The 56,753-nt window shown below is 29.8% G+C and overlaps 4 protein-coding genes and 1 long non-coding RNA gene across 7 annotated transcripts; 2 read left to right on the plus strand and 3 right to left on the minus strand.

Moving 5' to 3' along the window:
- The first annotated feature begins 454 nt into the window (after positions 1-454).
- LOC111288558 (protein indeterminate-domain 4, chloroplastic-like) lies at positions 455-4,375 on the plus strand. Of its 2 annotated transcripts, XM_089760051.1 has the most exons (5): positions 455-526; positions 670-714; positions 834-1,074; positions 1,375-1,771; positions 2,881-4,375. In XM_089760051.1, exons 3-5 carry the CDS (start codon positions 921-923, stop codon positions 4,118-4,120), a joined length of 1,791 nt encoding a protein of 596 aa, XP_089616177.1. In that variant the 5' UTR covers positions 455-526; positions 670-714; positions 834-920; the 3' UTR covers positions 4,121-4,375. The 2 variants fall into 2 exon arrangements, with proteins under 2 accessions (XP_089616177.1, XP_022735225.2); XM_022879490.2 differs by having other exon boundaries at positions 455-714.
- An 18,880-nt stretch (positions 4,376-23,255) lies between these two features.
- On the minus strand, positions 23,256-29,890 carry LOC111287986 (protein indeterminate-domain 5, chloroplastic-like). The gene is made up of 4 exons (XM_022878716.2): positions 28,717-29,890; positions 27,991-28,387; positions 25,048-26,317; positions 23,256-23,604 (listed from the first exon to the last, which is right to left on the minus strand). The coding sequence occupies exons 1-3, from the start codon at positions 28,868-28,870 to the stop codon at positions 25,084-25,086; spliced, it is 1,785 nt and encodes a 594-aa protein (XP_022734451.2). The 5' UTR covers positions 28,871-29,890; the 3' UTR covers positions 23,256-23,604; positions 25,048-25,083.
- Positions 29,891-32,634: 2,744 nt separating this feature from the next.
- LOC149519362 (uncharacterized) lies at positions 32,635-33,705 on the plus strand. Its single transcript, XR_016341289.1, has 2 exons — positions 32,635-33,176; positions 33,461-33,705. It is a non-coding gene; the product is annotated as an uncharacterized LOC149519362 (long non-coding RNA).
- Positions 33,706-34,570: 865 nt separating this feature from the next.
- LOC111288247 (uncharacterized protein At4g15970-like) lies at positions 34,571-37,046 on the minus strand. Its single transcript, XM_089758872.1, has 4 exons — positions 36,538-37,046; positions 36,095-36,457; positions 34,877-35,358; positions 34,571-34,780 (listed from the first exon to the last, which is right to left on the minus strand). The coding sequence occupies exons 1-4, from the start codon at positions 36,841-36,843 to the stop codon at positions 34,774-34,776; spliced, it is 1,158 nt and encodes a 385-aa protein (XP_089614998.1). The 5' UTR covers positions 36,844-37,046; the 3' UTR covers positions 34,571-34,773.
- Positions 37,047-44,281: 7,235 nt separating this feature from the next.
- On the minus strand, positions 44,282-48,186 carry LOC111288149 (myb family transcription factor MOF1-like). Of its 2 annotated transcripts, none has more exons than XM_022878920.2 (8): positions 47,909-48,186; positions 47,675-47,782; positions 47,389-47,566; positions 47,197-47,273; positions 47,009-47,045; positions 46,252-46,399; positions 45,766-46,030; positions 44,282-44,690 (listed from the first exon to the last, which is right to left on the minus strand). In XM_022878920.2, exons 3-8 carry the CDS (start codon positions 47,513-47,515, stop codon positions 44,397-44,399), a joined length of 948 nt encoding a protein of 315 aa, XP_022734655.2. In that variant the 5' UTR covers positions 47,516-47,566; positions 47,675-47,782; positions 47,909-48,186; the 3' UTR covers positions 44,282-44,396. The 2 variants fall into 2 exon arrangements, with proteins under 2 accessions (XP_022734655.2, XP_089614999.1); XM_089758873.1 differs by having other exon boundaries at positions 47,389-47,556; positions 47,909-48,049.
- Between the last annotated feature and the right edge of the window lie 8,567 nt (positions 48,187-56,753).

The raw sequence follows: 56,753 nt of genomic DNA on the forward strand, positions 1-56,753 counted from the left end.
AAAATACATAAAAGAGGGTGAAAATAAAAAAAAAAGAAAAAAAAGGTTTTATTGAAAGAGCCCGTAAGAGCAGCGATGGAATGACGAAAGGGAGGTTTGTCTGCATGCTTGGTAAGAAGATACGAAATAAGAGAAGGAGAGATGGGCTGAGGGTAAAGCCTACAGGTGGGTGGCCCCGAAAGCATCTTCGCCGCATAACGACACATTTTTTAGCTGCATGAACAGTGACAGCAAAACCCCACCCGATCCCCTCAAATTACTCTTAATTTTTTTCTTAAAATAATTTATAAAAGTAAAAAAAAAAAAAAAATCAACAGAAAGTAGTGAGAAAATAAATACTACTGTAAGAATACACCAGAAAGAAAAAGAAACGGGTATGGATATGGATATGGGCAAACATGTATGTATGTGTTTTGTTTATGTATATATTGACATGAAATGATTGAGTAAGTTCAAGTTTAAGCCATTTTTTTATAAATACATAAAGAAAAAAAAAAAAACGACAATTTGCTGAGAAAGAAGAGAGGCAAGATACAGTCTACGTTTATTATTGTTTTCTTTCTCTTCATTTCCGGATTATAGCTATCTCCTTATATACTTTCCTCTTGGTATTTTGTTGGTTTTTATCTATAGTTTTTCATTCTTTTTCTTTTTGCTCTTGTTTTTTAGTGGATTGTATCTCAAATGATTTTAGAAGAGGGACTCAAAGGACAGGTAAAACATTCCTATGGCACCAAGCAACCCTTTACTTTGGTTTTCTTTCGATTGAGCATAGAAGGAAAAGCTGAAATTTTATGCCGATTATGGTAATTTGGGTGATCTCTGAATTCTAGGTTTGGTGGTGTTGAAGAAGAAGTTGCAGCTAGCCTAGCCCCAAGAAACGAGAAGAGATCAAGCAAGCAACAATTTCAGCTTTGAAGATGGCAACTGCCTCATCGTCCGCACTTTTCTTTGGAACCAGGGATGAAAATCAAAACCAGATGATACAACAACAATCATCCATCACACCCACTTCATCAACTGCACTTACCACTGCACCTCAGAAGAAAAAGAGAAATCAGCCTGGAACACCAAGCAAGTATCTCTTTACATACATCTATTATGGATTTTTTTTTAAAGGCTTTTAGCACATGTATCCAGTGAGTAAAGCCAATAAGGAAATAGTTTTTGTTCTTGTTCATTCTTTTGTAATTCAAAAATAAAGATTACCCAATGAACCCTAATCTAAAAATTCGTCAGTTTTCATCATAATTTAATCTGGACATTATATTTTGTTTTGAAATGGTTCTTTCTCTCCCCAAATTAAGTCTTGGGATTCCTTTGTTTTTCCTCCCCATTTTCTAATAGTTTGTCGTTTGGCATTTCTCAAAGCAGATCCAGATGCGGAAGTGATAGCACTATCTCCCAAGACTCTAATGGCAACAAACAGGTTCATTTGTGAGGTATGCAATAAAGGGTTCCAAAGGGAGCAAAACTTACAGCTCCACAGAAGAGGACACAACCTGCCTTGGAAGCTAAAGCAGAAGACTACAAAAGAAGTGAAGAGGAAGGTTTATCTCTGCCCTGAGCCCACTTGTGTCCACCATGACCCTTCCAGGGCACTTGGCGACCTCACTGGCATCAAAAAGCATTACTCAAGAAAACATGGTGAGAAAAAATGGAAGTGTGAGAAGTGTTCCAAGAGGTATGCGGTGCAATCTGATTGGAAAGCTCATTCAAAAACCTGTGGCACTCGAGAGTACAGATGTGACTGTGGCACTCTTTTCTCAAGGTAATTAATCATTTACATAATCATTAACATAATTATTTTTTCCCTTTTTTTTTTCCTTAGGTTATGAAAGTTGACAAACCAAGGTATCGTGAAAGAAAATAAAGGGGGTTGGAAAGATTCGGGGACTGAGAGTTTAGAAAAGAAAGAGCCTGCTCTTTTGTTTGACCTTTTTGGATTATTTGTCTATAGATTAGAACTCTCTTCTTCTTCTTCTCTTTTAAACTCTTAAAGGCCCGGTTGCACGTGAACAATAATCCGCAAAACTGCCACTGCTGATGAGGATTCAAGACAACAAAAAAATGTAAAACTCAAATTTTATCTTTCTCCCTCGGTAACTCCGCCTCACATCTTTCCCTTATTCACGTGTTAATTTATACGTTGTCAGGAAGGATATTGTTACAGGATTTGTTCTCACCGAGTTTTTGTTTATGTTTACTGCCTTTGTTTTCTTCTCACTTTGCCCTTTGTTGCGAACTCCTTGTCCTTCTCACCCTCTTCCTGTCGTCAGAAACGTTAGGGTTGTGGCCTGTGGGGTTAAATTAAGATGCTCTACTCCTCTTATCTCTCTCTTGCTGAGCAGTTCGAGGACAATTCTCGATTCCTTAGTGTTTAGCAATTATATATCTGGAGGAGATCGAGAAAAGTGTGTTTTCACGCGTCATTTTGAAAGTCTTATTGGTGAAACATTAGGCTATGACTGAAAGTGTTTTCACGGTCATGGAAAAATATTCTTTGCATGAATGATAGAATACTGTTCAGGGTTTTTTTCCATTTATTGCAGACAGTCCCAGAAATTAATAGTCTTCTCTGGGATTTCTGGTTTTTCATCAACTGGGAAATGATTCCCCCACTTCATTTATTAAACACCTTCTCCTCAAAATGGTAATTGAACTTTGAATTTATTCACCATTTTTAGGCCCGCCGTCCCCATGCATCGAGCATATTGTTAACTAAAATGGTCCAGCATAAGTCCTGTAAATAAATAATGTTCAAACTTGGTTTCCATTACTACTTTCATTTTTTAACAACAATGGCTAGATTTTCATCCCCTTAAGGGCCTTGTTAATCAGAGTTGACTACCAATTTTCTTTTCTTTATCTTTGCTGCAGACGTGATAGTTTTATCACTCACCGGGCCTTTTGCGATGCACTGGCTCAAGAGAGTGCAAGACACCCCACCAAATTAAGCACATTGGGTAGTCATCATCTATTTGGAAGCAATCACATGAGTTTAGGAATATCCCAAGTTGGTTCCCAAATTCCCTCATTACAAGACCAGAATCGACCATCGACTAATATGTTGCGGTTAGGAAGCGCTGGAGCAGCAAAATTTGAGCACCTCATTCCTCCATCAAACCCTTCTTCTTTACAAAACATGCCAACATCTGCATTCTTCATGCCTGATGCTGCGAACCAAGGTTTCCAACAAGACCATCAGTCTCACCATGGTCACGGACCATATCTAAACAAAACATTGCAAGGGCTTATGCAACTTCCTGACCTTCAAGGCAGTACTAACAATCCCCCCACATCTGCCAATCTTTTCAATTTAGGCTTCTTTTCCAATAACAGTGCTGCAAGCAGCATATGTACCAGCGAAAATGCCAGTGCATCCGCCGACTTACCGAATTCCGGATTTTTAAGCATTAATCAGTTTAATAGTGGGAATGGTGGTGCTGGTCAAGCGACAGCAATGTTCTCTACTGACATGGGAGATCAGGTGGGTTCAGGACTCTCCTCTCTTTATAGCACTTCAATGCAACCTGAGAACATTTCTCCACACATGTCAGCCACTGCATTGCTTCAAAAAGCTGCTCAAATGGGTTCAACTACAATCAGCAACAATTCCTCGTTGCTAAGGGGATTGGGGTGTTCATCATCAAGTGGGACAAAATCTGGTAGGCCAGTTTTATCTGCTAACTTCAGTAGTAATTTTTGTGGTGGCACTGGAGGTGAAACGGTAAGATCACAAATGGAGGATGATAGCAATCTTCAAGGACTAATGAACTCTCTAGCAAATGGTAACACCTCCATTTTCGGGGCAGGCCACGGACAAGATCATAGCAACTTCGGAGGGTTCAGTGAAAGTGGGATGACACTTGAACAACAGAGCAATAACGCCAACTTTTGCAATGTTAATGAGGCCAAGTTGCATCAAAATCTTGCGGCAAACATAGGTGGGACTGATAAATTAACGTTGGATTTTCTAGGTGTTGGAGGAATTGTAAGAAACATTGGTGGAGGTTTTTCGCAGAGAGAACATGGGTTCAATATTAGCTCTTTGGACCCCGACGTGAAGTCATTAGCTCAAGCAGCAAGTCAACGATTTGGAAGTGCAAAACTTGTCTAAAATATAGACCAGAGGTCGAGCTAGGCACTTAGGCAAGCTAGCTTTGTAGGCTAATATGAAGGGAAAAAAAAAAAAAACCTTCTTTGTTTTTTGAATTTGACGACATGAATTAGGGTTTTATTCCAAAAGTGTTTTAAGGCTTACTCTAGCTTACATTCAATTAAGTTATTTTCATTTTGCCTACTCTTGTCGTTGCTTTCTGCCATAAACGGAGATGGTAAGAACAAACAAAAACCCTTATTTCTCTCTTTTCCCCACAATTATTCTCTCAAGTACATTTTTATTTGTATTCAGCAGAGTCGCTTTACAAGGAAATTTCGTAGTCTTCTGATTTATTTTTATTTTGCCCGAAAGATTCAGATCACAAGCATTGTTTCATATTTACTTCTACTATATGTACTTTTTAGAAAGTTAAAAATTAATTTTAACATTTACCTATAAAAATAAAATGTGATTTTAATAGTATTATTTTGGAATTTATATCTATATAATATATACTTTTGATTTCTAGCTAGCAAAAAGATATTGATACAATATTTTAGTGATTTGATCAATCTTAATAAAAAAAATAATTATTTAAATTAATTAAATTAAATTTCAAATTTTAATTTTGGTTTTTATGCTAATGATAAAAGTAGTATTAGCAAAATGAAATATAAATTCGAAGCCAATAAGCAAAGATAGTCAGAGGAGAAAGAAAATAAGGTAAGCCCTGAGCAGAATTAATAATATTGTTAAGAAAATAGGGCAACGGGGTGACTTCAAGAATCTTTAACATGCTGCTGACTACATTCCAACGGATTGGACAAGTGGATGATTATTTTATTTTCTTGGCTTTTCATTTTATCATTTATTTTATTCTATTAATTAATTTGATTAATTATTTTAAATCTTATAAAGAGAGAGATAGATGATTCTTTATAATATCTTTACAATTTCGAAAGAGAATTTGCTTGGCCAACGAATACCTAACCCCAACACTAATATTATGAATTAATTAATGAAGAAAAAAAAAATACCTAATTGCTGAACTTCAGGTCTCTTGTTGACATTCTACATGCACTCTCACCATTATTTTCATTTCATTTTTTTTTTCGATGGCTAGGTTGTATTGTATTTACATAACAAGTTTTTTTTGTTTGAAACCTCTTGATGTTCAAAAGCTACTTTGAGCTTAACTAATATGAAATCAAGTCAAATTAGATCTCATAAAAGAGATAAATTTTTTTTAAATTTATTTTTTTTATTTACAAAACTTGAAATCGATACATTGTTTAAGAAAAATTGAATTCTTTATCATTCGGACAGATAGATATTGGTTATTTACGTAACAATTTATTCCTCCTTATATATTGACTTGACCCAATGCTTACTTGATACATAACATGTACGCTGTTAACAGGAAATCCAACATTTGAGTTGTGATATTTTAAACGATTTATTTTATTTTTTATCCAACTTATTTTTGCAAAAAGGGTTCTCCGTCTACTTTTTGTACGGATAATCTTGAGTTATAAAATGCGAAATAATCTTATATCATTTCATAAATTTTTCTCGTTAATTTTAAGATTGAAATTCAAAACTTTTAAATTAGAGTTTAAAATTTTAATTTCATGAGATGTCTCAATATCGATGACAACAGCTTTTTTTTTTTTTTTTGGGTGTATATGACAATAGTTTCTTTATATTATGCTAAAATACATTTAATTTATATTTATAAGGGTCTTTTTTGGTGGAAAATTTTTATTTTTTATCCTTGTTTTTGGGGCAAGAGTCCTAATTTTGAATAGGGTGAGTGAGAGTGTTGGTCAGAAATTTTCTGTAATTCAGGTAGCAGCAGCAGGTAAAGGGTCCAGGATTGTTCGTTATGGTACGTAATTATTGGGAAACCATGTGGCACTTTTGTCGCAATTGTTGTCTTCTTTTTTCCTTTTCTTTTTTTCTCGTCATGGAATCAATTAGTCCGTGACTGCCAAACTGTTTGACAAGTTTATTCATCCAAAATAGAAAATATTTCACTTTAAAATTTTTTTAACTTTTCTTCCAATTTATCTATCTACAAAGGAATTTTGTCAAACTGCACAATATTTTATAAATTTTTATAAAATTAAAATTTTAATATTTTATCAACAAATCATATAATTATCGGTCTTATAATTAACTTAAAATTCAGAATATTACTTTTTTTTTTTATGTACAAACCACGATGAACACGAAGGTTTAATTAGACTAGCTAGTTCTTGTCTTTTCTTCTTTGATTCATATTTTTAATTAACTATTTGCTTAGCCTTTTCTTGATAATAGATTGTCTATTGTTTAGCCTTGACTACTTCTTTGGACTTCATTGATCGGTATGATCTTCTCAGATTTTAAATAATGATCAATTAGTTCATCATGTGTTTATTGCGGCAATAGTCTCTTAAATTGAGTTTCCCAGCCAAAGAATCTATGGGCTAACTTTTATGTTACAATATTAAATTTTAAGACATGTATTTAACCTAATACGAATTGATTACAGGTAAGATCTTTGTTGTATATTCACTATAACTCAAATGTGGACTATATATGATATATATATATATATATATAATTGTGGGTCTAAAACACAATGGGTTTAGTATATTTAAGTTAACCCTAAATTCGAGCCATACTTAAATAATCTCCGCTTTTTACAGAAGGTTGTGGTTTCAACTTCATTTACTAGCTTGGACCTTAATGTTTTCATTTTATTTTATTGTTTGTGGGTTTTTTTGACAAGTTGATGACATTTATTTGTAGACATAAAAAAATAAATGTAGGGCAAATTAAAATGAATTAATGTGAAAGATGTGAATGAGATGAGAGAGAGAGAGAGGGAGAGAGGGGGGGGGGGACAATGGCAGGCATAATTTCATTCTGTAACCCACCAATTGAACAATATAATATAATAGAGTAAGGACTGGAGGTATATGAAATCCGGATTTTGTGGTAGTTTTTAACATTTTGAGGAAACATTCCTCACTCTTTCTTGTCTTCCTTTATTTCTTTACGAACGGGACTGCAAGGATGAAAAAAAAATTACATACGTTAAGATTAGAATATTAATTTAAATAATTTTTAAAAATAATTGTATAAACTAATTAAAATAAGCTTAAATTTTGTCTTCCTTCACTCGTTTGCATGTGATTTTATTTAAGAATTAGATATCGATTTGGTGGATAAATCCAGGAACTTCTGTTTTGGAGAATTTTGGAACACATACAAGACATCACTCAATGGCTTCCTCCCCCAGTTGAATGTCTAAAGTTCAATGTTGATGGATCGACGCGAGGTAAACCGGGCCCGGCTAGGAGTGGAGGAGTGTCGAGAGATGAGAATGGTTTTGTTATTGCTGTATTTTCAGGGACTGTGGGTGGCCAGGATTCAAATGTAGCGGAACTCTTGACAATCAAGATGGCATTACAGGTGTTTATCAAAACAGATTGATAGCAAATAGTACATCTTATATATTGCTGATTCTGACTCAAAAAATTTTTTTAGTTGGTGTTTGAAGGAAAAAATTCGACTATGGAAACTATGGGAGATATTTTCAGCCATTGAATCTCTGCTTGTAGAGGTAGCAAATGTTAATTTAACAAATGTACTTCGTAAAGCTAATGGGGTGGCAGACACTTTAGCAAAGGCTGGGATGGATCGATATGAAATATTTGTTGCTTGTTGGTAATCAAATTTCCTTTTAGAGGATCAATTTTCTATAATTGTGTTAAAGATTTGTTTAGATGTATCTACATAATATAGGCGTATTTGCTGTACTGGTGTTTTGTATTGGACGAGAGTCCTTGATCTCGTCTTAACTATATTTTGATCGATTAACAAAAATCTTACTCACTTAGCCAAAAAAAATGGAGAGGCACTCTATCAAATTAATCAATGTTTTGACCAAAATTTTCTTAATCACAAATCTCACTAATTCTTGGTACAAGGCATCCATGGAGAGAGAGTACCTTCATCTAATCCCCAAGGAATTTTTACAACTATAAGGGGCCAAGGGTACTGGAGAAAATGTACTAGCCAGGGCCCTTTAATATTATTGAAAGAATCAAATTCATCGAGGATTTGGATTTCGTTCATCCAAGTCCAACACATTTTACAAGTCACAGGTTAATTTAGGAAACTTTTATACCATGTTGTTGCATTGCTTTTCCCTGGGGTAATTGCTGTACACCTCTTCACGTGATTGTGATTGTGATTGTAGTCGTGGAATTTTTTCCAGCTATTAGCTTTGGTAATAATCAAGAAAATCAAGTCACTCCAAAAGTGATCTAACAATGTGTTTGAAAAGATTGGGAATATAAGATCATCAAGTCAAGTGATCTAAGGAACGTGTAAGGATTTTAAGAGAAAGAAACACGAACATAATACAATAGGGTGTATTTGGTATATAAGATTATAATAGGATATAATAAGATGATATTATAATTAATATTAGATTAAAAAATATCATATTATTTTGTATTTGATATATGCAAGAATTAAAATAAAATAATTTATTTATTAGTCAAAATTATCTTTCCTCAAAATTTATAAAATTTAAATTATTAATATAATTTTTAAAGGTATAATAAGATATAAATTCAATTCCATGAAATAAAAGTAATCCTTTTCCATTTTAGAAAGATTGAATCATTCTATGCCAAAAGAATGATTAATTCTCCTTTCAATGCTATCCCTTTCTTTATATACAAAACCAAACATGGTATAGGATGATTATCATCCTACGCTTTAAACATGACCAAATAATGTTGTAATGGCATAGAAACTAAACTTGAATAGGGCAAAGCAAAGAGAATGAGCAAGACCAAAAGAAATCTTGAAGTTAGCAGCCAGAATATAACCTTTAAACTCAAAAAAATTAAACTTGACATTACAAAAAAAAGTTCATATATAGATGCTTGTTATACTGACAATAAAATTGTCAGCAAAAGAGACTTTTACTGACGAATTTTTAATACTGTTAAAATATATCATATTTATATTAATAGTTTATTTAACTGTCAGTATAAATAAATATTTTTTAATAGTATATGATTATACGTCAATATAAATATATTATATACTGACAGTTATTATTATAATAGTTAGTATAAGCTCAAAATACAAAAACTATTGGCTTTTATTTGAGAAAAAAATTATGTTATGAAATTAAATCGTTTTATTTACCTTCACCTTCCATCATCTCTCCACTCGTTGGTACCCATTGTCTAATCTCCACCTCCCACCAATTCTTTCCATTCATTAGTAGTACCTAATCTCTACCTCCTACCAACTCTCTCCACTCGTCAATTCTCATACTATTGCAGACATTATAAAATCATTTGTAAGTTCTTTGACTTTCTTTCTTTAATATATCACATAGAAAATATTTATTACAATTTCAATTGACAAAATTTCTCATAATATTTTACAGCTTCTCTTATTTAATTCACATAATTCTCTTGGTTTGAATGTACTCTAACAAGAAATGGAAGCAAGCAAAGAGGAAAATGGGTGGATTGGTTCTATACTGAAACGGTTGAAAAAATCATCACCAACAGGATTGAAAATAACATTGAGATCGATAAAAGTTTTTACTTTATTGCACCATTCATTCATATATTTCACTGGTTTGCAAAAATTGGTATATATTTATAAGCATTGGTAGAGATTTAAATTAAACTTTTGTAGAGGATTGACGCTTATTTTATACTTCAATGTTGAATTATGTAAACATCTTACTTGTCTTTATATATATGTTCACTAAAAAGACAGACGAACCCATCCAAATTCCCAAAATGAATGAGACTAAAAATAAAATAAAATTACAGACAATTATATCCTTGAAAGACTCTAAGATCGATCAAGCCATGAGTATGATTGAGAAAAGACTGTGGGCTATATAAGGCATTGATTTCTATAGATCCATAGATGCTGCCAACCTTTGTCTAGTTTCAGATATTGTAATTCTTTTAAAATTTAAAGTACCAAAATTTAATAAGTATGACAGTACTAAGTGCCCCATTGCGCATATCACAATGTATTATCGCCAGATAGCGACACATGTTAGTAATGAGAAGTTGCTCATGCATGTGTTCCAAGATAGCTTAATCGGGTCTGCTGCAAGGTGGTAGTTCAATTGGATAGAACTTGTATTAAGTCATGAAAAGATTTAACTTAGTCTTTCATCAACCAATACCGTCACATCATAGATATGACCCTTGATCACCTTTTATTACAAGGTATGGAGAGAAAAACATTAGAGTCTTTCAAGGAATATGCCCAAAGGTGACGAGATATAGTTACTTAGGTTCAGCCACCCTTAACTGAAAAGAAAATGATGGTTTTATTTGTAAGTACTTTAAAGTCATCTTATTATGAAAAAATGATTAGGAACGTAACAAAGAACTTTGCTGATATGGTGATCTTATGAGATATTATTGAAAATGCGATAAAAAGTGGTAAGTTTAAAGAAAGAAATATCGACAGTGCCCAAAAAGGTAAGATGCCTAATAAAGAAGAGAATAAAGCCCAAGCGGTAAGTTTTGAAAGGCAGCAATCCATAAGTTATGTTTCATATCCACCATATGTTCATCCTACTTACTATCTAATAGTCAATAGTGTTACACGAGTTCTTTACCAGCCTTATCTCTAAACTGTGAACAATAGTGCTCTAAGTTCTTTTCAATCAACTTTTCAAGTATCTGTATATGGGCCTCATCCTATTATTACACCAGTTTCAAGGTCTAATAATCAAATAAGTGGTTTAAGAAGATTCAAGGGTAATCAAGAGAGAATTCATATTCATCTTATCCCCATAACCTATACTGAGCTATTTCTAGAATTGATAAAAAATTACCTAGTATCGCTAATCTTTTTGAAGCCATTGAAGCTACCATATCCCAAATGGTACAATGTTAATGTCATATGTGATTACTATAATGAAAATATGGATTACTCCATAAAAATTTATCCTGCTTTCAAGCATAAGGTGCAAAGTTTGATTCGAACAGACTCGATAAGCTTCAATGAATCATGAGAGCTGAATATCCACGAAGACTCTTTGTCCAATCATCTAGAAGTGTGATTTTGGAAAGGTTGATTGAAACTGATTATCGTCTTAGGATTTTTTGAGAATATGGGTCTCTTTTATGTGCTTGAATTTTATTTTATTTTTTATCATTGTAATAAAAATGACAGATTGGAGAAATTTTTATTTGTTGATTCTGACTCAAAAAATGTTTATAGTTGGTGTTTGAAGGAAAAAATTCGACCATGGAAACTATGAGAGATATTTTCAGCCATTGATTCTCTACTTGTAGAGGTAGCAAATGTTAATTTAACAAATGTACTTTGCAAAACTAATGGGATGGCAGACACTTTAGCAAAGGCTGGGATGGATCGATATGACATTTATTGCTCGTTGATAATCAAATTTTCTTTTAGAGTATCAATTTTCTATAATTGTGTTAAAGATTTATTTTGATGTATCTACATAATATAGGCATATTTGTTGTACTGGTGTTTTGTATTGGACGAGATTCTTTGATCTCGGCTAAACTATGTTTGATCGATTAATAAAAATCTTACTCACTTAGCAAACAAAATGGAGAGGCACTCTATCAAATTAATCAATGTTTTGATGAAAATTTTCTTAATTACAAATCTCACTAATTCTTGGTACAAGGCACCCATGGAAAAAGAGTACCTTCATCTAATCCCCAAGGAATATTTACAACTTCAAGGGGCCAAGGGTATTGGAAAAAATGTACTAGCTAGGGCCCTTTAATATTATTGAAAGAATCAAATTCATTGAGGATTTGGATTTGGTTCATCCAAGTCCAACACATTTTACAAGTCATAGGTTAATTTAGGAAACTTGTATGCCATGTTGTTGCATTGCTTTTCCTTGAGGTAATTGCTATATACCTCTTCACATGATTGTGATTGTGATTGTGATTGTAGTCTTTGAATTTTTCCAACTATTAGCTTAGGTAATAATCAAGAAAATCAAGTCACCTCAAAAGTGATCTAACTATGTGTTTGAAAAGACTAGGAATATAAGATCATCAAGTTAAGTGATCTAAGGAATGTATAAAGATTTTAAGAGAATGAAACACAGACACAAAATAAGATGATGTGTTTGATATATAAGATTATATTATGATAGAATAAGATGATATTATGATTAGTATTAAATTAAAAAATGTCATACTATTTCATGTTTGATATATACAAGGATTAAAATAAAATAATTTATTTATAGGTTAAAATTATCTTTCTTCAAAATTTATAAAATTTAAATTATTAATATAATTTTAAGGGTATAATAGGATATAAGTTCAATTTCATGAATTAAAAGTAATCTTTTTCATTTTTGAAAGATTGAATCATTCTATGCCAAAAGAATAATTAATTTTGCTTTCAATACTATCATTTTCTTTATATACAAAAACAAATATAGTATAGGATGATTATCATCCTATGCATTAAACATGAACAGATAATGTTGTAATGGCATCGAAACTAGACTTGAATAGGGCAAAGCAAAGAGAATGAGCAAGACCAAAAGAAATCTTTAAACTGGCAACCAAAACATAACCTTCAAATTAAAAAAAACTGAACCTGACACTACAAAAAAAATTTTATATATTGACGTTTGGTTATATTGATAGGAAAATTATGTTACTAAAAGAGACTTTTACTGATTGATTTTTAATATCGTCAGAATATACTATATTTATACTAACACTTTATTTAACCTTTGGTATAAATAAATATTTTCTGATAGTATATAACTATCCGTTAGTATAAATATATTATATACTGATAGTTATTATTGTAACTGTTAGTATAGTCTCAAAACAAAAAAACTATTGGCTTTTATTTGGGAAAAATATTAGGTTATGAAATTAAATCATTTTTTTTTACCTCTACCTCTCATCGTCTCTCTATTTGTCAGTACCCATAGCCTAATCTCCACCTCCCACCAACTCTCTCCACTTGTTGATAATACCTATAGCCTAATCTCAACCTCCCATGAACTTTCTCCACTCGTCGGTATCCATGTTGTTGCAAACATTATAAAATTATTTGTAAGTTTTTTGTCTTTCTTCCTTTAATCTTTCACTTAGAAAATATATATTACAATTTCAATTGACAAAATTCCTCATAATATTATGTAGCCCCTCTTATTTAATTCACATAATTCTCTTGGTTTGAATGTACTTTAACAAAAAGTGAAAGTAAGCAAAGAGGAAAATAAGTGGTTTGGTCCTGTATTAAAAGGGTTGAAAATATCATCAATAATAGCATTGAAAATAACATTGAGATTGGTAAAAGTTTTTTACTTTATTGCACCATTCGTTCATATGTTTCACTGGTTTGCAGAAATTGGCATATATTTATAAACATTGGTAGAGATTTATATTAAACTTTTGTAGAGGATTGACGCTTATGCTTCTCGTGTCAGCAACTCAAGTTTAATTTATTCTATGCTTCAAGGTTGAATTATGTAAACATCTTACTTACCTTTATATATATATTTATATATATATATTATTTAGTCCTAATAAAAGGAATATTTTATTTAGTAAAGATATCAGTTATCTATCAAAACTAATGGTATAATGCACTACCTATAACTTCATCCATTAAATTTGAAGTCTTTAATTATTACTTTTGGAATAAATGATATCCAGATTTATTAAAATTAGAAATTTTGATTCTGATTTAAGTAATTCTCAAACATTAGAGATCAAAATAAACATTTAGCTATTATTAATTTTTTTCATATTTTTGCATTACTGTAATAGAATCATTTTCCATATTATTAAATCTCAACCATTAGAATCATTTTCTTATGAATGAACATCAAAATCTATTACTATATTATATATATTACAAATGAATATCCTTCAAAAAATCTTGAATTTATCTGTTAGTGTGGTGGGTTTGATGAATGAATGACAAACTGCTTGGGTTTATGATTAACTAAAAAAAAAGGACAACATGGGTAAGTGAAAGTGGGGTTGCTAAATGTCAATTGGATAATTATGCGACCTTGAATATATATTACAGTTTCAATCGATAAAATTCCTCATACTATTTTGTAGCCTCTTTTATTTAATTCACATAATTCTCTTGGTTTGAATGTGCTCGAACAGGAAGTGGAAGCAAGCAAAAAGGGAATTAGGTGGATTGGTCTTGTACTGAAACTGTTGAAAAGATCATTGCCAACAGGATTGAAAATAACATTGAGATCAGTAAAAGTTTTTTACTTTATTGCACCATTCATTCATATGTTTTACTAGTTTGTAGAAATTGGCATATATTTATAAGCATTATTAAAGATTTAAATTAAACTTTTACAAAGGATTGAGGCTTGTGCTTTTAGTGTCAGAACTCAAGTTAAATTTATTCTATGCTTCAAGGCTAAATTATGTAAACATCTTACTTACCTTTATATATATATATATATATATATATATATATACTTAATTTGGAATTGAGATACTCTTTGTCAACCATTTCATCCAAATTTTGAAAAAATAAAAAAAAATCTTTGTTGTACTTCAATTACACATTGTACATTTAACTTCATTCCTCTAAAAATCTATTTGCCTGTTTATATATTTTAGTGCATGCTGTTAACTTTAAAAAGCCTTGTTGCTCTCTTTTAGAAACATTAGGGACCTTTTTTTTCTAATTCTTGGCTGTATAAATAATTTTTTGAAGCTTATTAGTGTTCTTAGCTTTTTTTTTATTATCTGTAAAATTGTTCATCCTCTAGCAATAAGTTTGGTTTTGAATTCATTAAATTATGGTTGATAATTTGGTCTCGATCACTAAATTGTTAATTTAGATGATTAATTGTTTAACGTACAGTAAACATCAATATTAGTTTTGGGGTTTTTTAATATTTAAAATTTTGATTTAGATTATTTAATTAACCTCTAACCTTTATATGTGTGTACATTTTAGTGATACTTAATTGTATTATGGTATATTTATATGTGTGTACATTTTGGTGACACTTAATTATATTATGGTAGGATTTTTTTACTATTGGATTAGGATGGCTACTGTTCATTTTGAAATAAATTATATTTTTTCTCTAAAAAACAATCCCTTTTCGTTTTATCTTTATAGCAGCCATTACAACTTACGATCCCTTTCCTTGGCTTTGTTGTTACCATATTCATTGATACAATAAAAAGTCCCCTTTCACCTTCAGTCACTGGTTGCTTCTAAAAGGTGAGTTTTCTTGATTGATTTTTTTTTCTATATGTACATAAAATGTCAGGTAATTAAATATAATTTTATTACTATGGCAAATCATAATACATTCTATGGATAAGACATAGATAAATCTCATGTCATGAGCCAATAAAGAATACATAAAAGGGTTACTAGTTTTTTAGACTTTGCCTTTACAAAATCATCTGAAGATGAAAAAATTTAATGTCATTGTGTTAAATGTGTCAACACATATAAAGTGTGTAGGAGTGATGCATTTGATCATATAATATGTGATGGTTTTCTCAAAAGATATGTTTCATAGGTATTTTATAGGGAGGTCTTAGATGCATGTTTATCTACTAGAATAACTAATGAGGAAGAAAAAGAGTGAGGTCCTGACATTCATGATTTATTACATGATATGATGACTGAAAAAACTATAAATGTTGATGTGGGTAACAAACAAACTGAAGATACTAGTGGAAAGTAACACCATAGTCATAGAATTGATAGTGATAAGTTTTATGGTTTATTTAAAAATACAAAGAAAAAACTATATCCAATTTGTAAAAACTTCACAAAGTTCTCTTTGTAATTTATTTTTTTCACATTAAGTGTTTTAATAGTTGGACAAATAAATCTTTCAATACATTGTTAAAGGTGTTGAAACTTGCTCTACGATAAGGTAATATATTGCCAAGGTTAAATCAAGAATTGAAAAAGATTATTTATGCCTTAAGTTTGGGATATGAAAAAATTTATGCTTGTCCCAAGGATTGCATGTTATTTTTGAAAACTAAGACAAATGAAGACATGTGTTCAAAATGTGACACTTCTAGGTGGAAAGAAAGCTTAAATGATGAAAAAAGTGATCATGAAAATACAATGTCAGAAAAAGAAAAAATTTGCCAAGATTTTGCATTAGTTTTCTCTAATTTCAAGATTATAAAGGTTATTCATGTCTTCAAAGGCTACTCCATTGATGACTTGACATGAATATGAATGTACTAAATATGGACATGACATGCTGTAAATTTTTCAACTTGAAAAGAGTTAGATTCTTAATATCTTGAGTTTTTCTTTGACTCCGGTAATATTCACTTGGGATTGACTTCTGATGGTTTTAACCTTTTCAAAATTATGAGTGTGACATATAGCACTTGACATATTATATTGATACTTTATAACTTACCTCTATAGATGTGCATGAAACAATCAAACTTTATTCTGTCTCTACTTATTCTTGGTCTAAAAGGTCTTAAAAACAATATATATATATATATACTTACAACTTTTGGTAGAAGAGTTGTAGAAACTTTGAGAAGTTGGTGTTCAGACTTTTGATGCCTCAAAAAATCAAAACTTTCAATTGCATGCAACATTACTTTGGACTATTAATGAATTTCCTGCATATGTCAATTTGTCTTGGTGGAGTACTAGGGGAGAATATACATGTCTTTATTATGGATTGGATACTACATCTAAATGGTTACAACATAGTAAAAAGTATTATTATATGTGTCATCGTAAGAGGTTACAACATAATCACAAGTTTCAAAATGATAAAATTCATTTTATGGGACTCAAGAATTTAGAAATGCTTTTTCACCACCATCAGAGAGTGAAGTGTTAAGATAGTTGAAACAATGGAATGGTAATAAAGAAGGGCCATGGAAGAAAAAAAATATTTTGTTCATATTATCTTATTGAAAACATCTTTTATTGTATCACAATCTTGATGTGATGCATACAAAAAAGAATATTTGTAATAATATTCTTGGTACCTTGATTGGGCAAGAAGGAAAGTCAAACGATAACTACAAAATACGGGTTAACCTTATACAAATGGTTATAAAGAGTGTTTTTTTATCCAAAAACTCATATTGGCACTAATACTTAATATTTGCATCAAGCTTCATATCAAATGAGCTTGAATGAAAAAAATTATTTTTTAAAGATTTTCAAGGAAATGAAAACTTCGGATGAATACTCTTTCAATATCTCACGTTGTGTGCAACTTAAACAACAGAAGCTAATAAGGCTCAAAAGTTATGGTTGTCATCTTTTAATGCAAATTTTTTTCTCGTCGCAATACGATGGTCTTTACCTAATGAGGTGTGCTTGATTCTTATTGACTTATGTACTTTTTTTAAAGAAATTTATTCTAAAGTTTTCTAAGAGTATGAGCTTAAATTACTTGAGTCTTGGACTGCATCAATTATATATGAAATGGAAAAGAGTTTTTCTCTATCTTTTTTCACAATAATGGTACACTTAGTTATCCATTTGGCAAATAAAGCAAAAATAATCGGTATAATCATTTATCAGTGGATGTATCCTATTAAAAGATATATCTTAAAGTGTTATAGATTTTTATACTAAATTTCATCTAGTATGTTTGCTAATGATCTTTTCTATTGAACTTTCATTTAAATAGGTTTTTTCTTACTCTTAAATCATATGTGCGCAATAGAGCATGTCCTGAATGTTCAATTGCAAAAGGCTACTTAGCATATAAATGCATAACTTTTTGTTCAAGATATTTTGATAGGATGGAGACTACTTTTAATTAACCCATCTAAAATGAAGATCAAAATCTTTTTGTAGAGAAAGATGTATCCATTTTTTCTACTATAGAATGACTATTGGGAAGGAAAAAATGTAAAAGTTTTAATGTTAACAAGCGTAAAAGAGTCCCACATATTGTACTTGATAAAAAAACTTTGGTTCAAGCATATCAACATGTGCTATTTAATTTTGATGACGTTGCTTTTTTTATAAAGTAAGAACACATATCCACATACATATTATAGTTAATAAATTTTTTTGTAGTATATTGTACAATCTTCTAAGAATTTTTTTCATGTAAAAAACATGAGCAACTTCTTAAAAGGCATAATCGATCTCCTCAACTTACGTCATATAAGATACAAAAGTTACAAAGTGAAACTTTTTATAATTGGTTTCATGATCATGTAAGTTGCATATCATAATTTGGAATACATGATCAAAGTTTTTATAGTTAACTAATTATTTTAACCAATTATGAAATTGCTTAGGTGATAAATTTGGATCAACAAAGACATGCAAATATCACAGAATAACTTAAATGGTTTGCTCATGGTCCAACAGATACTGCTAGGAAATACACTAGTTATATTGTTAATGATTTTAAATTTCATACCAAGACACGTAAGATATACTTAAAAACTCAAAACAGTGGAGTTATTGTAATAACTAAGATGATGAGTTATGCAAGAACAGGAGATATGCAGCCTATTGAAGGGGAAGTTAGCTATTATAAGATTTTAAAAGACATCATTTAGTTGAATTATACTGATAGATTTAAAGATGAGTTATTTAAATATAATTGGATTGATATAAATAAAGGTTGCAAGAAAGATAAGTTTAATTTCACTTTTGTGAATTTTTCACATCTAGCTTATAGTGAAACTAATTTGCTTTATGATCTTTTTGTCTTAGCATCATAAGCTAAGAAAGTTTTTTATGTTAATGATGAAAGACATAATGGTTGGGTTCCTATTAAGCATGCAAAACTTAAATATATATTTGATATGGGTGATGAATCATCCATGTATAAAAACCAAGGAAATGGATAAATTCATGTGAAATTTGATGATATACATAGTATTTCAAATTTGGGTCAGAAGTCATATTGATGATGAAAGAGTTAAAGTCACACTGAAAATAAAAAATGAGCATGTAGAAGAAAATCCCATGGATGAACATAATGGGAAGGACATTTTTTAATTCTATCTAATAGATTAGCTTTATGTAAAGGTTTTGTAATGTAAGACATAGTTTACTATTACTTTATTTTTGTGTTACTAGCTTGAATTACTTAATTTTATAAATGATCAAGTTATTTATTAAATTGTACTTAATTCTTATATGGTTTGCCACAATCAAGTTCTCTTTTATATTGTATTTAGTTAATTTTTTGTATTATTAAACTTAAGATGGCAAAGCATAGATGATTGAATATCACTAGGCAAATCGTGCCTCTAGTTTTCAATTGCAAACATAATCTGAAGAACATGTGTCGCAAGAATCAGAGCCTTCATAACATGAGCCTTTATAAGAATCTTAAGAACCAATTTCTCAATCTATAAATAGTAAAAATCAAAATGAACAAGTAAAACATAATTCAGGTATAGAAACATTATATTCTGTTACTATAAATCTTTACGCGTTATATTGTTATACACTTAAATTTTTTAATGAATTAAATTGTTGTTTTTGCATGTAATTTTTCTATGTAGAAAACGCTTAATGTGAAAAAGTTTGAGGTCCTACACGTATGGCTGATATTTGAGATTTGGAAGAAGAAGAGCATGTTTTGTTAAGGTTAATAATGATGCTGTACCTATTGATGATGAATCTTACTCTTTAACTCAATTCATTGGTAGCATGGTGAGAATGCATAGCTTTGCTCCAATTAGTTATACAAATTAGTATGAAATGTCAGATGATACAAAAAAAAATGTGAAAAATATTAGAGGTATCAATATGATAATATTTTACTTGCTAGTTAATGCTATGACAATAATCTTAGTTTCTAGTTAATAGTATCAATTCATTAGATATATTAACATTTTATTTTCAATTATCTTTTTAAAATTTTAGTCAAAGTTTAAATTTCACAAGTTTGATTCTGACGAATGCGTTGATGAAAAAATAATTCAAAAAATTAAGTTTTAAGTAATAAGATACATGGCTGCTAAATGGAAGAATAAATTGAAGTATAAATTTTATGATAAACACAAGACACCAAAAGAAATGGTTTCAAAGGTTGATGATTTTTAAGTAGAAAAAGATTAGTTCATGTTTTTTGTTATACATTGGTTGACTAGTAAAGCAAAAGTAAATGTTTACAAAATATAGGTATTTACTTTGTTTTAACACTATGATATAATAATGAGCTATTATAATACATATTTTCTTGATCATTTGTTTAAAGAAACAAAGTGAGACAAATAAAACAAATCGTTCAAAATAAGATGAGTCTCATTGCACAGGAACAAAATCATTTTCGATGATTATTCAAAGCTTGGTACATATATAAATTTTTTTTGTGGTATTTAGTTAAATGAATATGAAGTTTACTTTTTATATGCGTGGTTTTGTCATTACAATAATTAATTTATACCTTTATAGAAACAAGATGCTAACAAAATTCCATCATCACATGCTGAAGTGTATATACTTTCTTATACACATAAAGATGAAATTGTTATGAATGCCAAGGCAGCTAAAATTGTGGTAGTTGATTTAGATTATACTTGTTTTTACTTATGTTTAGTTTATTTGTACTAAAATATTTGTTTACAATTTTAAAAACTCATGAAAAAAGGTTTGAGTGAAATTAGTGCTTAAAACTCTGAAGGTAATTTGTAGAAAAATGATGTTTATTCAAAAGTTAAAAGGCTAAAGAGAAAAGAGCATGTTCATTGTATAAGTACAGTATCTACTTCATCTAAACAATATGGCTCTTTATCTTTTAAATTGGTACAACATAAAAAAGAGGTACAAGATTTGAATATTGAAATTAAAGACTTAAAAAAAACTTTAAGCACCGTCTTATCATTACTTCAAAAATAATGTTCAAATAAAAATATAGACGTCTTGAATACTGTTGCTCATATAACAAATAGGAGGTATATATAACATCTATTTTAGTTTATATATATGTAACTTGTCATCTTGATAATGAATCTTGAACCTTATTCAATTTTATTTTGAATTATTTTTAGGTTTTTTATGCTCGTAATGCTCCAGAAATCACACATGAAAACTATCAATCTTTAAATTTAACTCATCAACCTAATCAAAATGAAATGATAAACTCATCATCATATGATATATATGTGGAAATGCTTTGCTTGATACTTGGTTTCTAGATAAAATGCCAAAATCAGTGTTTGAATTTAGGTTTTGAATCATATAATTGTTAAAATCTATCATTGTTATAATTATGTGCCAATTGACTATTATATGAGTGGATATAAACCGAAAACTATGTTTACTTAGGGTTGATTTGTTTTTTAGTCATTAGACAGCTTAGTGTTTTCTTCTATTACTAGCTAGAGAAATTGTTTTTCTTTCAAGGATTGCATATGCAACATATTTTTTATATGTAATCCAGGAAAGCACATTTATATGTGTATCGAATATTTTGTGCTTGTTGCAATTGTGTGTTGGTGTTCATCCAAACAAGTAGAGATAAAGTGATGGTTGTTGCAAGAACAATATTATAGAATCTAATTCACTGCATTATGCTTATTATGTGTATGTAAAGGTAAATGAAAGAATAATACAATAAAATTTAATTCATTGCTTTCCATTTCTCATGTGTATATAATTGTTGCTTTTCATTGTATTGTTCTCATATTTCTTATATGATGCAATTTGGTTCAATGATCTTTACCAATTGTTAACAGTGTTTTTATATGTGGGATCATATTTTTGTTCCTCTCATATGGCTTTATTACATGTAAAAATAAAAAAGAAAAGAAACAAAGAAACAAATATAAATAAAAAATTATGAAGGGTTGTTATCATAGTGGACCTAGATGGATGCTAGGAAAAATACAAATCACACTCAGATAAATTTTTTGTTTGAATCATTTTTAGAATTACAGTAATTATTTTTGCTTTTAACTTAATTATCTAATTGTGTATTTTATGTTACGCAGATGCTTCTTTATAGAAATCTATGATAGAACCTCTTACTTTGGAGAGTTGTTTATTTACTTCAAGCATCATATTTGTAGACATTCAATCATAAATATTAATGTTATTTTTTTTCTAGATTTGGTGCAATGACATTAGTTCTTAACTTATTTTACATTTATGGAGTATAAAACAATTTGGTTGTTGTTTTATTTCAAATGTTATTAAATATTTCTATTTTTTGTGTATTTTTACTTTATATGAAACTATATCATATTATGATTATAAATAAATTAATATTAATAATTAAAAATATAATTAAAACAAAAGTTTTCATCGATGGGTTTTACTATTAGAATATTTCAAGCTATATTAACAGTTATCATGAATAAACCATCGATAAAAGTTAAAACACATAAGGCTATACTAACGGGCACTGACTATTGGTAAAAGATATATTGACAAATCCACCGTCAGTATAGGTTGAAAAAAATTAAAATATACAAGTATATACTAATGGGAAATAATCATCAGTAAAAGATATAATGCGCAATACACAATAGTTGCTATACCAACAGCTATACATATAATGACGGATTAAAACTGTCAGTACAAGTTTATATCGACAAGGTATATACTAATTGTTAGAAATTCGTCGAAATAAATATTTTGACCGTCAGTATAAAGTTTATTATGCTATACCGATAGATTTTTAAGTTTTACCGACGATTTTTTGAGCGTCAGTATAGAGCAATTTTCTTGTAGTATGATCCACTATACATGAGAAACAAAAATAAAAAATGAAAGCTATGAACCAAAGACCCCACCAAAAATCAAGGGTGTAGCAAACCAACACCATAAAAATACTATTTAAAAAAAAATTGTAACACATAATGTTACACTAATTTTATGTACGTTTATATGTGTATGTTAAATGTTCAATTATGAGTCTGTTAGTTAAGATATTTATAAGCAATCTAATTTTTTTTCTTTTAAAGAATTTGAGCAAAGGGAACAAGGAAATGCTACTCCATGATTATTTTCAAGTATAAAACAGGATAACTACATAAATTTCAAGATCCGTTTGTGTAGTCTCAAGGGCTAATAGAACAAAATTGTCTTGGTTTGAGAGCAAATCCGGAGGAAAAAGAAAACGATCCTTATTCTACAAAGATGTCTGGCTAACATATAAGTATAACTACTATTGTTGAACTAAATTGAACTAATTGAAAAGGAAACAAGAAACGATTTTTTTGGCTAAAGTCAACATCCAAATTAAGATAAAAAGATTGTAGCTTGGAACTGATTGGAAACTCATTCACATTAACAGTTGAAGGGAAGAAAAAAAAAAGAAGGGAAGAAAGAAAGTTTTCATACTGCTTGGACTTTAGGGGGGTTAAGCTGCCTTTGCTGAATGATGCACACTTGATCATGACCCCCCCTCCCTTTGGCCTCCACTTCTCCAGGTTGGTCACTTGATGTATTGAAAATAAAAAGCACTGGAGAAGAGCAAAAAAGGCCTTGCCATGGAACAATATCTGCAACAAAAAAAAAAAAAGCACAATTAATAATTAAGAAGATCATAGCGAGCAGCCCTAACACCAGGGAAAATTCAACACACAATAATAATCAAGCATGCATGCAACAATTTTGTTGTATCAAATATACATAATATGACAAGAGAAGAGATCAACTCAATATGTGATCACCATCATTATCATTATCATCAAGTTCTTCTTCTATTTCTTTTTTATTCTTATCTGATAAGTAGACAAATCTGAAAGGGGATGAAAGTCAGAATGCATGCAGCAGGTGGGAAAAAATTTTATTCATGCATGGTAGAGCTCCTCTTTGTCATTTCTGTGATAACAAACAAGATGCTTTTGGTTGTTTTCTTACCTCTGATTTATGACTACTAACCGCAGTTTTATCTCCAAAAACAATTTCGATCTAGCTAATAATTAAGTTCAAATTACATCTCTTAATTTTTATATGATTACTATAATAGAAGAGAGAAGTGACTTAATTAAGTTTAACTCAAGCCCAAAGCTAAATGAGATGAGATTTGAATACAGATTTCATGTTCAAATTAAATGGTCCCTTCTTGTATCAAAATGGATTAGAGAGATAAATAAAAGTTGTAGACATGCAATTAATTAGCCATGAGACCCAGCGTGGAAATTAAAGAATTTAAATTTTCCATGAATTTACCAATATTCCTCAATCTTCATGTATAATCAATCATTTGCCATGAATCCAATGAAGAATTTAAATTTTTGGTGAAAAAGAAAAGTGGGTTTTGGTAGTAAACAATTTGACCATATGCAAATAAGAAAAAGAATCAAAATTTTCCCACGTTTTTTTAGGAATAAATTTCAATGAATAATTTTTTTTTTATTCAAATGAGGACAATACCTTATTACATGAAAAAAAAAGAGATCAAGTTCTAATATTTTTCTTAAGGCTTTTTTTACCAATAGACCAAAAAGGGAAAGACTTATAAATTGCATTGTTTGCTTTAAATATGAATTTGCTGCCTAGGAACTCAAGGCGGAATTGATTTATCGATTTTATTTAATGCATTCTTCTATAATGACTTTTGATAACTTTTCATAAAGCGTTAAAGAAATTATAGTAATAGCCTCGAACTCGGGCAACCCTCCCAAATGCCAAAACCTCATGCCGATGAGCCAAGGATTGTTGGCGAATGTAAGGTTTTTTGCTCAAGAAACTAATAATTAATAATTAGAAGATGTGGATGAATATGAGAGAGAAGCGCTCGTGGTGCTGCCAGCCCATAAAATAAAAAAACAAACCGACAAGAAAATAAACAAAACACATATGTACTACAACTCACGACTGCCCCATGCAACACAATATGTCAGAGAATTCAAAAACAAAAAAATACAGTAAGCAAAAGACACATTTACCAATGAAATTCAAAACCTATAAAATATAATATTATATTATATTTTACGTACCTTTGTACTTTCTTTATATCCCCTTTTTTTTCTTCTTCACTGAAAACTCTCACCTCCTCCAAAAGATTGGTGGCCCGCCTGCGCAGTAGTATTTGTATTTCTCTCTGAACCCAAGGCGCTTAATCCCATTCCTTCTTGCTGTTGCTGCGACTGTTGCACCCTTTGTGCAACCCCTCCTCCGCTCATGCTTCTGACCATTTGCCCGACCCCAAGGAAGTCCCTAGTCAATCTATCTGACCCACCAACGCTAACATTTAAATTTTGCTTCTGCTGCTGCTGCTTTTCTTGTTCCATGCTATTTCTATTTAAGTAAGGGCTTTCTAGTCCTTGTGCAGTGCTATATGTATTGACTCCTCCAAACCCACCTCCAAAAATGGAGGAGTTACCACTTGCCAGGGAGTTCATTAGTTCATGTAGGTTTTTCACGGTACTATCTCCCAAAATGCCTCCAAAGTCTGAGGATTTGGTTCCGGTTGAGGAAGTGCTAAAGCTTCTTAGAAGAGTGGCGCTGTTGTTGTTGCTTGAAGTTGAGCCTATTTGAACAGCTTTTTGAAGCAATGCGGTTGCGGACATTTGGGGTACCATATTATTGTTTTGAACCGATGACGTAAAGAAAGAAGGGATGTTGGAGGTGATTTGATCGCCCATTATGTTGTTTGAGAAGAGATTTGACGCTTCGCTTGTCCCACGGCCGCCAACGTTTTCATTGTTGAAATGATCAGAGATTAGCAAACCTGAAGATGTTAAATTGTTGTCTGTATTGGCATTGTTGCTGTTATTGATGATGCTTGTGTTGCTACTATTGGAAAGGAAGCTAAGATTGAATAGATTGGCTGCTGAAGGAGGGTTGCTTGTATTGTTTTGCATATCAGGAAACTGCATTAGTCCTTGGAACGATTTGCTGTTTCCCAACAATCCTTGTTGAGGTTGATGTTCTTGATTGAAATTTTGGTTAGACTCTTGCATTAAGAAAGCAGCTGAAGAAACCATGGGTTGTTGAGGTCGAAACGAAGACGACGATCCCATTGATGGAGAGAGAAGATGATCAAATTGGGTACTCCTGGCGCCATCACCATGTCTTAAAATGTCACCAGTCTGATTATTCTGGCCTTGTATCGATGAAATTTGAGTTCCCACTTGAGATAGGCCTAAGCTTGTATTGCTACTTCCATAAAAATGGTAGCCAATGGGGTTCAAGGAAGGAGGGTGCCTTGCACTTTCCTGAGCCAGTGCATCACAAAATGCCCTGTGAGTTATAAAGCTGTCACGCCTGCAGCAGTTATAATAGAAGGAATAAGCCGCTGACAGATAGTAGCTATGAAAAACAAAATAAAAGGACACGGTTTGAAAAGAGAGTTAAAAACAAAATTTGAACAGCAACCCGTGTCTGCTATGTTTAGTACATCAAATTATAGGATTTTGAAAGTTAGTTTGTGGAGAGGAAAATTCAATCAATTAATCTTAGTTATGACTAGCTACCTAAACAAATCATTAAGATAAATAATTTCATTAGCTAATTAATCAATGATGTCCCCAATCGTAATAGATGCAATGCAAACATGGCAGCGACCACAATTTAAATCTTGGATTTTTCTCCTATTGTTTTCTGTTTGTTATTATTCTGGCCCAAAATGTAAGGTAAAAAAAGTCTTACATTGAAAAGAAGCCCTATTTTGCATGGGGTGTCCCAAGTCAGATTTACTCTCTGAGAAGTGTTAGGGGTGGGAGAACAACAGGAAAGGTTATAAAAGAAAATGTAAAAGTTTAGAAAACCTCAAGCAACAAAAAAAAGATTAGCATGCATCAATGCTCAATGGTAATAGAAAAAAAAAAAAGCAGGGTAGGTCACAAGAATTTCACTAAAACTTGAAAGTGATTAATCAATACATATGAACTGCCATTTCAAGAATTGGATGTCCAATAAATGCGACAAGAGAATGTGTTCAACCCAGTGAAAAGTGATCAATCAAGAAGCCCACTTGGGGATGTTGTCTTCAATTAATGCAAAACTCAAGAAATATTCCGGTTAAGAATCGTTTTCTAAAACAAGAAGTTAAGAAAGCTACCGGGTTTTCACTTTTTCTTTCTTGCTTTTTGAATTCCTAAATCAAACAATTCTCTCAGGCTCAAGCTAGCCTCCCACGGTTGAAGCTACAATTCCCTACGGGGAAAGACCACAGCTTCAAAACTAGAACCTCGGTGGGGGATTAAGAGAGAGAGGAAGAGAAGGTTGGTAAGAGTTTAGAGGCTAATGTTACCATGAAAAGGGATACCTGCAAGAGCACAGAGTTGAACACGTCTAGCCAACCCGCAAGAGAACAAACATGGTAACAACAACAAAGAAAAAACTCTACATGGCATAGCAGCACGTGAAGAGGGAAAAAGTAAAAAACGAAAAAGGGCGGTGGTTCGAAGGAAAAACAAAAGATTAACTGTTTTCATTATTTTTTTTAGGGGGGGTTTAAATTGTTTGGTGGATAGAAGCCAAGAACCTTATTGCCAATGGCAGTTTCCACTGATTATTCACGTGGAAGCATGTTTGTTTTCTGTATTCACCATCTTGACCACTTGAACTTGAAAAATCAAAGAAAAAAAGGGGGATAATGGGACGAAAGAGAGAGACTCGATTGAAAGAAAACGGAACGAAAAGAGATAAAAAAGCATCAAACTTTTCCATCCCTTGTCACCTAAGGAATCTAATCCCCTAACCAAATAAGGCCAAGCAGAAATTATAACGCCTCTTCCCTTTCTCCTGTGCCAGTGGGAATAAGGCACATAAGCCGTAGGAAGAGCCTGTTGTGTTATCGATGCCTTAAACCAAACAAAACAAGAGAAGATGGAGAATTAATTGCGTCATGCTATACGCAAAAAAAAAAAAGGGTTTAATGGGAAAATGTGAAGGAACGATCATAGATTATAGATTGCAGAAATATTATTAACTACCTTGAGAAGAGAGTGCCACAGTCACATCTGTACTCTCGAGTGCCACAGGTTTTCGAATGAGCTTTCCAATCGGATTGCACGGCATACCTCTTGGAACACTTCTCACACTTCCATCTTTTCTCACCATGCTTTCTTGAGTAATGCTTTTTGATGCCAGTGAGGTCGCCAAGTGCCCTGGACGGATCATGGTGAACGCAAGTGGGCTCAGGGCAGAGATAAACCTTCCTCTTCACTTCTTTTGTAGTCTTCTGCCTTAGCTTCCAAGGCAGGTTGTGTCCTCTTCTGTGGAGCTGTAAGTTTTGCTCCCTTTGGAACCCTTTCTTGCATACCTCACAAATGAACCTGTTTGTTGCCATTAGAGTCTTGGGAGATAGTGCTATCACTTCCGCATCTGGATCTGTTATCATAATAAAATAATGCCAAACAATGACAAATCATTACAAAATTCTAAATTTGATTAATTACAATAAGGAGGAAAATTTTTGGATGATAAAAAAAATTCCCTATGTCATTTCCACTCAATAAGCTTCAGAATTTAGGGTTTCCCTGTGTTTTTTCTTCTCTTTCTTTACGTATATATATATATATAAGGAAAGGAAGCAAGAATAACTTGAGATAAAATTGAAATGAATTCTCTTTACTAGAATTGGTGAAATATATATCTTTGGTTAGATTAATTAGTAGAATCTAATTATATATATAATTAGATAAAAATTGGATACTTGCTTGGTGTTCCAGGTTGGTTTCTCTTTTTCTTCTGAGGCGGCGGTGGAGCTGGCCCTGTCGATGAAGTTGGTGTTGAAGAATGCTGTTGCTTCATCTGGTTTTGATCCTCTTCTCTAATTCCAAAGAAAGGCCCTGAGGAGGAAGATGCAGCCATCTTTAAACAAAAACAAAAGCCTCTTGCTGTTTTCTTATTTACTTCTATCAATTATCTAACAGCAACCCCACATTGAAATTTGTTGGTGTTCCTATGAAAACTTATCTGAAAAAGCTGAGAAAGGGGGGATTCGAGCTTTATGAGTAGAATTGATTGATGAAAATCCTAAAAAGGCAAATATCTAAAATCAAAGGAAGATGAAGATTGAAGAGAAAGGAGAAAAATTAAAACAAAATCTAATCTATGGACATTTTGCTGCTTTTCTTTCTTTTCTCTACTGTTTCTTTCACTTCCTTTTAAATGCCAAATTGTGAACAAAGTGATGTTTCTTCTCTGATTTGGTGTCATGCAGATACACTAACACATATACACCCTCTCAGCAGATTTTCCTTTTCTTTCTTTTTATTAAATTCTTTTGCTCTAACCCTCTTTTTTTTTACCTGATTTTGCTCATTTCTTTCAAATTACAAAATCAAATTAAATGAGTTTGAGAGAGAGAAAAAAGAGTAGAGAGATAAGAGAAGAAGGTGAGGCCTGCAGGTCGGTGGACCCAATCCATTAGCCGCAAAACGACATAGGATGGTGCGTGAGAGCAGCAGCCCTTACCTTCCTTCTCTCTCTTGCTCTTTCTCTCCTATTTCGTATTTCTTACTCGCTTTCAGACAAACTTGCTATCATCACCATTTCTCCCACTGGGCCTCACTGTAAGAAAAATCATTTCAGAAAAAAAGAAAGAAACTTCAATCCCTAAAAGAAAAAACTAAATTGGGTTTTTTGCAAATGAGAAAAAAATTAAACTAGGTGAAAACATCTGACACAAACAATTGATTCGAAGTTTGTTGGATGAAACTAAGCTCATAAAACTGAGAAGAGAGTGTGGTTTGTTCTTGTACGTAGCAGTAGTGAGCTTTTATTTGGTTTTTCTGAACATGCAAAAGGCAAAAGCAGGATGGACAAGACTTTCCCCACTTGGGTTCAGCTTAATCCAGTTTGGTTCCATTGCTGTGTGACCACGATGTCACATCAAGAAATAAAAAGGGTATTTCAGTTATTCTATGTTGGAAATTTCACAATAATAATAATAATAATAATAAAACCCAAGGAAAAGACCTAATCCAACTAATAAGTGATAAATTAAAAAAAAGGAAAACCTCAGATTCATTTACATTTTTTTTAAGAATAAAATTAATATTCTCGTAATTTTTCAAAAATTTAAATAACAAAAATAATAAAAGCCTTCAATTTTTTTTAATTATCTAGTTATAGACTACTAACTTGTTAATATCATTGGCCTTTTACTATTTAAAGTGACAGCCGCCATGGATATACCGTGAAAAGAAAGCATGGAAGAATTAAAAAGAGAATGAGAAAAGGAATTCGTATACTCCTTCACTCTTAATTTGTTTGTCTAGTATTGATTTTTATAAAATTTAAAGAAAATAATTTTAATGCATTTAATATTAAAATTAAAAAATTTTATAATTTTTAATATCATAAAATATAATTTTAAAAAACAAAAAAAATAAAAATTTTATATGTTAAAAAAAAGAAAAATAATATAATTTTAAGACATTTTAAAAAAATAAAGAAAAAATAGGACAAAAAGAGTATTAAAAAAGTGAAAGGTGAAATTTAAGTCTTGAATAAGACTTATTATTTTATTTTTATTTTTTTCAGAAAAGGAATATAAGCAGCAGCTATAATTTTCATTCTTTAAAACAATGATGATAGCTTAACCAAAACCGTGAACCTCGTTGTCAAGTATTATTATTCCTAAGATTTGATGAGACTGTAAAAATTTGGTTGTAATAAATTACGCTTTGAGGCTGTAATTAATGTAAATTTAAACCCCAGGCTGCAATTAATTTCAATAATTTAAAATTTTTAGTTTGGAGTTTTCAAGTTTGATCTACAAAACTGTGATTTTAAAAATAAAATTTCCGAACTATTTATAATATGAGAAAAAGTTATATTTCATTAACTCAAAATTCATGAATTGAAAATTTTCCCCTTGAAAAGCAATTTAATTAAACATGAGGCTCTTCTTGGTTTCAATAGAGCTCTTTTTCATTTTTATTTTTTTGGGAAAAAAAAAAGAAAATGAATGTAAAACTATGTTTGATGATTAAAAAAATTTTTATAGAAAATGAAAAATTAAATCATGGATCTGTGCATTTTTATTAGTTTTTCTAATACAAGATAGCAATACCAAACACAGTTTTAATATTTTCATTTTAAAAAATTATATTATCTTTTATTTATCAAACGCATTTTCAATAAAATTTTAAAATTAAAAATTAAATAAAAAATGTTTCCTAAAACCAAACAGTCACTAAAATTTCTAACTCCCATGTTTTCGAGACGAAAGGGGACCATTTATGAAAAAAATATTAGTATGATAAGAAGGATTTGTTGGCAAAATGCACCACAAGTCTCTAATCTTTTCATGGTTAAAGTTTAATTTAGATCTCTAATCTTTCAATTATTCCATTTAAATCCTAAATCTCTTTAATTAAATTTCTCCAATGATTTTTTTTATGAATTTATAAGCACAAGAAAAACTGTAATATTCAATAATAATCAAATATTATATTCATAAAAAAATTTGTAAATTAAATCAATCAATTAACAAATTAATATATAATTTGACAAATTAAACATAAAATTAGATCAAATTCATGCATAATAAAACCCCTTCTTCTCGTTAAGCTGAAACTAGTTGGTTTTAATAAATTTGTGTTTTAAGTATGTATAATCATTTGTATAGCAAATTTACTCTATAGCCGATTTATTTTTTTTCCTTTAAAAAAGATATAGATGAAGGATGGATACATTAGAACTTTGGGTAACATCATGACAGATTTAGGTTTTTAAATCAAAATTAATTGTCATCAACATACCCAAACACTGAATTGCGTGTTTCGCTTGACTTGTTTTAACTGAATTTTATATCAACTGGGAGGCATAATGCTCTGTTTCAATTAGAATATTAGACATGTTTTGTTTTGTTTTGTTCGCTTGGTTTATTTTTTTAGCAAATAAAAAAAATATTAAATATTAAATTTTAAATCTTATTAAATATCATTTATATGAATTATTTAAATTAAATTTCGAATTCATGCGATCTATTGTTTTTTCTTGCCACATCTCTGTTTCTTAATTATTCCTATTAGTTATGACATTTTGTTTTGGTTGATTAAAAAAATTTGCTGATTAAAGCTACTCTGCGGATAGTTTTTTTTTTTTTTTCTTAATTTAAATATCTTACCAAGGCGTTAAAGGCTCAAAGGAAATGATGTATGGACGTAATCCCCTGGCCGAAACTGCGGGCCCATGAGCCGGGTAGCCTAAATGAAACAGTGAGCTTTTACATGACAAAGACAAAACACTCTGATGGTCAAGAAATGAAGGAGAAAGCAACGGAAGCTTCTTCGAAACCCCATATAAAGCCACTGGTGTACTAACGTACGTAGTAGGGAGATGACAAAAGTTGGAAGGCACACTCGTTGAGGATTCAAAGATGCTGGCTGATGGCATTGAAGAAACTAAATGATACAAATATTGTTTTGCTTCATTGAAGAAACTAATGAAGCAAAACAATTTGCTTTGCTAATGGATCAAGAGACTTGAGTTGAATCACCCAATTATATGCAAGGGAGAGGTAAGTGCTGGAGAAAGTGTAGCATTAGGGATGAATTCTTAAAGTAGATTATAGACTTCAGCCATTAATGGACAAGAAGCTTACCTCATTGTGTAACCAAACCACATGAGCACTCTTTGTCTATTTCTTTCAATAATTTCCATTAAAAACATATATAAAATCAACCCTATACCATTTTTTTCATATAAAATCATCTGTTTCTTTTTACATGCATTTGAAGAAAAAAACATTACCCACTTTTTATTCTACATATACTCTATAGCATAGAATATGCTTTTTATTTATTCATGGCTGTTCAACCAACCCCAGTAGCTCAACTTGTTGGGCCTGAACTTCATTACAAAAAAATTTACCAAAAATAGCCCTCTTCTTCAAGGGAGGTTCCTGTTATCTTCAAAGCCTGCTTCTTTCAATTCCTTCTTTGGTCCCCAAGGTTTTTGTTGTTAAAGATTAAGTTATAACTCGAGGTCTCTTGCTAGAATTTCAGTGAGTACGGAGAAACAATCTAGCCCATTAAATGGGTATGGAAACAATAGGGAGGAAAATAGTGGAGTAGTGGAAGTGATTGCCATTGGTTCTCGCTAGGAAAGGTGTGCTTGAATTTGGCTTGGACTCGCCTTTTCAAACGTCTTCTTTGAGATTTTGGTAACTCGCCCCTTTAATTGTTTTTAAATTTTGTTTTAGTTTTTAAAGGTTTTGATTTCAACTAGGCATGATTTTGGTAAATGGGTAGGTTTTAATTTGCTTATTTACACATGTTCCAATTGGTAGAGCTGATTGGAAGTTAATAAGTTATGTTACTATCAATGTTGTTTTGTTAGTAAGGCTTTCTATTACGGTTTTGTTGCAAGATGCCATTGAAAGAGAGATAAGTTTCTTGTTCCCAAAATATAAGATTTCACTGCTAAGATGAATGCAAACTTGTGCAGATCATGGAAAGTACCAAGTAGCAAAACTTGGATTTGGAGCTGGTTACAGTGTCATAACTTCAATTTTGCAAGCTATGAATGGTACAGGGGGTAAAGGTATGATTGAAGGAAATTTGAGTGCAGATCTGGCATGAGTTTCATTTGAGCTGTTAAGATATGTTAAGTAATTTTCTGTTAAAATTACATCAAAACTTAATTTTGTTTATATCAGCAGCCTACCCTTTTTCTGTGGCAATATTGTGTTATTACAAGCTTTGACCATATCATTTTTGAACATAGGACCTCAATGGCATTGTTGCAAGTTTAAATGTTACCAACAACAATGATGTCATGATATCTGCGGGGTACACAAGGGGATATAATGGTATCTATTCATGTCCATATCAGAACCATATCCAGGGCATGCTCTGTTCAAGCATAAAATTATGTACTTGGACAAAAACGGTCAATTTGGCCCTTGAAACAGTGATTCAAGGTGTGATTAAGCCCTGTGACATTTATTTAGTTCAACTAGACCTTCAAATTCTTCTGCTGGTTAATTGGGTCAAATTAACAACTGTTGATTTTGCCCATTTTGCTAGTTGATAATCAATTAAAAAGACAAAAGAGCTTCAGCCCAAACCTCAAACTATACCCAACCCAACTCTAGTTTACTATAGTAGAAGATAAATATCGATTTAATTAAAAAAAAAAAAGGAAAATATAGGGAGGATGGTGAATTTAGTTTAGGCATATACGCCTAAGAACATGTATCTTTACCAAATCATGGAGATTTGTTCTCCAAAGCAAACTTAATGACAGAATGTTGGGCTACACAAACAATGATAGATTGTCGGGGCAGATATGGTAATTTGTATTTTTTTTATTATATAAAATATTAATAATTTACGTATTCATATAATATTTATTTAAAAATTATATGTCATAATTTATATTTATATTTTTTTATTAAAATCATATATTATTTTATTAAAATTTTAATTTGTATCACTTTTATATTTTTTTAATATTATTTTCATATCTCGTTATCAATACCATTTTAAGTTTGGCATGCCATCAAAATTACTAAATGACATAAGGTTGGACTCCAAAAATTAACCAAAATCCCGAAACTCTTCTATGTAGACAATATGTAAGGTCACTATCATCAAATCAGTGCGTAAATGAGAATTATTACATAAATGAAGAGGAAACAGAAAGCTTACCCTCTCATTATCTTTTGACAGTAAATATTTTAAGCATATGTACAATTCCAATCAATCATCTTCCTCTGGTTGAACATCCATCTCTGGAGTTGGGGAACCCTAATGGCGTTAGAGTCTGTACCAGTTGAAAAAACAGAAAAAAAATATTTTTAGAAAAAAGTTGCAGATTTTGCTGGAAAAAAAATGGTCCAGATTTAGACTGCAAGCGTACCTGCAATTCTTAGGGACCCTCCAGGAGATAATGGATTCATTCTTCAGATCTGGTGGCAATGACATGAAAGCTCTCCAATCTTGAAGCATAATTTTGAGATCATGAAGCTTGTTATTCATACCATAACAGCAATTTACATGCATTGTGCATACTACATTCAAATCTCTGCTAGGCTCACAAAGACCACCAAAATAAGCTGTATCCAAAAATCTAATCTTCAGTCCAATATCTGATATGAAAGGATGAGACTTGATCTTATTCAGAACATCCTGATCATGATATTCTGGATAGGTTTCACGTGCAGAATACCAGAACTTGTAGAATGCTATTGACCGATTATTAGACTTTACAAAGTTAAATCCCCCATTGGGTCTGTTATTCATATTATCAGGTCTGCCAAAAAAATTGTCACATGCAATCTGGAAGTCAGCATCAGGAAAGAACCGTGGAAATGGATCCCTGAACCACATGATATCAGCATCCTGGAGAAGTAAACCATCAAAAAAGGCATTAATCATATCTATTATTTATTGCTCCGAAGGAAAATATAGAAAGTTTGATATATTATTTATTGCTCTAGCTAGGAAGTTTCATATCCATTATTTCTTGATGATGCTTTAAGCATTTCCTCAAATGATACTTAAGGCTGCACCACAGCACAGCGCCCAAGCTCATATGATGTGCATCCTTCAGTAACAACCAATTTTCTTCTGATTATTGGACCGAAGAAAGCTTTCAATTCAGCTTAAACGACTTCAACCAATTCTAAAAGCAGAAAGTTGTTTTCAAATATTTTATTCACAAAAATTGCTTCTTGTATATATTGACTTTGTTCTCAAAATAATAGAGCACGCACCATGGGAACACAGAACCTTTCAGTTAGATATCAGGCTACATAAATAGGAAGAATCAACTCTAAAAGAAAGAGGTAAATTGATAATTTTAAACACAACAGATTACTATTAAAATGACACACTTTAAAATTTTAATAAAAATTATACATATGAAGTTAGAAAAACAAAAAAATATGTTTTGTGTTTGGTACATGACACAAATTATAATATAATAATTTTCATATTTTATACTTATTTAACAAAAAATAAACATATACAAATACAGGAATTATCGTGTCTAAAAGAACACCATGTGAGCAACAAATTGAACAAGCTTTGTCAAATTAATAAGATTAAGTTTTATTGAAAGTGTCAAGGCAAATACCGTGAAAACAAAACTATAACCCAACTCAAGGACAGATCCAAGGAAATCAATCCTTCTCCACATCATCTTCAAGTAGCGTGGGGTCATAAAGTATGCTTCCTGATGAAAGTCAACATCCTCGGTGACAAGAGGAAAGCAATGCTTATGTACAATTCGACAGCGATTATATGCCTTTTCATCCAAGGCAATAATCACCAAATGGTCCAACAGCCTTTGTGTGCCATCTCCAAGCGTAAAGCTCTGAAGGAAAAGATCAACAACCGAATTGGGACTCGCCCAGGCGTCATTTAAAGTCGTCAAAATAACAGTCTTATTCGCCATGGAAGCGTTCTTCAAAACTTCTTCAAGCTGTTGATTGGGATTCTGCAGGAAAAAAAACTTTGAACGTAAATTTATTCGGGGATATTCTTTGGATTGTTTTTAGAGTTAAAGAGAGAACCAACCGGAGAAGGAATACTAGAGAAGGAGGAAGAAGAAAGGGAACTTGACGATAAACGCAGGAAGCGGAGGGAATCCGTATTAGTGTAAAGAAGCAAAGTGGAAAGAGTGACGACGATGAAAATGAGAGCAGCTCGGCGGGTAAGCATCGAAGCTTCAGGAGACATAACGACGGAAGAAGTGGGGGCAGAAGCGAAAGGGCGGTCACAGGGAGGAAGAGTAGTAGCGAAGCAGCAGCACGTTGAAACAGCTAGAGAAGGATGATACCTTCTCCTGTGAAACCCCAAAGCCAACTGTTGCGGAGACGGCATCAACTGACAACAACAATAAATTTCGTTCTTTTATTTTTTTTTTTAACTATAAAATAATATTTTTGAAAAAAAAAAGAAAAAAAAGAAAAATTGGAAGAAGAGTTGAAATGCAAGGCTGTTCCAGATTTCCGATTTCTCTGTCGAATTAAAGAAAGAGAAGACACAATGAGAAATCTTAACCAGTTAGCCAACTTGATAAAGTAGGCCCCTATCCCCCTAATTCCACTTAAAAATTATTTTTTATTTCTAATGTAATCTCGGTTAAAGATTAAATTAATCATATTATATTACATTAATTAATCCTAAACAAACTTCTTAATACAGGCAATAATTTGTGTTTTTTTTATTCTTTAATTTTTTAATGTTTTCCTTGTCCAAAAAACTGCAAAGTCAAACCCTCTATGGGTTTTTCTAATTAATAATCTTTAAAAAAGATTTATGTGGAGTCTATTTGTTTAAGCTAAACTGATATTGAACTGCCAACTGAGCTGCAGCACGAAGGTTGCTGCAATTGGGTAGGTGGCTACAGTTCTTTCCCCTAGTTAAGTCAAGTCGAGTACATGCGTTAAGAGGTTTCAAAGGTAGACTAGGAAATTAAAATAAAAAATAGGTGTTGAACGAATTCAGATAATAATTTAATTATTTTATATAATTATTTTTTAAATTGTGAGACTTTTTTAATTTATTTTAAATTGAGATTTGTTTTAGAAGAATTAAATTTTGAATCCCAAAATTTTAATTTAAATGATTTTTTTTCAAAAAATATTTAAGAATAAAACAGATTAATTATCTTCAAAGTCAAGATAAACTGTCAATCTATAAAAAATTTTATGAATTTCTTTTATCAAAATTTTTTGAATTTACAAATCATATATCAATAAAAAATCATAAAAATTTCAACCAGATAAATTATATATAAATCTTAAATTTTAATTACTTACACCAATCCCTATTTATAATTCATCCATCTATTCAAGATTGGAAGTAGCCTACATCTCCGGTCCAATCCAATATAAGAGATAAATAATCGAAATGGATATTAAATGGATATGAAAAGTCCTCCTCCATTTTTCTTCCCGAGTCTTTCTTTCACTTTCATCTAGAACGCAAATGCAAGACTTGACGATAAACACAAACTTTTGTGGTTTGAATTTTGCCAAATCCTCCTCCTACCTAGCTTTTTACTCCGTAACTCAATAAAAAAAAAAAAAAAATCCAACGTTAAAAAAATTTGATTCATCCATCCTCATTTGTTGTCTGTCTTCTTTTCAACTCTTACCCTATTACTGGTCATCAGCCGAGCCTAATTTTTTTACCCTCTTTTTTAATAGATATAATAATTTAAAATATGATATAATAATTTAATATAAAAATAATACAAATAAAAAATATAAAAATAATACGATTTAAAATTTTAACAAAAATCATAAATAAATTTAATAAAATTAAAAAATATATATTTCATATTCTAATATCAACATAAATTATAATTTTATTATAAAATATAATATAAATATATAAATTATTAATATTTTATACGAGACGAATATATAAATTATTAAATTATTTTTTAGTCAATTAATAGTTAACTTTATTCATAAATAAAAAATTTTAAACATTATGATTCTTAGATTCTGTTGGATATTGTGATTAACTTCTCAATCGCAATTAAAAGTAATGCCGCCATATTAAAGGTAGTAATAATTATTAGATAACAAAACAAAATTAGGCCAACATTTAAATCGTGATTGATCATAAATAGACCATAGAGGCTGTGCCTTAGGAATAAAAGGAGGTGGCGGCGCTCATGTTCAAAATGGGAAAAGGATGGAAAGCTACCAGGAAATTTTACACTTCAAAACAAAAAATTCCCCGTTCTGTTTTCTTCTTTGCTATGTCAACTAGAACTGATAAAGTTGATCTGAATTCAAAAACTCAGTTTGAATCGATAGACCGAACTCAGATCAACTCGAATTGTCAAAAAAAATCAAAGACCGAAATTGTAAAAAAAAGGCATAAAATCGATTCAACCTGTTACAATTCGAATCAGAAATCATTCGAATCTGAGATTGATCTTGAAACATTGTCAGGAAGTTTCGAAAATGAAGCTGGACAAACCTGACCCGCTTTAATTATCAATGTGAAATGGGGTATATATTAAAAGTTGGAGTGGTTAAGCTTTCTTTTTCTTGCTTCTAAATTATTATTCATTTCAATTTTTTGCACATTATTTTCCAAAAAAATGGCATCTATACAGTTTTTTGGATTTATTTCATTATCATGTCTGACTAAGATATAGCTAGTTATTTACTGTCAAGTAGCAATCTTTTAAATTTTTATTTAATAAACTAATATTATTAATTTAAAAAAATAAAATAGTAATAATATTTAATTTGGTTAAATAAATTTCCAAGTGACCAGAAAATTAAATACACAATTTCAACAAAATCCAAGAATAAATTACAAAGCAAGACAAAAATAAAACTAAAATTAAAAATCACAACAAGAAAAACATTTCTCACCAAAGAAAATTTTAAAAAAATTATAACAATATACTAAAAAATAACAAAGTAAGAGTACCATTAATCAATAATCGTCTTATGCAAAGCACGTATAACATACTAATTTATAATATTACAAGCCCTAGGGTAGTTTGTGTTGTCATATTCATAAACATTTTATATATGTTTGATTTTCTTAGGATGAGTTAATATGTCAAACATTGATTATTCTAATTCAACATGTATTTCTTTGAGCTTTTGTGTTTTTCATAAACATTTTATATATGTTTGATTTTCTTAGGATGAGTTAATATGTCAAATATTGATTATTCTAATTCAACATGTATTTCTTTGAGTTTTTGTGTTTTTCACTGTTCCAATTCCTTTTTCCATTCTCCAAAAGTCTCCACCCTTGTTCAAAATTAAATTTATATTTGATACATTATCAGTATTTAAATTTTATACACTATCAATAAAGCAGATAATGATAATTCATTAATAAAGTAAATCTGATGATAATACCTTATTAATGATTAAATTATATTAATTTGTGTACATTTATTTTAATGATAGATATTTGTTTATTAATGAATTATCATCATCTGATTGATTGACAATGTATAAAATTTATATACTGACAGTATATCAATATAAACTTTTTCAAATTTTGCAAGAATAAAAAGAGATTGTCAAATATTTGAAAATGTCATAACAATATTTCCAAAGCAAAGCTCTATTATAGGTAACTTTTAAAATCATATATAACATGGATATATTAAGCACAAGACGACTATTTAAAGGCAATCGAGTTAACTATATAATTTTTATTTCGAGTCATTTCGATGTTAAGCTATCACTGTTCATATGGTTCTATGGTTTTATTAAGTTGCATGTAAAATGTAATTCAAAATAGCTTGGATTCACTTAACTCAAACTTATTTTTCTTTTCCATCTTCAAGCAAATTGTCATGTACTTGAATAGTTGGGGATCTGAAACCTCCAGTGGTACAAGATCTTGTCCAGCTTGTCAATGGTCTAAAATTTTCTACCTTAATTTTGCCTGTCTGACCGCAATTGCAAATCGTTCAGCTGTCTATTCTTGTTAAGTTGCTTCCGCTGTCTGGAGTGCCTAATCAATCGCTAGTGGTTGGTGTCTCTGTTCTACATCAAGCCACTGGTTTGCGATGTGAAAATGGGAGGAATGAAAGTTAAAGCAGCTGTGTTTAACGTTTGATAAGAATCAAAGGTCTTCGTGATGATAATATGAGTCCATCTTTGGGCTGGAATCATTCTGCCCCAATTCTTCATGCTCTTTGATAGGTGATTTTGAGTCTTCTTTGCTCCAAAAGCTAGCTAAAGAGATGAGGCTGTCCCTCGCACTTATAAGTGACCGTCAGCTGTTCCACAATTGACATAAGATAACCTCAACAATTTTCCCGGCTCGTAAAGAGACATTGACATCTGACTCTGATATCACTGGTAGGTGATATTGGGTCTCCTCAAGCCCAAAATCCAACTTAAGAGGTAAGGTTTTCTTTAAAACTTATTAAGTGATCACCAACTCCTTCCATAACCGACGTGAGATAACTCAACGCTTTCCCCCATCATAGTAACATGATGCCGCCAACTGTTTTTTTTTCTTGGCATAAAAATGCCTCCATGGTTGAATTGAGCTGATAGATGGTGTGAGCAAAAATAGAAAGAAATGCCTGGCCCCAAACATTAATGGTCCATCATGTTCGAGTCTCATCTCCTGCAGAGTTTTACACATGCGAGTCTAGTGATTTGCTTGCAACCACCAAGTAGGCTGGTGTTTTAAGACCCGTCAAGAAACTTGCATTGGTTTTCTCACTCGTTAAAGCACATTTAAAGACCTTCAGTGTCAATTACAGATTAGGATTTTGCATGCCTAGAGTTTGGGAACTTGAAAACTTGTAGCATTGTCATATCTGGTTATATGATTTTTCTTTTTGGTTGTAACTTGTAAGGGTATTTACATGCCATTAGTTGTGATCAGTGTTCAATTCTGATAACCTCAACCAAAACAAAAAATGATAGTCTCAATCCAGCAGCTATGACCCAAATCAAATTGGAAGGCTTTTTTAAACCACCGATTAATTACACATGAAATCTGTGAGAAATCATCTTTTAATAAAAAAACTAAGATTTGGAATCAGCAATTGTTAACCTTCCTCAAGACACCAAAGTTGGAATCCGTAGGACCGTTAGTATAAGAATTTTTTACTTATACCTACAAAATTTAAAGTTTACCGATAGTCTTTTTAACATCAATATATGATAAATTTTTGCAATATCTTCTGGTATATGTATTTTAAAAAAATCATCACAATTCATTTCATCATATTTTCTGATATAATAATAAAGAAATAAACATGTTACGCTAATGATATTTTAGCACAATAGCAAGATAAAAATATCGAAAATATAGATTAGGTCCAATTTCAAAGCCATAGTAGTTGTATAGTTGTAATTCTTATACTAAAAGAACATTTCAAAATATTTGAAAGGAGATAGTTTTTTAATGAACAGCTCCATTTTAGACTTTGGGGATGCTGAAAGCGAAAAGTTAGCTTAATAGAAGTTCCCAAGTTATTTAATATCAAACCTAGCTAGGTGCTTGTCTATGCACTAAGGTTCTTGATAAAGTTTTTTTTTTTTCTTTGCTAATGAGTTTTTAGTTTAATAATAAAAAAAAAGATCTTAAAATTTTGAGATCTCATATTTAAATGTTAATTTGGTTATTTAATTATAATATAGTTTATAATTGATTATTCAGTTGATTATATGGATTAAAATTTTATTATTGTAACAATTTCAAAAAAAAATTTCTTTTTTTTTTTTATAATAAGTTTTCTTGGTTATCATTTACTAAAATAGGCAATATATAGAAGCAATTTAATTTTACAATTTTACTGTACAAATATTATTTCATTAATAGAAATAACTTCTTAATTTTTTTCTTTTCTAAGGGAGACTTTGCATTCAATTTTTTAAAAATAAAATATGTAGTCAGATTTTTAAATTCGAGATGCAAATAGTCGATTTATAGTTTTGATTTGCATGAACATGACAGTTTAACAAAAATATAAATCAACATTGAGAAAAGGAAGGTTGTAATACTCATATCCTAGTAATATAATTGAAGTTTTTTGTGCCGAGTCAAATTTGGAAAGTTAGAAAAAAATAATAGTTAGAGACAAAGATAAAAGGTTTTTTTTTACATTTATACTCTAACACATAAATAAGAATAGATGAGATCGAAAGATGGGTAATAATAAAAAATAAGAGTAGTTTAGACTTATTTTAATTGTATCAATATTTTTATATTTATAGATAAATAAATAAAATTATTAAGAGACTACAAGAGTAATGTCGAGTTAATGTGATATTAGATATATCAAATTAATCTAATATGTCAGATCGACATAAATAATAAAATTATTTTTAATTATTTGTTGAAAATTTTTAATTTAAAAGAAAATTATTATATCTTTTTTATTACCAAATATGTCTAATAAAAGTTTCTAAAAACATCTCTTGACTTAAAATTTAAATTATTAATATAAATTACTAATTAATTTAAAAAATAATAATAATAGTAATAATGTCAAAGTAAGCTTAATTATACTTTATGCTAAATAGTACAAGAAGAGATTGCGTCGATTCTATTTGAATTTGAATTTGTCCTTCGTATTATCATTTTTTGTGCCTAATTTTTCTTAATATCTTTTTCATCTTAAGCTTTAATTGTTTAGTTATTGTACATTGTACCCGCAAGTACGAAATAGGTTAGTTAAAGATAATTAATTTAATGTAAGGCTTATTTATTTATTTATTTATTTTTATTATTGATGAGGATGAGTACGAGCATTTTTACAAAGTTTAAAAAGGGACTAAAGGGATTTTAACGTATTTAATTCTTCATATTGGTATTAAGCCAATATGCACCATTAATATTCACAAGCAATTAGTAATTTAATCATTTAATTTTCATGCATAGCTTTTTTTATTTTTATCATGATTTAAATCATTTATATTTTTTTTATAAATTGTTAGCAAAAATTTTTTAACTCCAAGAGTAAATTTAAAAAATTAAAAAATTGACACATGTAACATGTTTCAATTTTTTTAATTATTATCTAAAAGTTATGTGTCATACTAACTTCACTTGTAAAGACTAAAAATCCCAATCACAGTGAATAAAATACTTTTTCTTTTGTCGAACTTATGAGTTATAAGTAATTAATTTGCCACCCCTTTCTTAAAATTTCAACTTCCACTCCATAGATTTCATGTTTTAATCTCGAAAAAGAAAGTGAAATTTATAAAATTAGAAAAAAATATTTTTTATTATTTAGTTAAAAGAACTAATATAATATTGTACTCTAAATTATATCTCATATCCAAAAATGAAATTACCAAACTTGACAAATATATTTATAAAATTATCACATGTTTACTATGTTATAATTAAATAAAAAATTAATATAATCACTCAATTAACACATATCGAAATACATAAATCTACTTGTGATGTTAAAATTATCACATGTTTACAATGTTCTAATTAAACAAAAAATTAACATTATCACTCAATGAACACATCAAAATTCATAAATCTACTTGTGATTTTAAAACTCCACCATTTAACAGCTTATAAATTTAATTAAATATATAAATATATAATCCTCGATTTCAAATAACAATCCAATCCTAATTATATAGTTTTTTTTACAAAAAAAAAAAAAGAAAAAGAATTGAAGTCTTACTAAAATTTATTTTTTGAAGAGTGTTAACTAAATCAATTAAATTTAATTTTTAATTTTTAATTATATTCATATTTGAGGTTAAGAATTTGGCTTTGATTTTTTCCTAACCATAAAGTTTTAGTTCTTATTTTTTAAGGAAACGCAAATTCCAGTGAATTCAAGTCATACATTCTAAAACCAAAACCTGGATGAGCTCCAAAGCTAAACCATAAGAACATGATTAACCAGATATATTCATGAAAGGGAGAAAATAAAAAAAATATTAGTTGCCACAAAGAGCAATAGATAGATCTAAGTTTATACTATGTTGGGTGTAGGAGGAAGAGCCCCAGCAGTCTTCATAGATAGACCTTGAGTATGATGAGAATGCCTCGCTGCTGCTGATTTCACTTGTGGAAGAAGTGTTACTTCTGTTGGAAGATGGATGATAATGCAATGACAGTGACAATGATAATTCGCAGCCACCTTCATTTTCGTCCCTTACATTACCTTGGACATGTTTACTGTCTTGCTCCTTTGCATGTTTCTGATACTTTTCTACTTTTACCTTGGCAACCTGAGACAAAGAAAATTCTGGTTTAATGACTGCTAAATGCAATTTCATGAAACCCTGAAGGCCACGGTCCATGCACAGAACATGTTTCAGATATCAGATGGCTGAAAATTCCTGGGTGAATTTGATGGAAATAAACAGTCATAGAATAGTGAAACATTTGTTGCCTCAAGGCAATGGATTTTCCTGTAAGAACTATAGTAAATACCTGTAAAAATAGATAAGAGAATTAAAAATTGAGTCGAGATAGGACAAATGTTTACCGCAGAATCAGATGGAAGGGAAGGAAACCATGAAATTCAATAAAGTAGCAGACCCACCGCTTTTAATCCGTACAGATCGTTGGTTCTAAAAAGGTTATGTCTGGTCCAAAGCAATAACGCTTTCATTTCTGAATTTCCATTCTGACCGCCCCAAAAAGGGGGGCCCCCTATTCATTAGAATTACAGTGGACTAATGAATGTAAAAACTCTATCAATCAGAGAGCTTCATACAACAATTTTTTAGGTCATTCCTGGAATTTCAATTAAATGAAGGGTAAAGAAAAACTTTTTAAAGCAAAATGTAAAAAAATAATAATAATTCAGTTTAGCATTGCATTTCTAGAAAACATTTTTTCTTTTAACCTAAGATGTAGAATAACAACACCAGAAAAGAAAAAGAAAAAAAAATTAAATAGAGACAATTTTTAATCCTTTTTGCCTACTTTCATTCATTCATTTTTTCTCTTTTTCTTTAGCATCGTCCTAATTGAGAGGAAACGAAAAGGTTATAGCCTTTTTGGACTGGTTTTCGTTGTGCCTTTCATGAACTGGTGTTGAAGTGAAAACACTATGTGACTAGACCTGTTGTAAGGCAAGTAGCTAGGCTCGGTTATTGCCTGTTATCACTGGTCATAAGAGCCAGTGAGCCACATTGTGTGTGGAAACTAACCATACAAACAAGACACCTTCCAAGAACAGGTTCGAATTTAAAAAGTTGGGAAGCAAAACCAACATTACACTCAAGCCTCAAAAAGAAAAGCTGGCAAAAGAAACATATCAGGGAGAGAGACAGAGGACGGGTTTTTCTATTGTACCTTAAGGAAATCAGATTCTCCCGCTGAATATTTGAAAGGGTTGAGGTTGGAAAGATCATGAGGAAGAGAGAAGGTTGTGGTAGATTGACCCTGAGAGTGAGACTGGGTGTGCTCCCGTATGAAAGCACCATTACCTTCCTTTATTCCCATATGCATCGCCATGGTCTGCAGATAATCATCAAAAGCATACGGATTTGAGACTGTCTCACATATTCCTTGACCGCATTGCAGATTCTGATCAGAGATTGAACTCCTCGTCTCGATTCTAGCTCCAAGGGGGGTAAGAAAAGGAGCAAAGAAATCAAACAAAAAGAATTTTATAGGAAAAAGAAAAAGTGGTATCTGAAAAGAAAAGATATACAATCTTTTTTGGTTTGTTTCTTGCACTACACTATCAACTTTATATATATATATATATATATATATATATATATATATATATACATTTGAAAAGTCTGTACCCATGAGAGATAAAGCTAAGCTGACCTCTTTGAAGGTAGTGGACAATAGGTCAAATGAGAATCTGATTCTTCAATGGGCTTCGAAGTTGAGTGAAAACCAATACAATTTACTTCATCAACACATCCATCATGGTTCTCAAAAGATTGTCTTCGTTGATGGGTTGAACCCCTATCTGTCATTGAGACACCCAACACACCAACAAGTTCAAGGTAAGAAATAAATCCTTCGTATTAATAATTATAATCATGAAAAGAAGAGTCAATGAAATTTGGGTTTTACCCACTGTTAGTTTATGATAATATGAATGCATATTCATGTTGGGAATAAAGGTAAAAGGATGTATGCAACTTTTCATGGTTTGATTTAATTCAGAAAACATTGAGAAACAGCTGCAGTCAAGTAATTGAGGGTATAGGTTTCATCAGACATACCAATAGTAGAAGATTTGAAAGCAAACAAGTTAATAACTGTTCTCATCTATTTTGGTATCAAGTGAATAAGAGAGAAAGGATAATAAATGAAGTGATACAATCTACTCTATGCCAAAAACTATGCAAGGATGGGAGTATGATCTTTGATTTTTAACTCCAAAAGACAACCATTAGAGGAAATCATCATACAAAATCAGCCTTTAATGCAAAAAACACACTGATGAATAATCACAGCTCGATAGTTAAAAATTTTAAAATAGGAAAAGGTATTTAAAAAAAGAAGTTTTTGAAGGGAGATTTAAATATATTTGAGTGCATATGGGGAAAGGAGCCAAAAAGAGCCAAGATACCTTGTCTGCCGAGATCACTTCTCATGCTCCGATACATCTGATTAGAAGGAATGGGAACCCATGTGAACAAAACGATCGAAGGAGACACAAAGATAGGGGATTGAAGGCCAAGGAATCAAGAAAAGGGAACAAAATAAACAAATCAAAACGATAGAATAAGTAAAAGAAAAAAGGAAAGGGAGACCAACCTGAAGGTGGCTTTTCACATGTGAAATGGTGAGTCCTTTCACATCCATCAGTTGAAGAACAAGTTTTGGCGTAGCTTCTGGCAGAGACGTAGAAGCCAACAGAAAAACCATTATCATTAATATAGCCTCAGCTCAAGAACACGAAGATCATGAGAAAGAGGAACAGAAGGAATCAACAAGAAAGGAACTTACTGTCATGACCACCAAGCCTTTCGATGGCATGAACAAAACAATGATGAAGTTCAGGAGTCCATCTTAAACGAGGCACCTTTGATCTTATATACTGCCTCACTGCACCGCTCCTCCCACAGCTAACCATTTTTACTCCTTTTCTTCAATCTCCTCCAAAATTCTTTCTTTCTGTAAAACCCTTTGATAATTAAAAAAAAAAAAAGCCTCAAATGAGTACTCCAAAATCACTCGTTTTTGCTCAAAGGTATATCCTTTCAAAACAAAAAACAAAGCTTAATAAAAATACCTATATTTCAGGTTTTCGTGCTGTTTTTTAACTCCTGGTTCTTTCAATCTTGTTGGAATTGTCTAGGTACATAGCAGCAACAAAGGCACAAAGTGCAGGAGCAAAGGCCTTGAAGAAAAGCAAAAGAAACAAGGAAATGTAAAACAAAACAGCAACCAAAGGACAGAGAGAAAGAGAAAAAGAAAGATCACGAGAACAGGAAGCTGTAAATTCCTTAAGGAGCACTGATCATACCTGCCTGATACTGGCTTTGTTCTGTTTCTATACTCTATAAATCTCTGCACATTTCCAGAGATAAAAATCAAAACCCAAAATAAAAAGAACTGAAAAAAATGAAAATCCCATCACGAGTTTCTGATCTGCCTTCCCTTAAATCATTTCCCCTACCCAACTGCCTTACTTTGACCTTTGCTTCTTTCTCTCAAATATAGGGCTATAAGCTATATTTTATGAAAAAAAATATTTATATATTATTTGTATTCTCTAAATTGTAATATTGCCAACGTCGTCATGATCACAAAAAGCCCCATGAATATATATATAAATAAAATTTTGCTACTATTTTTTTTTCTAGGAACAGATTTTATTTTTCCACAAAAGACAGGGACACGGTAGAGGACACTCCTTTAACTGTACTGCCATAAATGGAAGCTAGTACCATTTTTGCACGTACATATATTTCCAAAATGACGGATTTAACTTCGTTTAGGTACGAAGTAAGGTAAATTAATAATTTTTTATACTATATAAAAATAATATAAAATTTTAAATTTAAATTTTAATAAAAATATATTTTTTATATTTAATATGTTTATAGAAATTATAACATAATAATTTTTTATTCAACATAAAATATGAATACAGTAATTATAATATATCTAAATTAAGGTTTTATGAGTTATTAATAGTATTAATTAGTACTTTCCATTTGGGTTGTGCCCTTAAATGGCTAGCCCATGAGGGTTTAGGTTTTTTTTTCTCTCTTTTTTCATTGATGAAAAAATTTAATAATACAAAAAAAATCATTTATTTTTGTGAAATATAAAGGTCAATGCAGAATATAGGATGTATTAATAACGTATTTTTTCATTCAAAATGACACGTGCCTTTTTGGCATTTTTCAATTCAAGTAACTAGAGTTGGGTGGTGTATAACTGTATATTTAACAATTATAAGTCAAAATACAAAAATCTTATTAACAAATTACAAAATTAAATTACAAAGTATATACTCAATTTTGATTAATTTTAGGGTAGATGTAAAGCTGAGCAAGAATTAATATTTAATTTAATTAATTTATATAATTATTTTTAAAAATAATATTTAATAATTTTAAATTTTATAAAAATAAAATTGTAAATGCATATCATAGAATATTTTTTAAACAAAACCAATAGAAGATTGTCTCAATTGATAGAATTATTTTTCTCAACGTAAAAAATTTTTAGTTCAAGTTTAATTAATAATTTTTTATTAAAATTATTTTGAATATATAATTTATAATTATTATTTTTTAAATTATCAAATATAATATATTTTATTTTATCCTAATTTAAGAATTAAATAATTTCTTTACCTTGAATTTTAGTTAACAAATACTTTTTAAATATATTAAAATATAATTTTAAATAAAATTTAAAAATACATATGATCATCTTATTAAAAAAAAAAAAAAGAAAATCCAGTGCACAGATGTACCATTAAAGTTATTATTATTGCAGAAAAACCCCTAAAATTGAGTGAAATTAGAGAGAAGGGGAAATTAAATGAAATTCTCTCGCTGGGGGGCGCCTGTCTGGGCGGAGGACAAAACGCATTTATAAAATGAGCAGGGGCAGCTACACACAGCCCCCTACTTCTGAATCCTGATGAGGACTGAGAGAATATCCATATATTTTCTGCTACCCAACCGAAGATGGAATTATCATCACACTGTTCTTCTGCACATCCCCTTGGCTCTCTTCTTCAAAATTTTCTTCCTTGGGATGAGCGCTGTAGCTCCTGTCACGCTCATTCATTGTCCCGGTTTACTGCTACACCTTTTTTTTTTCCCTTTGGTCTCAATTGCAATTGCTAGTAAATTCAAAAGATAGCAACTGCAAGTCTGCATCATTTTTTCTTAGTAATTGTTTCAGCTGTAGGGTGGCTCTAGCCTTCCGACTGTTTGCCATTATTAGATCTTGGCTATAAACCCACACCACATTTCGTCTGATCAGCTTTGAATTGTATAATGTAATATTTAGGCTCCATTTAGATTTCACCCCATGTTGGGTGAGGTACTCGGATTTACTACGATTAAATTTATCGTTTTTTTAATTAAATATTAATTTAATATAATTTTTTTAATTATAATTATAATAATTTTTTAATTATAATTATATTAATTTTTATTATTATATTTAATTTTATCAGAAATAATTTTATTGTATATTCGAATAAAATCTTAAAATTGCATTTTGCGGATTCTTTTGAGAATTTTGATAATAAATTCTTTGCACAGAAAGTCTTTGTTTTCGATGCATTTTTTAGTTAAATCACGATTTTTTTTTTTATGATAGAGTACCAGATTTTCCTATGTTGAACAGGACAAGGCACATTTCAATATTGAATAAGATAGAGATTGAAAATAACTTTATTTTTAGGAATTTAATTTAGTAAGAGTTATTATAAAATCTTGATGTGAGTTAATTTTTTAATAAAAAAATCATAATCTAAAAATTAATATCTCGAATCAATTGAGATAACATTTTTTTTTTTTTTATGTATTGAAAAAATAGCAAGCTAACACTAATAGAAAAAGAATATATCTTAAAAATTCTATTAAAAAAATAAAAAAAAAAAAGAAGCTGAGGACACGTCAAGTTACATCTAAACTGTTGACATTCATTTGTGAGGCAAAGAGAGAAGAAAACCAACGTTACTTTCATATTTGACTTTTGGTAGCCCTAAATACCAGTCTAAAGTATATAGTAATATTTTGGGGGTTGTGCTGAGTGTGGAAGATAATACTGTACATCTTCAGTATTTTGAGGGTCCATTTACATATTTGATAAGATTAATTTTAATAAAATTAAAAATTATAATAAATATTATTACAATTATAATTAAAAAATTTATATTAAATAAATTTTACTAACATTAATATTTAAATTTAATTAATAATAGAGTGAATTCGAATCCAAATCTCTATTGAGAGATACGATATCATTGTTTATTCAGTAGAGCAGAAGGTGGAAATCAATATTTACAATATGAACAATTGGCCAAATCAATGTAATTATACAATTTATTTAAATAAAAAAGTTATACTGCAGGAATCTCTTATCGTTAGAGCAAACAAATTGATCAGGACAAATCTCATAATACTCTTTAGGGTTAGAAAGCATGATCTAAAAAAACCATCTAATTTTTAAATTGTCGATTGATGAAGTACAACTAAACTGCATAGATTACATATTTGACAAGTTGTGCTACTTTTACAGTCCAAACCCAGGAAGCAAAAGAAATTCAAAACCAGAATCAAAATTAGTTGTGAACAATGATGAAGTTTTAACTTTACATAGAAAGCAAGAATGAATGACAAAGAGAAGAAAAGTTTACATATATATATATATATATATATATATATATAGTAGGACCAGAAACCATAAATGAGAGAGTATTTATTTGAGCAAATAGCAGGTGCTCCATGGCCTTAATTTCACAAGCCCCTACACCATAAGAAAAAAAAAAAAAAAGTAGTGTCAAACATCATGATTCGAGAAAGAAATTCAATAAAATATTACTATAATGACAAGAAAAAGGTGATCGGGTAATTGGTTTTGCAGAAGGAATTATGATTATGATAGGGAAAAAATTGCAGAATGGTACCTCTGCAAAGAATGATGGGAATTCCCGCCAGAAATGGAACGATTTCAATTTTGGCTATCATGGTTCTTAGGATAAGTCCAAAGAAACCTATTAAATAAAAACAATCCATCAATCTGAAATTCTGATCTATGTTGGAAAAAATAAAAGAAAATGGAGCGGTGGAGATTGGGGTGTGGCTTCGAAGCCACGATCCAATAAGTGATCGGTTTGATAAAAAAAAAATTTTATAAAATTTTTAAAATTAAATTTATAATTATTTATTAAAATTATTTTAAATATATAATTTTTACTCATTTATTTTAAATTATGAGTACATTTTATTTTGACAGATTGATTAAATAATTTATTTATCTTAAAATTTTTGCATAAAAAAATTTATATTATATTTTTGTTTGTTTTGCCTCGATAAATATGTTGAAAGGAAAAAAGAATTACGCTAAAAAAAATGGTGAAATTGGGGCATTTTAACGAATAATGAGAAGTTTTCTCTGTAAATCAAAAAGTATTTGGTTGATGTTGTGGAAAGATGTTAATGATATATTAGTATTCATAAATTATTTGAGTTCGATTCAAATAAAATTTAAATTTAGTTCGATTATTATTGAGTGAAATTTGAATTCGAGTTATTTGACTCATCGATTGAATTAAATTTAAATATTTTTATATCCAATTCGAGTAATTCGCGAGTTTAATTAATTTTTTATATTTAAATATATTTATATTATTTTAATTAATGAAATATCTCAAGTTTGAATTTGAACTAAAATATAAATAATAAAATTTTTTAATATAAAAATTAAACTTATTTTTATATATTAATTAAATATAATTGAATGAATTCGAGTAACTCGATTTGTATATCAAATTGAACTTAAATTAAAAAAATAAAACTCAATCGAATTTAAATCAAATTTTAACCTCAAATTTTGAGTCAAATTTAAATTTAAATTTAATATTATATTAATTCGAACTCAATCGATTATACTTTAATGTTACGGCAATTATCCACCAGCCATTATCCACCCTCGACATCATCTCTTTTCATCAAACTTCGTGAAGGCAAATTCCAACTCTGGGTAATCGTTTTACCCTATTTTCTTTTTCCTTTTCTTTCAAGAGAAATGAGAGAAAATGAAGAGAATGCTTTCATTTTTTTTTTAAATTATGTAAATATCTTATTTGGTTTGAGATGTATTAAAAATATCTCTTCGTTTTTTATATTTTATGAGGAAGATTAAGCTAAAAAAAATTAAATTAACCCACTTTAATTTTTTCATATTTATTTTTCAATGTATCTAATTTATTTTTTAAGGCTTTACTAACTCCTATAATTAAATGATTATGATTAAATATCAATGTATAAAATTATTTTGTCTCTAAAATAATCGATCACGTTTTAAAGAAATAAGATTAACAAAATTACTAATTAGATTAAAATTATCAAATTAATATAATAAAAAAATTTTAATATGTGTAAATTATATTTAAAATTATATTTAAAATTAAATTTCAAATATCAAATGAGTATATAAATTAATTACATAATTTCACCTCAATTTAAAGATCTTTACTACTAGTAGTTTTAGTTTTTTCTTTTTTTTTTTGCTAGGAAAAAGGGTAGTTCATTAATATAATTACATCACTTCCTATATATAAAAGTCTTAAATTTAAATGTCATTTCTCAACTTAACTTACTCAGATAAAAAAAAATCCTTGCATTTATAATTATTCAATTTCTAGTGATTATATATCCTTTTATATTGTACATTTATTTTGTCTCACTAATAGTAGCCATTGTGGCTGTGGTGTTTCCATTGTATAGAAGGAAAAAAGAAAGCAAAAGCTGTTACTATATTCAAGCAAGTGAAATGAGAGCAACTTAAATTGTTACTAATTGGATTGATTTTTACAATTCATAAAAATTGAGAATTTTTATTTATTCAAAAGAATAAGCGAGGTTTGAGTTCATTTGTTTCGTGAAAAATAATTTTTAAAAAATAATTTTTGTATTTTTAAGTATTTGTTTAATAAAAAATTAGTTGGTCAATGAAAAATAATTTATTAATCAATGAAAAATAAAATTATTTTTTATAAATTATCTTATAGATTTAAAAAAAAAGATATTTAAAAAAAATCTATAAGTATAATTATTTATTAATATTTTGATTATAATTTTACTTATAAATAATATTATATTAATAAAATAATTAATAAATAATATTATAATATATTCATAAATAATAATATATTCATAAATAATAATATTATATATTAATAAATGTTATTATAAATAAATATATACTAATATATTAATATTAATAAATAATATTATAATATATTACTAAATAATATAAAATTATTAAATAGTTTTATTTTAAGTATTTTTATATTAACATAATATTTTAATATTAAATATTATTATTAAAATATAATTATTTTTTAATATTAATAATTTTAATAATAAATAATTTCAATATATTTTAATAATAAATAAATTTTAATATTTTAATAGTTATATTAATATTATTTGAAAACAAATAAATATTTCAAAAAACAATCAAGCAACGAAAAATATTTTTCATTAACTCATCCAAATAATAAAAAATTTATTTCAATTCAAAAAATATAACTTTTTTTCAAAAAATCATTTTTTAAAAATCATTTTCTACAAAACAAATGAAGCCCTGAATTCTATTGAATTTTTAGTACAGTATAATTGAGTTTACCATATTATTAATTTAATTTAAATATTAATTTTAAAGAGATTTTTCTAATATAATAATTTTTAATCAAAATTATAATAATAATTACAATTATATTTAATTTTATCAAAAATAATCTTATCAGTCATCCAAATAAATGCAAATAAAGATTTAAATCCTTAACTTCATCTAAATACAAAGATCAATACACAATTCCACTGGTTGATTTCTTCAGGCACTTGTTTTTTTTTCAATTTTCTTTTCAAGCTTTTCGTTCGAAGGCTCCAACACCTTAGCCACGTGACCGTTTTTAATATAGTATGACCTGCTATGCTATTAAGGTTTGACTTTCATTCACTTGCTAAGCCATTTTTGTCAAAATGATGGGTCATCTACAAACCAAAAAAAAAAAAACCAAGGGTAGGTACCACCTCGGGTAGTTTACCATTTCTACCTCGACTCAAGGTTACCTAAAACATTTCAATATTCCTTGCAAGCGACAGAGGAATCATGCCGTTTGCATATTCTTACCCTTTTTCCCTTCTTTGGTATTATAATTAGAGATTGAATCATGATTTTGTTTTTTGAAAATTGAAATGGATTTTATTAAAACATAATGAATTACAGAACTATAATTATGTCACCAGATTATGCTCGCGGTTGACTCTCATCTTAGCAAGGGAGTCGATAATATGGTTAGTTTCTCTAAATGCATGAGCAAAGGTGACCTTCTTTATTTTGTTGAATAAATTTAGAAGCTTGTTTATGATATCATTATATTTTTATGGACTGACATTGAGTTTGTTAAGCCAAACAATGACCTTTCAATACTAATCCTTTGGAAGCGATTGATATTTAAATCTACCACTAAGGATAGAGCTTCAAGGACTACTAATAGCTCAGCCAAATTTGAGTCTTTGATCTCAATATTCTTCAAGAAAATCATCAAAATGTTACCATTTCAATCCTGAACTACTTCCCCTATGACTGCAGAGCCTAGTTTATTAGTAGCGAAATTGTTGACATTAATTTTCCAAACGACATGACGAGGGGGAGATCAAGAATTGAATTATGCTTATTAAAATTAAAATTAAAATTAAAATTTTAATATTTTATTAATAAATTATATGATTGTTGGTATATTTTTACCTGTTCAAGTCTCATGTATAATAGTCTAATTTGTTTTGGTTGAGGCATTGAATTATTATTCGTAACTTTGTCAAATTAGGAAGTTATGGAAAAAAAAAATGGCAAGCTTATTTGACAAACTCTCTAATTTCTTATGTTTTGACCACCCATATACAGTTTTTTCAAAGCTAGCCCCTTATCAGGCCATTTGTCGGCTCAAAAATATTGTTCTTTCACGCAATATATATAATTTCATGATTAAAGACTAAAGCTTTGAAATATAGTCATTGATCAGTTCTAATTTTTGACTAATAATAAATATATTGCATGAGCCTCGCAAGCAAGCAATCAAATATCTATAAAACTTGAGGGAATTTACAATTTAGCTTTGACTGGTTTTTTGTTTATTTAGGATTATTTGTTTGTATTTATGTGCAAGGAAACGCATGGAGAAGAAGAGTGAAATGTTGGGGAAATATTAGAATAGTGCATATGTTTATGCTATTTTTTTTAATAAATTCAACATAAATAAATTATTTAATTTTTTAAATTAAAATAAGATATATTATATTCGATAATTTAAAATAAATAATTATAAATTATATATTCGATATAATTTTAATAAATTATTGTTAATAAAACTTAAATTTAAAATTATTTTATAAAAAAATAAAATTTAATTAATTGAATTAATCATTTCATGATGATTTTAATCTAGGGAATGAACAATGATTGAAGAAGGGTTCCTACCATCTTGACTATTTCCTCCAATAGGAGGCATTTGAATTAGGTAGAAGTTTGAATAATTTGTTGTACTTTTATTGATTGAAGTGACTTTTTGGTTCATGCATATATACGATGAAGTGACGTTTTCGTTATGTAAATAGTTTTGGGGAGTCATTATTTTTAGATTATTAAAAATAATATATTTTATTTTAATACGAAAAATTAAATAAATTATCGATCTCATATATATATATATAATAGATATAAATTAAATTAAATAATTTATTTATTACATATAATGAGATAAATAAATTATTTAAATTTTTATATTAAAATAAAATATATCATATTTAACAAATTGGTCCTTAATTAGATTAATCTGGAGAAATCTTTGAGCATTAGCTGCACTGCAATGAATTTGGGGTAAGGACCATAAACAAATATATTAGTTTTATCCAAAATTTTTTATTGGTTTTTTATCCATGATATACTAATGATTTTGTCTATCTAGTCGGGACGCAAGTGTGCAAAAGTGTGCAAGTGTCAATGGTACTTAATTAATTAATTAATAATTTCACAAGATTTTTTATCCTTCATAAATTTTGAGATTTTATATTTAAATAACTCAAATAATTAATATTGTCATTTTTCAA

Source organism: Durio zibethinus, chromosome 4 (genome assembly GCF_047325235.1).
Source record: "Durio zibethinus cultivar Kanyao isolate XHJ-2024 chromosome 4, ASM4732523v1, whole genome shotgun sequence".
NCBI classification, from domain to species: domain Eukaryota; kingdom Viridiplantae; phylum Streptophyta; class Magnoliopsida; order Malvales; family Malvaceae; genus Durio; species Durio zibethinus.

Bases quoted from the DNA above. Each gene is read 5' to 3' on its own strand.
- LOC111288558 (XM_022879490.2), top strand. From the start codon at position 921: ATGGCAACTGCCTCATCGTCCGCACTTTTCTTTGGAACCAGGGATGAA. The intron at 1,075-1,374 runs GCAAGTATCTCT...TTCTCAAAGCAG, and splicing joins AAATCAGCCTGGAACACCAA to ATCCAGATGCGGAAGTGATA. The intron at 1,772-2,880 runs GTAATTAATCAT...TCTTTGCTGCAG, and splicing joins TGTGGCACTCTTTTCTCAAG to ACGTGATAGTTTTATCACTC.
- LOC111287986 (XM_022878716.2), bottom strand. From the start codon at position 28,870: ATGGCTGCATCTTCCTCCTCAGGGCCTTTCTTTGGAATTAGAGAAGAG. The intron at 28,388-28,716 runs GCAAGTATCCAA...TTATGATAACAG, and splicing joins AAACCAACCTGGAACACCAA to ATCCAGATGCGGAAGTGATA. The intron at 26,318-27,990 runs GTAGTTAATAAT...TAACTGCTGCAG, and splicing joins TGTGGCACTCTCTTCTCAAG to GCGTGACAGCTTTATAACTC.
- LOC111288247 (XM_089758872.1), bottom strand. From the start codon at position 36,843: ATGCCGTCTCCGCAACAGTTGGCTTTGGGGTTTCACAGGAGAAGGTAT. The intron at 36,458-36,537 runs GTTGGTTCTCTC...TTTTTCCTGCAG, and splicing joins TCTCTAGTATTCCTTCTCCG to AATCCCAATCAACAGCTTGA. The intron at 35,359-36,094 runs GTATTTGCCTTG...TTACTTCTCCAG, and splicing joins GTTATAGTTTTGTTTTCACG to GATGCTGATATCATGTGGTT.
- LOC111288149 (XM_022878920.2), bottom strand. From the start codon at position 47,515: ATGGTTAGCTGTGGGAGGAGCGGTGCAGTGAGGCAGTATATAAGATCA. The intron at 46,400-47,008 runs GTATCTTGGCTC...TCTCAATGACAG, and splicing joins AAGTGATCTCGGCAGACAAG to ATAGGGGTTCAACCCATCAA. The intron at 46,031-46,251 runs GTCAGCTTAGCT...CCTTGGAGCTAG, and splicing joins TGTCCACTACCTTCAAAGAG to AATCGAGACGAGGAGTTCAA.